We start from the raw sequence: 72089 nt of genomic DNA on the forward strand, positions 1-72089 counted from the left end.
GGTGGGATCAGTCGTCCTCAGAGGTGTATGGCTCCTCAACGACCCTACACCCGAATTGTAGTGAGTCCTCAGAGTCAGAATGATGAACCGCCAAGCCTGTTGGTTCTCCTCGAGCTGGCGCGCTTGGACCTACAGGGGTTGCCGAATTCACCATAGAGGGACCTCCCATGACCTGGCGCTGATTGTCAATCGGATTCGTCGTCCTCTGATCTGCAAGAATTCCAGGATGGGCCTCTCCCGAACCCCGGACATCTTCACATTTTTCAATAGTGACTGAAACTATGAAGGTGGAGTTGGCTAAAGAACACGGGATGCGGTAGCGAACAGTGGGGTGGGCAGCATGCTCACATTCAATAGTCCTGACTCGCCCGCGACCCCTGCCTCTGCCACTTCTGGTGACAGGGGGACTGCTGCGACCAGGTTCCAGCGCGTCCGAGGAAGAGTAAGAAATGGGGGTGGACCTCTGAGAGGTGGCACGACCGCGGGAGCCGCCACGCCTGCTCCCCATTCTGGGTCGTTCACGCGGCATGGCAATGTGCAGAGACGTGTCAAAGGAGCGGATACACGGAGAGGAATGGCAACAAGTCCAGTGCCCAGAGTGAAGTGGAAACAGAACCCCGACTGAACCGTAAGAACCTGGAACCAGAGCCTAGCGTTTATGGTATGATCTTGAGCCGAGTAAGGGAATGACAGGCCTAAGCTCGCTTGCAGAGTAGCTCAATGAAACACACAACACAGCAATCCATAAGGCCGCAGAGGACTGCGACGAAGCCGCAGGAATGATGAGCTTATGGAGTGCCATAGCATAGTTAACCATGAGATTGATGGAGGAAGTAAATGCCTTCATTAATATGCTTGTACGAGACCAGCTCGCCCGTCTAGTGCAATAACCCGTGGTGTGCTTGGCCTGACACCTGCCCATTTGATACGCCACCATCGTACCATCCGACCTGTCAAGCACCCGCATCCGGGAGTTCAACCCCATATTGTTGTGCATTCTCCTTTTTATCATTTTCCCATGGGTCTCTTCATATTCTTCTTGGACTCTTCCTCTTATTTTTCTCATTATTTACACCATAAAATTAATTTAAGGTTCCAACTAATCCCACTTGGGTTTTACTTTCCTCTCCCCTCTTATATTAAGGATATGTGATCCCATACTTTAGGCCATTACATTATTAAATTACAAAAATCATTGGAATAAGTACCATGGGTGTCACATCCTCAAATGACTAAAGTATTGTTCCATCCTCTCCTGTAATTTCTATAATTAGCTTTTTCGAGACTCTCTGTTTAGCTTGTTTATGCAAAAAGGAGGTGTTACAAGTTCCATATCTTAGCCATAAGTTATGTGATTTCAATCTCCTTTTTTCTTTCTTTGTTCTTAGCTCCTTTTAATATTTTCAAAATACCTCACATTCCTCTTCTAGTAAATCCTTTGTAATATTCTCAAATTCCATTTGACTTTGAATGGTATCCATCTATGCCTTCATATCCTTGATTCACTCTAGAGATAAATATTGTATTAGTCCAATATTTTAATGAAAATTAGGTGTCTTTTAACTTTGGTTCTTAGATAAAAATTGGAGAGTTGACTATCCTTTGACTCCATACTTTAATCATTAACTCCATGGTTGATTCATTTTGTAACCCAAAAGGGTTAAGACAAAATGGGATTCGGTTTTGTTTTGGAGATCCTTTAATCAAAAGAGAGAGTTTAATGAATTGAGTTTGAACTTGACATTATTCTTGAATATGTTATCACTCGGAATTTTCCTTAGAAATTTTCAAAATAAGGAAGCAACCGAGGTAACCACAAACCAATATTTTAGGCTTAGGCTCTAGCCAACCTAAGTCCAAAGAGGGCTTTCTCTTTATAATTTAGCTTTGTTTTTATGGGATTTTAGGCTAGTTCTTAGTGTTCATTGGGGTTTTGATTTTGAATTGAAGGTTGGGTGGTGTAATTCTTGGAGCAAATGGATAGAGCTAAGTCTTCAAGCCATTAGTCTATGGATTCAACAAATGGATAGCATAACTAGACCAGATCATTAAAGGGAATGTTCATAGGGCAGGATAGAAAAGCAAGATGCAAATCTTTAGGCCTAATGGTTGAAGTAATTCTAACCAGGGTGAAAGGGCACTTAAGAATCCTTGGACCAGGATCAGAATGAAGAACAGAGGGTGATCATGAACAAAGGGAAATTAAGAATCCTTTGCTATAGACCAGAGGAGAAACTACGGAAGCTAAGGAGAAGTTAAGAATTCCCTAGCTAAGATAGTTTAGGAGAAAATATTAAGAATGTAAAGCAGTCAAGACAAAGTGCATTCAAGCAATTTCTAAAATATCATTCCTTTCTATACATTTATATTTTAGAAATTTACACAAAAGATTATGGAAAAAACATAAGGAACAACAACATTGAACATAAGAGAATACTTATTTGTATTTTGCTTTACACAAGAATCCTATAAAATATCTGAAATTTATTCCTTGATCCAGCAAGCCAATCCAGTCATTGATATAATAGAATTTTGATTTGAGAGAAAAAGTCTATAGAAATGTCTTGGAATCCACACTACATAATTCGAAAGGTGAAGTATTTATACAAAAATATTTACAAAATATCTCAAAACAACTTGAGACTTAATCTAGGGAATAATAATATCTTCTTCCATGAAGATAGAGACAGATGTTAAACTGTTTCATGATGTCCCTTTTATTGTGGTGTTGCTGGCTATTTCAGTTAAGTTGGAGCCCTTTAAGCTGACTAATGTTTGTAGCATTTCTACACTGGAATCTTCTTTACTTTTATCTTTCAACCGATACTCTTTGACCCCGCTACTCTGCTTTTACTTATTTCAACTAGCTGCCTTCATTTACTCTGCAGTAACTTTCTAATGTAAATTTATTACAGTAAATCTATCATGTTTTGCCACCATTTCGGATTAGGCAATTTTACATTCATCATCCTTCTGTAAATTTCATCGGACTCTCTATACTTTGCGAAATTTGGCTTATTTAGGAACAAGTGCTTCACTTCATGCTCCAGGAAAAACAAATTTTCAAATGTATCATATAACACTTTGCCTGTTGGCAAAGCTTTAATAGCTGAAGAGCTGGCTTGTTCCTTGGCCAACTTCCTGAGTCTATCACTATAGTCCAGCTGAGGCATGAGCTTGTCATTTATGACCATAGGACTGGGAAGACCCTTCTCCCTCAAAATATGAAACTTAGCCATGAATCTGTCAATGGCTACCTACATGTTATGGCATTTCTCTTCTAGGTTAAGCATAAGGTTTCTTTTGGAAAGAACCTTCCTAATCTCCAGAATGGCCTCAGTCCTATCTTCTATGTTAAGCTCATGGAGCTCATATTTGTTCTTTATTTTTAAGAAATGGATGAGTCGATTGGCATCCTCTGGTTTATTCCCCATCTATTCCCTTACTTTTTGAATAGCTTCAGTGACTACCCTCACTAATTCTATCTGCTTAAATATAACTTGAATTGATGGCCAAATATCATTCCAGAGTCAATGATATTGGCCCAGAGCATTTCTTTGGTTTGTCCCAGTGGTTTCTGTAGTGTTAAATCCTTCTCTAGGATTTTGATTCTCTCACCCATTCTCAGTGCTTTTTGTGTTTCTTCCTTTTGCTGGAGTTGAGAAAGTTTACAATCAGTCTCTAGACTTGTTATCTTTTCCTTTAATCTCTTCATCTCTATAGCTTGGATAGACATCTCTTCCATGGCTTTTACTAACTCTATTGCTTTCTCTCCCTGTGTACTTATTACTGTTGTAGCAACTGTTGTTACTGGAAATGTTGTGGCAGGTGGAGATGTGGGTGCCAATGATGTTGCCAGTGTGGATGGAACTACTATAGATACTATGGGGGTGACAGTTCTAGAAGTTGTGGCCAAGTCACTTTGCTTCGACTGAATTAAAGTTTCCAACTCCTTCTCTGTCTCCTTGAGTTGATCATTTAGCTTCAGGACCAAGTCTTCCATTAATAGGTACACAGGGAGAGAAAGCAATAGAGTTAGTAAAAGCCATGGAAGAGATTGTTAGAAAATTATATATTACAGAGCAATGGAACACATAAAATATTGCAGAAATATAAACACAGAAAGCGCACAAAACAAGAGAGACACAGATATACGTGGTTCACCCAGTTTGGGCTACGTCCACCCCGAACAGCTAGTCCTTCCTTTTTATTATCCAGCAAAATGAAGAGACACAACCTACAGCAAATCCATTGTAATATCCTCTGTTTTCTCTCACAGTCTCACCTCTCTGTTTCTCGCTCACAGAATACACATCTATCATACAACCTCAAATACAATGCCCTCATACAAAGAGAGGGGTTGCCTTCTAGGGCAAAAAACCCTAAACTAAACATAAGTTCTACCGTCAGATCATCCGCCTAATGAACGGCCCAGATTGACTAGAAATTACTATAATTTTACAAGGCAATTTTACATTTATTTTTGGCTTCGGGGGCGCTGCCCCCGAGCCCCCGCTAGCCCCTGGACCCCCCAGATGGGGGGGATGGACCCCCGCGGGGGGGACAAGTCCTCCCCGCACCCCCCCCCCCCGCGTGGAGGGGTGTAAAAAACTTCCTGGGGTATACATCCGGCTAAAACAAAGACCTCTGAACAATCATGCTCCATACACAACAATCTCCCACTTGGAGAATGATTGTAGCAACTCCATCGTTGCTTCATTTGCTGGAAAATGACTCCTCTTTGGACCTGGCTGTTTCTCATCTTCATCGTCATCCTTGAAGACCAATTGAAACTGAGCATGTTCTCAGTTTCTCCCTGGTTACAACTTTTGTTAGCATATCTGTAGGATTATAGCTAGTGTGTATCTTTTCCAGCTTCAACTCTCCATCTTCCAACACTGATCGTATGAAATGATACTTGAGCTATATGTGTTTAGTCTTGGAATGAAATGCTGAGTTCTTTGCAAGATGAATAGCACTTTGGCTATCACTGTATGACGTGCCCATATCATGCTTCTTACCCAACTCACCCATAAACCTTTGTAACCAAATCATTTCTTTACTAGCCTCTGTAGCAGCAACATACTCTGCTTCTGTTGTTGAAAGTGCAACAACACTTTGGATTTTTGAAACCCAACAAACAGTTGTTCCTCCAACAGTAAATACATATCCTGTAGTGCTCCTCCTGTTATCTCTGTCACCTGCCATATCTGCATCAACATATCTCTGTAGAGAAATGTTTGCACCACCAAATCATAATGCTTGATTTGTGGTACCTTTCAAATATCTGAGAATCCATTTCACTGCCATCCAATGTTCCTTTCCTGGATTGTTCATGTACCTGCTTACAACTCCCACTGCATGTGCAATATCAGGCCTTGTGCAGACCATTGCATACATTAAGCTTCCAACTGCTGATGCATATGGAACTTTAGACATATAATCCATGTCTTCTTAGGTCTTTGGGCACATCTCCTTGCTAAGTTTGAAATGGCTAGCAAAAGGTGTACTAACTGGTTTTGAATTGTGCATGTTAAATCTTTTCAACACCTTTTGTATGTACTCATTCTGAGACAATGTTAATTTATGATTTTTCCTGTCTCTAGTTATTCTCATACCAAGGATTTGTTTTGCAGCTCCCAAATCCTTCATTGCAAATGAATTTGCCAATTTTCTTTTGAGCACATTTATTTCCTGCATGTTAGATCCTGCAACAAGCATGTCATCTACATACAATAACAATATAATATAGCTGCCATCATTTTGCTTTTTCAAATAAACACAATGATCAGAGTGACATCTAGTATAACCTTGTTCAGACATAAACTTGTCAAATTTTAGATACCACTGCCTTGGAGCCTGTTTTAAGCCATACAAGCTCTTCTTCAACCTGCACACTAGTTTCTCCTTCCCTTTCACCTCATATCCTTGTGGTTGCTGCATGTATATCTCTTCCTCCAAATCCCCATGGAGAAAGGCTGTCTTTACATCTAACTGCTCAAGATGCAAATCTTCAGCTGCTACAAGACTTAAAATAGTTCTGATTGAAGTCATCTTAACAACAGGAGAAAATATTTCATCAAAATCAATACCTTTCTTCTGTGCAAACCCCTTCACCACAAGTCTAGCTTTATACCTCTGTTTTCCTCCATCTTCTTCCTTCAGCCTGTAAACCCATTTATTCTGCAATGTTGTTTTACCTGCAGGCAACCTGACTAAGTCCCAAGTCTGGTTATGTGCTAAGGAGTCCATCTCTTCTTTCATGGCTTGCTCCCACTTCTTCCTGGTTTCTACCTGCACTACTTCTTCATAACATTCGGGTTCACCAGAATCAGTCAACAATAAATAATATAATGAAGGAGAGTAACGTTCAGGGGGTCTACTTATCCTGGTAGATCTTCTAACACCACTTTTGGGTGTTTGGGGTGCCTGTTGTTGTTGTGGTGGTTGTTGTTGTTGTGGTTGTTGATTATTATTATTTTCAGGCACCTTTCCTTTTTCAGTGATTTCATCAAGAACTGCGTATTCCTTGTTTTCCTTTCCCTGTTTCTTCCTGCAACTGATTCTTATACAAGACCTTTTCATTGAATATTACATCTCTGCTCCTAATTATTTTGTGATTTTCGTAATCATATAAGCGATAACCAAAATCATTAACACCATATCCAATAAAGGTACATTTCTTTGACTTTGCCTCAAGCTTTGTTCTATTTTCTTTATCAATATGGACAAAGGCCTCACAACCAAAAGGCTTTAAAATAGAGTAGTTTACCTTTTTACTTGTCCATGCTTCCTCTGGAACACCACCATCCAAGGAACTTGAAGGCCCTCTGTTTATTAGATAAACAACAGTATCTACAGCATCTGCCCAAAACTGTAAAGGCAATCCTGCATGCAATCTCATGCACCTTGCACGCTCCATGATTGTTCTGTTCATCCTTTCTGACACACCATTTTCTTGTGGTGTTCTTGGAACTGTCTTCTCTCTGCGAATTCCATGCTCTGAACAGTACCTATCAAACTCTTTGCTGCAATATTCACCTCCATTGTCTGATCTATGACACTTCAATTTCTTTCCTGTCTCAATCTCAACCAAAGCTTTCCATTTCTTGAAAGTATCAAATACATCAGATTTATTCTTAATACAATAAATCCAAGTTTTTCTAGTTGCATCATCAATAAAAGTAACATAATAACGAGAGCCACCGAGAGATGATACCTGAGCAGGCCCCATACATCTGTATGCACAAGCTCTAATTTTTCGTTCTTCTTTTCTTTCCCAACTCTGAGAAATCTGACTCTCTTCTGTTTTCCATAAATGCAGTTCTCACAGAAGTCCAAATCAACATTCTTCAAACCCGGCAACAAATTCCTTGAGTGAAGAATCTTCATCCCCTTTTCACTCATGTGTCTGAGCCTATGATGCCATAATGTTGCATCTGCTCCTTTGGAAGTTAAAGCATTAACAAAGTTAGAAATACCATTTCATAAATACAATGTACCAACCTTTTCGCCTTTTGCTATTACCAGGGCTCCTTTGGTGACCTTCCAAGCTTTATCTGTGAAGGTTGTCACACAACCTTCACCGCCGAACTGCCCTGTTGAAATCAGATTTTTCTTTAGATCTGGAACATGCCTTACCTCCTTTAATAGCCATTGGTTTCCATTCTGCTGTTTTACAAGAACCTTACCCATTCCAACGATTTTACAGGGTTTATCATCACCCAGACGAACTTGTCCAAAATCTCCTTGAACATAGTCATGAAAGTATTTCTTATCAAGTGTGGCATGGAATGAAGCCCCTGAATCTACCACCCAGGAATCAATAATATTTTCGAAAGAAAGAATCAAAGCATCTTGTAACACCTCACCTGTCACATTTGATTCATGATTGTTTTCTTGCTGTGCATCTCCTTCTTTTCCCTTCTGAGATCTACAGTCTTTCTTTAGGTGTCCTTTCTTTCCACATTTCCAGCACACTATCCCCGATCTGGACTTGGATCTGCCTCTCCTTGATTTACTGCGATATCCTGAGCTCTTTCCTCTTTCCATTTTTCTTCCTCTAGACTCTGCACTCAAAGCATTTCCCGATGTCTCACCGGAGCTTTTCCGTCGCATTTCCTCACTAAGGATAGCACCGACAACATCATCAAACTTTAAAGTACTAGATCCAGAAATGGAGTTACTAATGGCCATTACCAAACCATTCCAACTTTCTGGTAATGAGCAGAAGAATAACAGAGCTCTAACTTCATCATCAAAGTTTACCCCTACAGAACTTAACTGACTTGTAACTGTATTAAAATCATTTAAATGGTTTGCAACAGATCCACCTTCCGACATATTCATATTAAATAACCGTTTCAAAAGAAATACCTTGTTTGAGGCCGAGGGTTTTTCATATAGTTTCGACAACGTCTTCATCAAACCCTCTGTCGTGGTTTCCTTCGAAATGTTGAAGGCGACTGACGCAACAAGGCACAACCGTATTGTTCTGAGTGCCTTTCTATCGAGAAGGTTCCATTCTTCGTCTTTCATACCCGTCGGCATCTTTGTTTTTCTGCCCAATGTTAGGTATAGATCTTTCTGATATAGATAATCTTCCATCTGCATCTTCCACAGCGAGAAGTTTTGGCCGTTAAATTTCTCGACCCTAAACTTACCATCTTCCGCCATTGCTCCCACTCGAACCAGGAACCCTTCTTTCCTGCGAGTTTATCAGCCAAATAGACCTTCAGCTCTGATACCAGTTCTTAGAAAATTATATATTACGGAGCAATGGAACACATAAAATATTGCAGAAATATAAACACAGAAAGCACACAAAACAAGAGAGACACAGATATACGTGGTTCACCCAGTTTGGGCTACGTCCACCCCGAACAGCCAGTCCTTCATTTTTATTATCTAGCAAAATGAAGAGACACAACCTACAGCAAATCCGTTGTAATATCCTCTGTTTTCTCTCACAGTCTCACCTCTTTGTTTCTCGCTCACAGAATACACATCTATCACACAGCCTCAAATACAATGCCCTCATACAAAGAGAGGGGTTGCCTTCTAGGGAAAAAACCCTAAACTAAACATAAGTTCTACCGTCATATCATCCGCCTAATGAATGGCCCAGATTGACTAGAAATTACTATACTTTTACAAGGCAATTTTACATTTATTTTTGGCTTCGGGGGCGCTGCCCCCGAGCCCCCGCACCCCTCCCCGCGTGGAGGGGTGTACAAAACTTCCTGGGGTATACATCCGGCTGAAACAAGGACCTCTGAACAATCATGCTCCATACACAACAATTTGTTGGGTATACGACCAAAGTCCCACATTGACTAGAAGTGGGGAGGATCATGGGTATATGAGGATGGAAAAATATCTCCATTGGTATGAGGCCTTTTGGGGTAAAGCCCAAAAACAAATCCATGAGGGCTTAGGCCCAAAGTGGACAATATCATACCATTGTGGAGATATGTTGTGTCCAGAGTCCTACCTATTACTGTTGTAGCAACTGTTGTTACTGGAAATGTTGTGGCAGGTGGAGATGTGGGTGCCAATGATGTTGCCAATGTGGATGGAACTACTATAGATACTATGGGGGTGACAGTTCTAGAAGTTGTTGCCAAGTCACTTTGCTTCGACTGAATTAAAGTGTCCAACTCCTTCTCTGTCTCCTTGAGTTGATCGTTTAGCTTCAGGACCAAGTCCATGAGCTCTTCATGTCCTTGTTGTGCTTCTAAGATTTCCTGTGACTGTGGGTGATGCAGCTGGGGTATCTTTAGCTGCTTCTTGAGTGTAGCTATGTCATCATTTTTCTTCTTAATCAGCTATTTTGCAACTTTAACATCTTTGGGATTGTGTCCCAATTCAATCACTAAGTCCTTTAAGGACTTGATTCTATTATCTATAGCTTGTGAGGAGGCTTTCTCCAACTGAAATTGGGTTGATATATTTTTCAGGGAGTTCTGTAATTGGTGGGAAGCAATGGCCTTCCCTGTTAATGTGGAGTATATCATCTCCCCTGTTTGCTTGTGCAGTTCAATCTAGTCAATGGGATGAATATCCCTTGCTAATACTTCAAAGTCCACTTTCTTAAAATCTGATGCTGTCCTTGGCTGTTGAGTGGTTGGCTTGATGAAATTCATTTGCATTTTCCCCTCTTTGACATCAAAGGCTGACATTAGCCTTGTTTGATTAGTGGGGGTCATCTTCAAATACTGTGCATATGTTTGGGCCTTAAGCCTCTCATTCCTAGCCTTGATCTCTTTGTATCTCTCCTTAATATCTTGGTCCTTATCTACAGGCATTATGAAGGAAGACACTTCAATACTTTGTTGCCTTTCCAACATTTGATTTTGTGATGTGGAAGGCTTTGGCATGCCTCTAGATAGAGTGGCAGGCCTGCTCCTATTTCCTTCTACACTAGTGACCTCTTTTGTTTCCTCTGTGTATTCCTATTCAAAGACAAGATTCACTCTCTGTCTTTTAACTTGGCTTGTTTCTGCATAAGCTTGTGAAGTTGCTCTTGTTGAAGTGGTGGCCCCTTCCCTATTTCTCTTTAGATTTTTCTCCTCATTTAGAGGAGTCTGTACAACTGGGGGGGTGCTCATGGTTGTCTCTGGTCTGTCTGATTTCTCTGGTATGTCTGATTGGTCTGGCACCTTTGATTTCCCTGGTACCTCTGATGGTTCTGTCCTGGTTGACTGATCTGGCCTATCTGATTGTTCTGGCCTATCTGACTATTCTGGCACCTGCAGGAAAGAATCCTCATAAATTTGTTTTTCCATATCAATTAATATGTTTTCAAAAACAACTTCAGTATTATCCCTGTCCTCTAAAGTGTTTTCCACCCATTGTAATTGGTTGGCATACTTTTCTATCTCAAGGATGCGGTGGTGGATATAGGGAGCCATCTTGTTCTTCTACCTTTTTTTGCAGATGAAATCCAAGGGATCATATCTCTGTATGAAGCTCTGTTTTAGATTTAATCTCTAAAGGATTAGGTCTGCCTCCTTTCCAGCTTCTCTGCTATTACAAATAAAGGGACCCAATTGGTCTTTGATCTTGAGTTGGGCTTTGTTTTTGGCTTTAACAAAGTTTACCTCATCTAAATTTATTATTTTCTTGTAGTACTCCAGGGAAAATAACCTCATTGGGAGGTATTTAGGTAGTTTGTATGGGGCCAGCTCACAGCCATAAATCCTTATTTCAATGTGGTTTTGGTACAAGTATCAATCTCCCACCTAATGATTGATGTTTAGATGAAGGACCCTCCTAATCTCAGGACTGATTCTTGGTGGAGGGGTTCCAGTGAGCATGCGCATCATAGGGTGGACAAAGGAATCAATGAATTCATTATATGAATAGGGGGAAGGATGTTGATGAATCATTGGGGTCCAGAAGATAACTGATCTTGGTTGGCCCTTGGTGTCCAATTTTTTGCAAGGTAAGTGGGAATTTTTCTAACTGGTAATATAAGAAAAGGTGATACAAGACCGAGGAGTATTTGAAGACTCTCTCATTACTCATTCTGAGGAACTGTTCATGCATCCTGTCAGCTATGAACTGAGCATAGTCATATATGATAGTAGGATGTTCTCTTGGAGTGTATATGGACATGAAGACTAAAATAATCTCATCAATATATTCACTAGTGGTATAACCTAGGACACTAGATATCATATCCACTTCCCCAAAGAGAAAATAAAGCTGCTACATATGGAGGGGGGTATTTGGGGGTATACTTCTCTTCTACGATGAAGGTTTGGATTATTTGGGCCAATCTTGTAGGGCTGAGTTTTGGATATAAGTCCAACAGGTCTCCAATGGAGAGGGGAGTCAAGTTTTGGCCAGGCTGGAGTTGTAGCATCTCATTTATAGATTCAGCAACGATAGTGAAAAGTATGGCTTGGTTAGGGGACATGATTGCTCTTTGGCTGGGGACATAGTTGGCATGGCAATAATGTACAATTTCTAGGAAAATGTGGACCCTAGGGAATTGGTACTTAGGAAAATTGGACTCCCACAGTCCAATTTCATTAGCCTAGTTCAAGTATCTATCCCTACTTTGGCAGTGTGCTTTGAGCGGGGATTCATGAACAAAGGTGTCCTTTATCTGGAAGTCCCTATCAGCCAGGGGGAGGTGGTCCATATCTAAGTGGGGTGTAGAGATGAGTCTCACATCCATGGCAATTGGGGAAGCCATTCTTAGTTCTTATGGATTTAAGAATGGGGGAGGTAATTTGCAGTGTTTTTAGGGCAATGGTGGTTTAGCACAAAGTCGGCTTAAGTCCTTGAGCTTCTTTGATTAATTTTTATCCTAACTAAGAAAACTCAGTAACTATTTTCTTTGAATTTGACAGGGTAGTGGGTGAATTGCGGCTTAAATACCTAGAAATGGGATGAAATGGTTCTAAACAGGGTAGCAGGTGACTGCAAATGGTCAAAACGGCTCTGTGTAGGCTGGAAAGATAACTGGGTGTTCTGCAATGTCTCTGAAGTGTAATTGGAAGTGAGTTGACGGCTTCAAATGTTTGCAGACAACGTGCATGCCCGCAGAGGTTTACTATTGAAATTTCAGAAAAACAAATGATTTGGGGCTTTTTGTTTTTATGCACGAAAAGTCAATTTTGGTGGGTACGGGGTGAACAGTGGACATTTTGTCGTGTAGTGGGCGGCTCGTAAATGGTTTCCATCGCACCGCTCTTGGGCATTTGGTGGTATTGGGGAGAGGTCGCTCGATTCCACTCATCGGTGGACATGTAGCATCAGGGTTTGGTGGCAAAAACTGCTTTTTCGGGTGGGTATAGTTCGACGGATGGGTTGCCTCGATATGGATAAGGGTCGTTGGATGTGGAGGGAAGTGATCGCACGGTGATCGGGCGAGGAAACTACACAAAGGGTAGTGGGGGGCCCGACGGGCGCTTAAGTGCGGTGGTATCGAGGTTAATGATGGGTTAAGGTGAGATTAATGACTAAGGGTGGGATTTTAATATTTTTTTTAGGGATAAGGGGTAACACTATAGTTTATAACTAAACTAATGGGTGGGGTTATTTTATATATGGGAGCTATATATATATGGGGAAATGGGCTTTTCATCGGGAATTAATATAATAAAATTAATAATTAATATGAATGGGTGGAAAAGGGACAACACACTAAGCAAATTATTTTTCATGATTTAAATGCTTCTCACATATTAACATTAATACTTAGGGTAATGTGTTTTTGTGGGTTTTTTGGGGAAAAAGGGGTTTTCCATGGGGGTGATTACTTTCCCTAGGAAAATAGTGTTTTAACCTTAGGAAAAGGGGTTTTATTAGGGAAATGAGGGGGAATGGAGGGAGATGAATTTTTATGAGGGGAATTTAGTACTTGATAGCCATAAATCATTGAGCCGAGGGTCCGGTCCCTCCAAAAGTCAGAGAAATGCTCTGAGCCTCTTTGACTTAAAGGTTTTAAGTACTTTGAGCTTATTTATGGGAAATTAGTGAAGTAAAGGGGTGAAATGAATGGCAGAAGTTAATTAATTAACATTGTAAACCTTATGCAAGCTTAATTGCCCATTCACATTTGAAATACATGTTGAAAGATGATAAATGTGCTTTTTTCTAATCAATCATCATGCTTCTACAACCTTTCTTCTACTTACCCATCTACTCATCCTACCATTTTTACTTCTCTTTATTAGGGTGCATTTGAGCTAGCAAACCCTTATCAAACATTTTTCTTTCTCTTTACAATAGTAAACTAACTAAATCTAACCTTATTACATCCAAGGGCTCAGATTAAACAGTTGAGCTCCTTTTATTTACTCTACCTATCTACTTATCAGCCAAGGTTACACTGTTTGGCCAAATTTTTATTCTCTATCTATAGACATGAAATTGAAAAAATGAAATAGTCAAGTTTAAATATTTTGACTATCATGGATTATGGAAAGACTTACAAACTGCACACAATCATTTATTCTGCACAAAAAGTAAATAGTAGTGGCATTTTGGCTTGCTCACTTTCATGGTCTTTTTCCTTTTCTTGGGTTTCATAGTTTTTCATCTTTTTTTGACCTTTTTTTTCTTTTTGTCCTTTTATTATTCTTTTAGGACATACCCTCTTTAAATTTTTAAATTTTTCAATATGGAAAACATTTGCAGAAAGCAAAGGTATGTACATATTACAAGTTTTAATATCAGTCATTCAAAAATTATGACTCTTGTTGGTATAGGAACGTAACAAAATAAAAATATTTTTTATCTAAAAGAGCTCTGAACTAAAAAATGATCCAATCTATCTATAATATTTCCTAGCCCCAACCTTTTATTTTATCCATATGTACCCACCCTTTTTGGGTTTCACATCCACGAGATCCAATAGAGATATTTTATCTTCCATTTTTTCTTGGAATGGATCTCACAATTATTACTCCCTTCCTACTTTTATTTTTTATTAGTAGTGGTACTAAAATCACCACCAACAATGCTAATCACCTAGCCTTTTTCATTCCTCAAGGATAAAAGAGATTCCCACCTTCCACATTTTCATTATAAACATAGTGCATGTAAATGTTAATGATATGTATTGTTTCTCTTGAATGTTGATGTTTTAATCTTGTTAATGACCAAAAATAATATTTCAAGGTATGTTCCAAATTCAAAATAATATAATTCCAACTAGTACATGGGCCTCCAAAAGCATCTTTGGAACTTACTTCCTTTGCTTCATTATTTTTCTAAATACTCTTACCTACTCTAGTTACATCCTCAACATCCAATTTGTGTATCTTAGGGAAAGAGGACAAGGATTTTTCTATTTTTTATCAAATCCCTAATATATTCAAATTTCACTTTACTTCCCATGCCTCTATAATCCCAAGTGACTAAATTTATTACCTACATATTGATTTTTGGTACCCACCCATTAGCAGGTTTTGTATGCCCTAAAATTTGTTGGATCACCCTTTGACTTCAAATGGTTCCTTAGTTGTGGTCTTGGCATCTAACTCTTTCTCCTTATTTAAAATTTCTTCCCTTCATTCTTTGTTTGGATTTCCTCCTTGCCTTTTTTTATCTTTTCCTCCACAATTTCCTCTTCATTTTCACCTTCTCTACCCATTTCCTTGATATGCTACCTAGCTCTTTACCTAGTGAGCATATCAAATGAATACTAATATTTCCTAAGTGATTGTTCTATCCCATATTCACGATAAAAAATGTTTATTTATATTGGAAGTGAAGGCATGACTTTAGGTTGCTCTACTAGAATTGGTTTTTCTATTAATATTCTTGAATTGAAATTTAGTATGTCCATTAATTCAAAAGGTGGAACCAATTATCCTTGAGCCAAATTTTCATATCTATTTGAGCTCGGGTTTGGCATTCCTATTTCTTGTTATGTTGGCTTTCCTTTACCCTACTTTAGGCCCTTACCAAGTCCTTCTTGAGTTCAATCTATATTTAGAGCACTCATATGGCATTGTATTTTCATGATCATTAATCTAGTAGACTTTAACAAATTTGTCATAGGGAGAATTCTATTAGGGTTTAATGTTGATGTAGTGTCATAAACATTACTACATATACCTATAAAATATAAATGCACGTAAATAATGAAAGGACATGCCTCTTAGTGAAAAGGCACCTCCCTAGGTACTCATGCAATGCCCTCATTGTATTCATTCGTAATTATATCATCTCTCACATATGTCTATTAAATATAATATTGTAGCCCAAATGGATTCTTGTATGTTATTCCATATATCTTGGATATTTAGTTAATGAAACATATTGGTTCATCACATTTTTCATTAGAGCCAAGTTGTTTAACACCAACTAATTATATGGCCAATATTCTAATTTGGTGAACAAATATAGGATTACTGAAGAAGTTTATCTCTACTCTTGCTAAATTGGAGAAAAATATAAAAATAACTAGATGTTAGCATATAGTGTAATAACCACTAGCACAAAGAGTTACCTTGGGTGCTTGGGAGGTAGGAATGGAATACTCCCCACCTCGTTTTCCTACAAGTGACATGATAGATGTTGACAATATTGACAGTAAATGTACATTCCTCATATGGAATATACATCTTTGTACTTGTGAAAATAAAATGGTAACTAGCATTTGTCTATTTTATTCTCAAGGAGCACAAGTAGAAAAAATAGCATGTCATGTGAAACGAATTTCACTATGATAAAATATCATATTTTCTTGAAAATTAAAGAATAGACTGCTTCCTTTGATCACTATTATAATAAAAAACAATGTTGTAGCAAATCAAGTGTCAATTCTACCAACAATATTGTCATAAAGAGTAATATGCAAAAATTGTCCAAGTCATAATCCATTTTTTTTTGTTGTTTATTGATTTTGAGGGAATAATCAAGTTCATTATCTATTTACCACATAAAAAGTTTTCATTCATTATTTTCATTAATATAAGTAGATATTCCTAAAAATAGAATGGCATTCCTGATTAGGTGAGAGTTCCATAAAGAAATGCATTACTCTAGGAACAAACTAGCTACAATTTAAATTGATGTAGTTACACCAAAGAGGTTTGAATGCTAGTCAACATCCAAAGACAAAATTCACAATCTTGCATTGGGATACCATATATCTATTCCATGAAGTGAATACATAGAACATATAGAATATTATTAACTAAGTCTATATAATATTATTTTTGGAAAAAAAAAATATAAAGGTCATGCCCCTAGACAAAATCAATTGATCAAATTAGTTAAGCCTTCAAGTTGTTTCCACTAGCATAAGCATAATACTTGTGTAATATTCGTGAACATGTAGTAGTAAAGAAATACACTATATTAGTAAAGACAACATTATTAATCTAAGTAAATGGTTTACCAATTTTTTTAAAGGGATCATACATGATCACAATAAAATACTTCTCATTCTAAGAAAAATGTTACAAGGAAAAGAAGAAGTATTCAAAGTTTTTACACACACACATAAATGTGTGTGTGTGCGCATGTCTTCCCATGCATGCGTGTGTTTGTGTATGAGATAAGAATGATTATTTGGAACAAGACCAATCACTAGCATGAAACTGCTCATAGTTAGTATATAAATTGGGGGTGTTGATTATTATTTGTTAGAACAATTATTGTCCAGTGAAGATTAGTGATAGCATATGCATCTGTGGCTACATGACCCCTAAAACCTTATGGAGGTTGGTTCAACATTGATATGGGCCTTACACTATACTGTATTTTTGGATCTCATATGCTCCTCTCTGATCATGGAAAATAGTGGGTCCAACTCATAGAACATGAGTTGGTGGATAATATGGAGGACTCCATGGAAAGGGTCTAGATCTCAATGGACCCATAATCGAAACCCACTATGATGATGTCCCCCACTTTTATTCCACATACACTATCAAATAAAGGGATGCCATCACCATTCATAGTGGACTTCTCAAATCATGCGGTGGGTGTTGGTTCTAAAATGTGGATGCAAATTAGAGTTTCATTTACTATCAATCTGGGTAAGTAAACCTCGAGGATCATCCAATATATATGGACTTAGAGACAAACTAAACTAAGCTAGTTGAAGAAATATTAAAGCTCCCTTATAGGAGACTGTTCATTAATATTTCTAATAAACTATTTAAACTAATGAAATTAAAGCTCTTAAACATAATTCTGATTGATTGCATGAAATATTAAAGCTTTCTTACAAGAGACTATTTGTTTATATCTCAAGCATATAAATCAGAAACTTAAACTAATGAAATCAAACATTAAATAACAAATCAGATTCATTGAAGGAAACGTTAATACTTTCTTACGAAAGTTCATTCGTTAATATTTCAAACATATGAACCTAATAATTTAATCTAATGAAATTCACAAGCAAACATAAAATAAAAGCCTACCAAAATAAAAGTGTACTTGCTAGGCAATGGGGATCCTTCCAGGGATTCACAAGCACACCAAAAGAGAAGTCAAATGTAGAGGATCAAAGAAGCTCCATTTTATTCATCATCAATTGCAAATTGCAATTAAAACCATTACAATGATTCTCCAAATCTAACTTCTCATTACCAACCTATAAGATACTAAGATTACAAATGAAGGACTAGGTTCTAAAATTCTAAAAATGAAGATTACAAATGAAGGAGATAACACACCTATTTATACAAAAGCTATGATAACAAACTCATAAATGTAGACCCACTATTCCCTCCTTTGATCCACATGTTAGGATATTCCGACACATAGGATATAGTTAAGTTCAACTTGGTCTAGTATAGAGTTAGGTTAGAGTTAGGTAAAGTGTGTTTCTTTACCGTTGTACATTTTGTAACTTACAATCCGACGGTCACGATATGTAGTGATCCGACGGTTCACTCTCACCTCGGTATTACCGACACTTGATCCGTGGCTTGACACCCGATTGGTCCATGAGTTCTATTTAAAGCGCATGGAGGGTCATTGTTCGGGTAATCCGTGCATGAGAGAAGCTTATGTAAATTTTCATTCTTTGATTAATAAATTGCCTGTAGTACCCACGTTGGGACAGGCCGTGGACTGTTTCCCTCCTTGCACTCTGAGGGTTTTAACCACGTCAAAAATACTGGTGTATTGATTTGAGATCTGGTTGTGAGCGGTGTCCTTTTGGTATTCTTTCTGTGGAACTTACCCTGTAAATTCCTACATGGTATCAGAGCTATTTGAGGGCCGCGTCCGTTGGTGATCCAAATCTGATGCCGGTAGAACTGCATGCGGCTGTCGTTTCCTAGATCTGTTGTTTCTGACTGCTTTCAGGCCGAGAGGACTGCTCTGTTGCGTTCGGAGCATCTGTTCCAGTGAGGAACCCCTTTCGTTTCACGCGAAAAGGTTTCTGGTAGCCCTAGCTGCGTCATTTTTCAGATCGGGAGGTATACAGTGTTTCTTTTGCAGTTTACTGTTATTTTCTCTCTGCTTATTTCGGTCTCAGTTTATTTAGCCTTTTTTTTTAACCGGATCTATACCTTTCATTTCTGCGTATGCTCTTTGCCCTGCGACTCTGTGCGATCTGGGCAAATCAGAAACAGAAAGGAAGGATTTTTCTCATGCGTATGCTCTTTTCCCTACACCTTAGTGTGATCTCGGAAAATCAGAAACATTGAGAAAAATATTTAGTTTTTCGGCTAAAGCTAACTTTGAGATTTTTTTTTTAAATTTCTAGTTTTTTGGCTAAAGCTAACTTCGAGCCGCAAGGTTCGTTTTTCTTTGCATATTCGTGTTGGGTTTTGTGTTTTGTGTTTTGTAGGGAAAAAGAGCTTTCTCAAGGCAAGCACGCAAAGCTATTTTAAGAGAGCAGAGGTCTTGGGTTCAAGTCTCCATTTTGTGGGGGCGGATTTTTTCATTCCCGCACATTCGCGCACTTTGCCGGCAACGTCAACAATTTTTTTTCAAAAAGCCATAACTTCTTCATCCGGAAGCCTTTTTCAGAGCCGTTTTTTTTAAAACCGCCTATTTTTTCGAGATCTATCCGTTGGAACACTTACTTTCAGCATCTTCAGCTTCAGTTTTTTTTAAATGGAAAGTCCATGCCAAGTCATTCTTGACAGCACTAACTACTTCCAATGGGTAGAATACATGGAAGATTTACTTAGAAGTAAAGGTCTCTTCAGAATAGCCACAAACCAAGAGAAGAAACCAAAAGATGAAGACAAGGCGGCAAAATGGGAAAATAGACAAGATCAAGCACGTGGTTTGATAGGGATGTCTATTTCTCCTGATCTTAGATTCCACATTGCAGGACTTGAGACTCCTCATGAAGCATTAGAAAAACTTGCTAAAGTTTTTGGGATTAAAAATGAAATTAGAGCCCATCAACTTGAAAATGAGCTGCTTACTTTGGATCCTAATAATTTTTCTTGCATTGAAGATTTCTTGTCCAAATTCAAGACCCTTAGATATCTCTTGGAAGGTGTTAAAGTTAAGAAAGAAGATGGTAACCTTATTTATTCCATCCTTACTAAGTTGGGACCAGCCTACTCTGTATTTGTTTCCACTTTCCATTCTACAAGGGAAGCTTTCATTTGTCAAGGACAAGACTACAAGGCCCCTTCCTTTGACTCCTTTTGTGATTCCTTAATAAGAGAACAAGAAAAACTCTTACACCTTGGTCTTCTTAATCTTGGAAACTCTTCCACGAAAGCGTTAGCCGCCCAGCAGCAACCAAATTCAAAGAATCCTAAGAAGTCATATCCTCAAAAGAATGGTCCTAAACCATCTCAGCCTCAAAATGAAAGATCATTTCAGCAAAATGATAAGACCAATAAAAACAAATGGAAGAAGACTGATAGACATTGTAACTTTTGTAATCGAGATGGCCACTTAGAATCTAAATGCTTTAAGAAGATGGAAGCCTTGGAAGCCGCAATGAAGAAACATAACATCCATGTGGAGCCTACTTCAACTTCAACTTCCGAAATGGCACTTTCTGCATCTCATTTTCAATCATCTCAGTCTGGTTATGCATTAAATGTATCTTCTTCTTCTTCTCATTCTCATGAGTGGCTCATTGATTCTGGAGCCTCTTGTCACATGGCCAAAAACCAAGCCATGTTTTCTTCTTTAAATGATTGTAACACCAAAAATATATATATTGGTGATGATAGATCTCTTAATGTTGTAGGGACTGGAACTGTTCATCTAGACAATGGTCAGTTTAATGATGTATTATGTGTTCCAACCTTATCCTGCAACCTTCTATCTGTCTATCAGATAACTCACTCAGGTGAAGGTAAAATTGTTGAATTTTCACCTCATGATGTTGTAATCAAGGATCTAAAAGATCCTAAATAGATTCTAGCTACTGGTCTTGCTGATGATTCCAAAAGGTTGTATAAGTTTCACAACTTTGGGTCATCCAATCTTCCCTCAGTATTTGTTGCTCATAATGATGAAGTGAGCAAACTTTGGCATGAGCGATTTGGTCACTTAAACTATCGCTCCCTTCAGCATCTATGTAAAGAAAATATGGTGACAGGTCTTCCTATGGTATCTTGCAGAGATGGTGTTTGTTCCGGATGTGTACTCGGAAAACATCATCGGGACAGTTTTGACAAACGTGCCTCTTGGCACGCCTCAGCCCCTTTACAGCTTGTGCACAGTGATTTATGTGGTCCTCTTCCTGTTGCTTCATTCTCTGGCTGCAAGTACTTCTTAAATTTCATTGATGATTTCTCCAGACGCACTTGGGTATACTTCTTAAAACTCAAGAGCGAAGTATTTAACACTTTTTTGGCCTTCAAATCCTTTGTTGAAAAACAATCTAAACATCAAATTCTTAAGCTAAGAACTGATAATGGTGGAGAATATGTTAAAAACACATTCATCAACTTTTGCACCGAAAATGGAATTCAAATGCAACATACTGTTCCATACACTCCACAACAAAATGGTGTAGCTGAAAGGAAAAATCGCACCTTAAAGGAAATGGCTAATTGTATGCTGCAATCTAAAGGACTCAGTCTTAGTTTTTGGGCCGAAGCAATTAATTGTGCAAATTATATAATCAATCGCACTCCTACTAAGGTTCTAGAGAATATCACTCCAGAAGAAGCTTGGAGTTCCATTAAACCAGATGTAAGTCACTTTCGTGTGTTTGGAAGTGAAGCATGGGCCCATATTCCAGATGAAAAGCATAAAGCTTTAGAACCTAAGAGTGAGAAATGTACTTTTGTTGGATATTCTGAAGATGTAAAAGGTTATAGACTTATTCCATTTAAGTCCAAAAATGTTATCATTAGAAGAGATGTAAAATTTGATGAAAATAAATCGGCCTGCGAGCCTAGTCCGGCGGATGTGCCACCTCTTCCTATCTCTTCTACTTTTGAAAACCTTTCTTCTTCAGATGATGAAAGCGAGGATGATAATCCTCCCCCACCTTCTCAGGATCCTCAACTTCCAAGATGGGTCCGTGCTACTCGGGATGCAGCAGGTGATCTTGCCGGTGATCCTACAGATCAGCGACGTACACGTTCTCAGTTTGAAAGAGCCTCTTCTTTACTGGCTCAAGCTCCAGTAAATCATGATCCTGACACTTTTGCAGAAGCTTCAGGCCATCCACATTGGGAAGCAGCTATGAATGAAGAATATCATTCATTAATGACAAATGATACATGGGATCTTGTTCCTCTACCAAAGGGACGCAAACTTGTTAGATGTAAATGGGTTTACAGAACCAAGTATGGACCAGATGGGAAAGTTGATAAACATAAAGCTCGTCTCGTTGCTAAGGGCTTTTCACAGGTTGAAGGCATTGACTACACTGAAACCTTCTCCCCTGTTGCCAAAATGAACTCTATCCGCCTTGTTCTTTCCCTTGCTGCCTCTTTAAAATGGGAAGTCCATCAGATGGATGTTAAATCTGCCTTCTTGCATGGGGACTTGCAGGAAGAAATCTATATGGAACAACCCATTGGCTTCATACAAACAGACTCCAGCCTTGTTTGTCAACTTAAGAAATCCCTTTATGGCCTCAAGCAAGCTCCTCGGGCTTGGTATGCCAAAATGGATAGCTTTCTTTTAGAATCTGGCTTTTCTAGGTGTCATTCTGACAATACTGTCTACACCAAGAAAGTGGGCAACTCTCTTATCATCCTTGTTCTTTATGTTGATGATCTTATTCTTACTGGTAGTGATCCCAACCTTATAAACCATGTGAAGTCCAGCCTTAAAAAGAAATTTGAAATGACAGACTTAGGACATTTACACTATTTTCTCGGTCTTCAAGTCTTGCAATCCCAAGAGGGTATTTTCCTTTCCCAGTCCAAGTATGCTTGTGATATTCTTCGTCATTTTCACATGGAAGACTGTAAGCCAGCCCCTTCTCCCTTTCAGTCTGGAGTCAAACTTTCAGTCTCTTGTACTTCTCCTGAAGTTGATGCTACCTTATACCGTCAACTTGTCGGAAAACTCTTGTATTTAACCCATACTCGTCCTGATCTTTCCTTTGTTGTTGGCCTTGTTGCTCGTTTTATGCAAAACCCCCGTGAAAGTCATTGGAAAGCAGCTAAAAGAATACTTCATTATGTTCGAGGTACAGTACAGTTTGGGATTCATTACAGTGCCAAAGCAGCTCCTCTGTTAGTTGGTTTCACTGATTCTGATTGGGCTGGTGACCCTGATGATCGGAAGTCTACTGCCGGTTATGTCTTCACTCTTGGTTCAGGACCTATTACATGGGCTTGTAAGAAACAGGCTGCCATTTCTCTTTCGTCAGCAGAAGCAGAGTATCGTGGTGCCGTGGAAGCTAGTAAGGAAGCCTTGTGGCTTCGTCAGATCCTATCAGAGTTTGGCTTTGAGCAGCAGCATCCAACCACACTTTGGTGTGATAATCAAAGTGCCATTCAGCTATGCAAAGATCCAGTCCAGCATCAGCGCAGCAAACACATTGAACTACACATGCACTTCATCAGAAAGCTCATTCATGACCATGTTCTTGAAGTGCAATATTGTCCAACAGATGATCAGGTTGCAGACATCTTCACAAAGGCTCTCACAGAGGCGAAGTTCACTAAACTTCGATATATGCTTGGAGTTCAGGAAGTTGTCACTAAGGGGGGATAGGCTCTAGTGCCTCCTTCCTTCTCCTATTGTGTCATATTTGTAAATCCTTCAATCCTATCCCAAGTTGTTCTTAAGGGGGGATGTTAGGATATTCCGACACATAGGATATAGTTAAGTTCAACTTGGTCTAGTATAGAGTTAGGTTAGAGTTAGGTAAAGTGTGTTTCTTTACCGTTGTACATTTTGTAACTTACAATCCGACGGTCACGATATGTAGTGATCCGACGGTTCACTCTCACCTCGGTATTACCGACACTTGATCCGTGGCTTGACACCCGATTGGTCCATGAGTTCTATTTAAAGCGCATGGAGGGTCATTGTTCGGGTAATCCGTGCATGAGAGAAGCTTATGTAAATTTTCATTCTTTGATTAATAAATTGCCTGTAGTACCCACGTTGGGACAGGCCGTGGACTGTTTCCCTCCTTGCACTCTGAGGGTTTTAACCACGTCAAAAATACTAGTGTATTGATTTGAGATCTGGTTGTGAGCGGTGTCCTTTTGGTATTCTTTCTGTGGAACTTACCCTGTAAATTCCTACACCACATATTTCTCAACCAATGGTGACACATAACCCTATCCTCCATGATCTCCATGATCTCCATGATCTTCTCCATGAGGTCCATGATCTCCTCAAATTCGAATTTGAACATAGAGTGCCACATACAGATGCCTTGGAAGCTTCCTTTGTACCTACACATGTCAAACTTCTCATTCCAATTGTTAGTATAAGTATATGGATATTATTTTCTAAAGTTTAACCACAAATTACTTAAAAATACTAAGAATTAATAATGTTTTGGAAAACACAGTGGTAACCCATTTAATGATGAAAGTGAAGCTGATGTGGTGACATGGTGGTGGAATAGAGGTGAGAAAATGTGTGAATGGAGTGAAAGTGGATTTATTTTAAGGTAATTCTTAGGACCAACATACCCCCAAACTGAAGGTATTGCATGTCCTCATGCAATCTATTACATTACTTTTGATACTTGAGCTTTTTGGCTTAAGCTTTGCATGATATCATTTACTAACGCTTGGAAAGTGTGTTTGTTGAATTACAACTTGGTTGGTTCTTGTGTTTCAGCCATATTATGTTTGTTGCATTCAATGTATGGTCTTTACATGATAATGTGATTTTTGTTGCAAAGTATTTTTGTTGGAATGCTTCATGGTTGGTTCTTGTGTGACAACCATGATTGTGTTGGCATCCAATTAGCTTTTAAGTACTTTTTACAAAGCCGTTATATGCTCATGATGATGTAATAGTAAATATACTTTGAAAATATGTAGGGTTTAGAATGTGATATATGAATATGGAAAAATATGAATATGACAAAGTATGAATGTAAATGTATTCCCCCCCAAACTAATGGTTTTGGCAATTTTATGAAATCAGGAAAGGAAGTTTTTCCAAAAATTATCATTCTAGCTTTCAAGGAATTAAATGGTTAAAAGTTAGAAAATAGCATACCTCAACTTACCCTTTCAAAAATGGATGAGAGTTGTGCATGCGTGGCTAAAAAATGCTAATCATAGTCTTCTTTACTTGGTTGTGAAAATGGTAGATGAAGTCGAAAAAGTGAATCTTTTATTGTTGTTGCATCTACTGCTAACTCTGTTGCTGGATCTTTTGTTGAATGTTCGGAATCTGCTTCTGAATGCGGATGAAAATGTATAAGGCTTGGAAGGTATACAAAATTTAGAATTTACACTTTTCCCCCAGCCTTATTTATTGACTTGTCCTCAAGTCATTTACATCAAAAACTGAAAAGTAATTAAATTAAATATGCTTCCTCTGCTACAAAATGCTTGGTCTTCAAGTCTTCAACGCTCTTTGGCACAATCCTTGTCATGTGAATAAATGTTTTGGTGTCAAACATAACAAGAAATTTTTAACTTAGTGGCCATTGATGGATGCCACTAGTCACCATGAGATCTCCCATCTTTGATGTCGGTAAGAGTCAAGATGCCCCGAACACATCTTTCTAAGTATGAATGAATTTGTTGTTGTCGAATACTTGGAAGATCCTGAACAAGGGACATTGATGTATTCCATTGTTTATCGGCATGATATCTTGCCCTTAAGGCATGCAAGCTTCAAGGTGTTTTTAGAAAAATATTTAGACTCAAGGACTATTGACTCAATGGTGTATGGAAGCAAGGTGTTCTTTGCAAGGGTAGGAAAAAGGAAATTGACAATGAATATGTAAAGTGGAACGAAAAACTAGTAAATGAGCTTTGTTGTTTTTATTGGTGGGTTAGGATTGAAGAAAATGTAATCAAGTGTATGTGGAGAATGCGAAATGGATAATGACTCTTGCTAGGAAAAAGTGAATTACGGCATGCAAAATCTCAAAAATAGCAAATTTGCTTCTTAATTCTGGAATTTCTGCTAGAATAGTTGAGTTTGACCTATGTTGACCAAACACCTATAGAGGTCAAATTCAAGTGTGGATAGGTATTTCACCATCCTTGTACATTTAGGAAAAACCCCCAAGTCTTCGAATTTTCTTATCTGTCATGTAACATATCAAACCATTAAACCCTTACAGGAAGTTACAAGAACTTATAAGTTTCTGGAAATTTCGTTCTTATGATCATGGTCTTGTTCTTTAGAATTTTTCATGAAACTAGTCTTTTGAAGACCAATTGTCGTCACAATTTAACCTCCTTAATGATTAGTTGATCATCTGAAACATGCTAAAAATTTTGGCATAAAGAACATAGGTTTGTTCAAGAAGAGATGGCCATTCCCTTTCTGATTCTTACGCAAAAATTGTATGCCAAAATTAAACAAATTAAGGAATATCAAAAGCATAATTTTAGTCGAGTTCATGATGTTAATAACAATCTATTTTTAATAAAAATAACCATGAAATGCAAATCAACTCCCTATTTGTGTTCGATGACTCATGGGATGTGCATGTAAATGCTTGGCATTATAGATTTGTTGTGTCCTGCAGATTAATACGTTACATAAAAGCATACAACATGATGAAGTTTTAATTTTATTGCCAAATCAAGATAATATAACTCAAAGTTTGATAAATCAATCTTCCAAATTCGCTTCCAAAGTCTGCCAATGTGTTGTGTCGAGAGCTCTTGATGTCAAAACAATACCTGCTAAGGCACAATCTTCACATCCACAAAGAATGATCAGGATAACTAAAATGTTAATGAAATGGATATTTTATTCTCACAATCCCACAACTTAGCATTTCCATATTTATTTTCAATGGCATAATTATCTTTCCCACTATTAATGTTTTTTTTTGTTCGAAATTGAATGGTAATTTAAATCAATACCTAAATACTGGTAAAAATGCACATTTTCAATATACTAGATCATCATCATATAAAAGAATAAGCACGATGAATCCTACCATATTAATATCTTAAATATATATAATAACAAAACTGAAAAATTTGGATGAACGATGGAGGTATCGCACTGCAATAGGGCTAGGGTTCCTGGAGACCTCCGTCTTACTACAGCCTTATGTTTCTCAAGGCGGGGACCAAATGGAGACCTCTTTTTTTTTCTTGCACACAGGCCCATCCTACGATTTTGTATGTGTTATCACTTAAGAATTCTAATGCCAAAATTTCTCACATTAGTTTGATGGTAAAGGTCGGTGCTATTCTAAGTTTGATTTTTGTTTCCCTTAGAGTCTGAGTCTTAGGAGTCTTGAGTCAACTATGCATTCTCATTCATCACCGATCATTCTCATTCATCACTGGTCTCATAGCCATGTGTCAATTTTGTTCAAAAGTTACTATGTGCCACAAAGCCCTTTAGGTGATTTCGTAGCGCATGTAGTCATTTTGAAGCATTTTTGCAGCACATAAATCCTTTTAGCAGTTTCGCAGCACAACATGTCTTAGGTGATTTCGTAGTGCATAATTCAAAACTTACACTGACTGCGCTATGAAATCGGATATTCGTGCAATCCGCAACGAATCTTTCCTAACTGTCAAATCTGTCAAGTTCAGTTATGGTTGCATCATTCATTGTCAGCATATACAGTCCACATATCATGTCCAACCGCTTATCTCCATCATTACAGCCGCTAGGTACATTGGTACACACGGATTGCAAGTTCCAAGAGAGGCCAGGTATTCACAGTCTTAATGATGATTGTATTCGTTGCATGAGGAACAAAACTACAAGTTTTCAATTTGAATCCATAGTTATCAAGCGAGGCAGAAATTGAAGTTTAAGCAGCGCTAGCATTTCAAATCTCCATTACACTGAACCTTCATGGAGGGATCGGCAGAAAGAAAAGACCACAGATCAGGCAGGTGCTTAAGAAATGAAACTGAAGGTGTAGACATTATCTTGAAACACATTGAAGAATCTCCACTAGTTCAAGCAGATTTGATAGAGTCAGGAAAAGACAAGGCTAAGAGAGTCAAAGCCTCAAAAAAACTCAAGTTTGATGATCAGGTTGATCAATTTGTCTTTAAGCCCAGGAGACCCATAATGAGGATGTTTAAACAAATACAGGAGGTACTGCCAAGAGCAGATGAAACAGGGGAGGTGACACAGCCTCATGAAAGAAAGGATAAAGGCAAAGCAGTTACCATTCAAGAAGAAGATAGTGTGGAAGACTTGAAAAGGAGATTGGAATTGGCCAACTTTGAAATTGCTAGACTGAAGAAAGCTGCCAGGAAATTTGCAATCAAGGAGGCTTATTTTAACCAAATGCAAGCTCGGTGGGAGGACAAAACATTTCAAATACCAGAGGTGGTTGATTTTAATGTTCAATTCTATAGCTGGACTGTCCCTACGATAAAGGAAGCACAATTTATCAGAAAGGTCAATACAAACCTGAGATCTGGGATCAAAGTCATGAAGAAACAAATTGAAGACTTAAAGATACAGTTAAGCCAGCAGAAAGAATTTCCTTAAGGCAGTCACACATCAAGTAAGGTTTTGTTTCAAATTTTGATGGTTTTCCTTGTTATAATCCTTCTTGAAGAATCATACCTTTCCATTCAGTTTTAAAAAGCTTTGGAGCAATTGAAATGGATGTTTAAATATCAAGAGGCTCAAAATGGAAAAAATTTGGTTGAAACTGTGTTTTTTGGAATTACACAGCAGTTTCGTAGCGCGCTACGAAACTGCTGAAGCTACATAATCTAAACTCAGTCAACTGATTTTGAAATACAAAAGGAAGTTTTTTGAAAAGGGAATATCTTCAAGGGATCATCTAAAGATATCAACTTTCAACAAGGTCAAGGCAGGTGGAGGAAACATATATTCGAATCCAACTCTAAACTTTTTGTCATAAAGTGATCACATTTACTACAGTCCAAGATATGTCAGACAGCTTAGAGGAGCTTTTGTCTTCACACATGGAAGAGGTTGACAGCACATCAAGGACATGGCATTCTGATATATTTTTTATAATCAAATATGAAGGGCATGGTTCATTGGATTCGAACATCTTTGAGGAAAACCAAAGACCGATAAACAAGGGTAGTTTCATATTTTTCAGGGGCAATGGAGAAGATGTGACATTGAAGACCAGTATGGAGCTTTGAACATCCACCACAGCCAAACTAAAAAAGACCACTTGTAAAAGGATGAGAATGATTGTAATTAAGGCTATTATTAGCATAATATGGAGTTAGACTCCTATTTGATTTAGATCTCTAGAAAGTCTAGTAGCAGTTTGTTACATTTAATGGGCAGTTAAAATTTGAATAGGTGTCATTAGAAGTAGATTTCGAGTTCCCCTCATGCTTGAGGAGGAATCTCAGTTAGGTAGAAGAGCTCTATATATAGGAGAAAGAGCAATGTAAAGAGGGTTGGAAATTTATGAAAAAAAAGCTCTGATATTTGGCTTATGTAAAGACTCTGTTTTTTTTTGGTAATACAGTACTGGCTTATGCTTCTCAAGAATCATAGAGAGTTCAATGTATGAGTTTATTTTGTTGTCTTTTCATGTTATCTACAGTGTTATGAGTATTTGATTACTTAGAAATCGCTTACAGTGTTCTAATTTCCTTCATATACTCATAAATTGCCTTCTATGTGTTTGGTGTGTTCTACATCTATTGAAATCTGAATCCCTTGACTTTTATGCAAAGCCAACCCTACTGCTAATACTGAATCATATATGACTCCATAAGCCCAATGGATACTTGTTAGTTGTGTTTCCACCATTTTCATTTTTCTTTTTTTCACAAGAGTTAGTCATCTTAATCATAATCAAAAACCTGTAACCCTTTGAGAGAGCCCTCTCAGGCTAAGGAGGCTAAGCCTTAGCTAAAAGATAGGTTTGAAATAGTTACTTGAAGTCTTCCTGGTCTGCAGCCTTCCATGTCCTGATTTTGAGATAACAGTATGCATTTGATATGTGAGGGTAATCCAATAATCTTTTTCTTGTTAAAATTTTTCGTCTCGTGGCTCCTTTTGAGAATGCAGAGAATAATCTACGCATCAGAAAGTAGGGTGATTCTTGGCTCTATGATATGGCCAGTATGTTGGAGCGCATTTCTGGAATGGTACCAGATTCAAAGAAAATTGGCGGAGTTATGGTCGTAATAAAATCACAATTTAATCGAACAACTTGTGTATCACCTACACAAGATTAAATGCCACCGACACAAGATTAAATACCAAATTACTAGATAGATGAATAAAACGTTTATCTCACTGACTTATATAATTACACCGTAAGGCGTTTCCCTCTGAGATGAACTCCCCCAGATGCCTTTCTGTCTTAATGGTAGTCGTCGGATCTTTTGTTAGACGATTGAAATAAAATCAGCCGTCCAATTTAATAAGAAATATTTTAAAACATTAAGAAAACCGTTATCGAACCCGTCCTGACGCGTGGATATCAACGTTTGATGTAGAGGAGGGCGGGGATGTTGACGGAGGCGGGGACCTGCAGAGAAGCGTTAGTGCAGAGTTTTGTTAAGGAATATTACTCTGAACGCGGCACCATTCGAGCATCATTTGATTCTCACGGTCGAGAATCGTTTGGGGATATCTGAGGATGAAATTCTTGGGAGAGTAACGATTCCTGTGAATAACATAGACAAACGACTGGATGATAAGCCTGTGAATCCTCGATGGTTCAGACTTGACAACCCTGCTGTTGCTCCGGGGGAGGGAAAGTCGAAGAAGAAAGAAATGGAGTCCGCCAGTAGAATTTATCTGAGATTGTCTTTAGATGGGGGCTATCATGTGCTGGGCGAGCCTATTCACTACAGTGGCGATGTGAGGCCGACCGACGAGCGTCTCTGGAAGCCTAACATTGGTATTTTGCAGGTTGAGATCTTGCGCGCTCAGAACTTGCTTCCTACGAAGTGCAAAGATGGACGACACAGAATGGATGCTCACTGCGTTGCAAAATATGGACAGAAATGGGTTCGTACCAGGACTATGATTGATACCTTGAGTCCAAAATGGAATGTGCAATATACCTGGGAAGTTTATGATCCCTGTACAGTAATCACTGTTTGTGTTTTTGACGATTGCCATCTTCAAGGAGACGAAAAGTCTTCAGCATCCGTGAAAGATGCCGGGATCGGTAAGGTTCGAATCCGCCTTTCGACTCTCGAAACAGATCGCGTATACACGCATGCCTATCCTCTGTTGAGGTTTAATCCCTCAGGAGTCCTGAAGGTGGGCGAGCTTCATCTGGCTTTTCGTTTCTCCTGTTCGTCTCTGATGAACATGATGCTGATTTATACACAGACATTGCTGCCGAAGATGCATTATCTTTGTCCCCTTTCTCTAAGGCAGTTTGACCATTTGACATACCAGGCAATGCGGATAGTGGCAATGCAGCTGAGCCGAGCCGAGCCTCCTCTGAGGAGAGAAGTGGTGGAGTATATCATGGATGTGGATTCACATATGTGGAGCATGCGCCGCAGTAAGGCGGAATTCTTCCGCATAATGAATATCCTGGCTCCTCTCACAGCGGTAGGGCGATCGTTTAACGATATATGCCTCTGGAAAAACCCTGCAACCACCGTCCTGGTGCACATCCTCTTCATCCTCTTCTTGATTCTCATCTGGTACCCAGAGCTAATTCTTCCTACCGTCTTCCTCTGCATGTTCCTGATTGGCTTATGGCAATTTCGTTTCCGTCCACGGCACTAACTCGATATGGACACAAGCCTCTTCCAGGCCGGACTGGTTCATCCTGACGAAATCGGTGAAGAATTCGACACATTCCCCACTAGCAAAGCCTCTAACGTTGTGAGAATGCGATACGATCGAATCCGGGAGTTTTCTGGGCGAATACAGACCATGGCGGGGGATATGGCTACTGAAGTAGAAAGGCTTCAAAATCTTCTGAGGTGGAGCGATCCACGAGCGACTACCATATTTGTCATATTTTGCTTGATAGCTGCCACAGTTCTCTATACCAGGCCCTTCCAAACTGCAGTGGTTTTTGTTCTGTATCTCCTGCGCCATCCGAGGTTCCGCAACGGGCTTCCTTCTGCTCCTCTCAATTTCTTCAGGAGATTGCCTGCTCGTACCGATAGTCTGTTGTAAAAATAGCTTGGTCTTTCATGTCTGCTGAAGCTAGACCTCTGTTCTTTTAATTTAGCTTTTGTTCTGCGAATATACTATTCTAGTTGTGTATGTTTCTTTAATTTACATTTCCATGTTATTTCTTAACCGATGTAATTGACGATCTATCTATGATTTTATAGCTGCAACAGTGCAGAATTACCAGCATTCCTGTTCCGAGACTATGTCATCAAGGCTTTTCTCCTTCAGCTAATCTAATGTATTGGCACTTCCTCATGTTGTGTAGTGGAGGAGCTTGTAAATTTTCTTATAATCTAATTTCCTTCTGGAACTGCTGGAGAGTTGATGCGCTGTATAGCCAACTGTACCATATTTTTCAACACAGAAAATGGATGCTATTTCAGCTGTGCTCTCTTTTCCCTACATTACAGCTCCAGCTTTGGATACTATATAGGAGCCACCCGTGCTTCTGCCATAGTCTCTTCAGAAGATAAACCAATATTATGTTTCTTAACTGGACTGACTGCATTAATAACAAGTTAATTTGGTGTGGGAACGTGGTTGAATCTGATCAATATCTGAAATTTTTGATCTTTTTTAGATTTGTGATCTAGAAGAAATGCTTATGCCACAAGATTAGTAACTCTTTATTTGGTTTTTAAGAGATTTAAATTTGTAACCACAGAGAAGATCCTTCCACCAGAGAGACCACCACAGGATTACCATAGTCTCGGTTTATTATCCAAAACTAAGAAGAAAGTGGAAGACCACCACAGGATTACCATAGTCTCTGTTTATTATCCAAAACTAAGAAGAAACAGTTGTAAATTAAGGTTCAAACAAAATAGTTCAATCATAAGAAGAAGCAGTTGTAACTTAAGGTTCAAACAAAATAGTTCAATCACTTCATTTCGACTAAAATAGTTCAATCACTTTATTCCAACTATGATGCTTAAAGCGAATTCAATCACTTTACTTCAACTAGGATGCTTACAGTGACATCTGTGAAGTGGTTTGTGGAATTATGCAATTGATGTGAGTTATTTCTCCATCTCCATATTCTGTATGGCTGTGCAACACCATTGTATTAACTATTTCAGCATGTAAATATTTTGCATCACTGTGCAACACATATGCAACAACTATGGAGAAAGCAGGTCAGACTCCCTAAACTTCCCTGAGTTACCGTTTTGCATTGAACGAAACAAATCTTCAACCTGTAAACAGTGCTAAACATACCCTAACCCTCCCAGTATCCAGTTCAATTCTAAAGTCCTCACCAAACAGGATTTCATAAAACCTCTTCTTTTAATGAATCAAAATTTTGTAAGAAGTATCACATGTGTTTAATTTGAGTGAATAAGAAAAATTTACTTTTGGAGTTTTGGTGTTTGGAATTGCTTTACAGTAGTCCCACTAATGTGCCCTCATTTTTTGCACAGTTTCTATTTCTATAAAATGACATGTTAATATTTTATGATAAAGTTTCTATTTATGTAAAGTGGCATGTTGGTATGTTATAATAAAAAAAAAAAGTAAAGATGTCTTAATTCTTGCTGAATTAAATGAGAAAGATAAAAATTCCAAATAATATGTCTCAATTCTGGTTAAGTTTGTAAAATTTAGTTAAGTTAAAAAGATAAAAACTCCAAATAACATGCCTCAAATCTTGTTAAGTCTATAAAATTAATTGATTGTTGATACTAGCTTAAAAATTAAGTTAATTCTTGTTAAGTCTGTAAAGTTTAGTTAAATTAAAAAAATAAAAACTCCAAATAACATGCCTCAAATCTTGTTAAGTCTATAAAATTGAGTGATTGTAAGAATGGTTGATACCAACTTAAAAATTAAGTTATAATGTCAAAATTAAGTTATAATGTCAACTAACTTGACCCAAATAAATTAAGCAGTAAAAAAACATTTAAAAACATTTCATCAATATAAAATTGTGCTAACTACATACACAAGAATTTCCCCCCAAACTCATTCCATGGATAATATGAAAAAGAATTTAATATTTCACAGCTTTTAAACTGTCACTTGTCATGTAATTCCTATGGCTTTTACGCCATCCCTTGTCCCATACTCCACTTTTTTAAGGCATCCCTGGTCACAAAACCCGCCCTTCACTGATGTAGCAATACCATGGACAAGTTAAAAAGCATGGATGAATGTGTATACCTAGAACCATCCACTAGAGAGTAACAGAGATGTGTTACCATCTAGTGTGGGGATGACACTCTCAACACCTTATCTATTTATTTTAGTAAAAGATACTAGCTTAAAAATTAAGTTAATTCTTGTTAAGTCTGTAAAGTTTAGTTAAATTAAAAAAATAAAAACTCCAAATAACATGCCTCAAATCTTGTTAAGTCTATAAAATTGAGTGATTGTAAGAATGGTTGATACCAACTTAAAAATTAAGTTATAATGTCAAAATTAAGTTATAATGTCAACTAACTTGACCCAAATAAATTAAGCAGTAAAAAAACATTTAAAAACATTTCATCAATATAAAATTGTGCTAACTACATACACAAGAATTTCCCCCCAAACTCATTCCATGGATAATATGAAAAAGAATTTAATATTTCACAGCTTTTAAACTGTAACTTGTCATGTAATTCCTATGGCTTTTACGCCATCCCTTGTCCCATACTCCACTTTTTTAAGGCATCCCTGGTCACAAAACCCGCCCTTCATTGATGTAGCAATACCATGGACAAGTTAAAAAGCATGGATGAATGTGTATACCTAGAACCATCCACTAGAGAGTAACAGAGATGTGTTACCATCTAGTGTGGGGATGACACTCTCAACACCTTATCTATTTATTTTAGTAAAAAGATTCTATGTAAATTTTATTTCCCTTATAAAATATAAATTTTGATAAAATACATTGGGGGTTCATTCGAGGAAATTTTATTTTTTAGTTAAATTTCAAATCATATAATTTATAACTTAAAAAGGGTGCAAGAGAGGGATTCCAAAGTTTTATTTTATGAAGAATATCATTGTTCATTTAACTTTTTGTTTCAACGAGTTTTATTTTAGAATAAAGTTTTATTTTTATATTTGATATTAAAATTTAAATATATGAAAAAATTAATATTAAAAATTAAAATTTTTTAAGAAAAAACAATTTCTTTATATGGATTGGTTATGATGATGATAATGAATGGTAATGATGAAATGTATATAATTTGATAAACTTATTTATAAATATATATTGTATAGAGATTTGCTTTTTAAAAGATTTATAGGTGAATCTTTCATGCCTTTGCAGTCAATAAAAGGATAATTGTTGTCATCAAGCTTTTTACTCCCTAGGGGACGTGTTATCGCTGCTGCCGGGGTTCTATGCCTTGTTATTTCATTTTACATATTTCATGCACTAAACTACTTGTCGATCCGATGTAAGAGATGAGAATGTAGTCAATATCGCCACTTAAAATGCATGCAATCACATGCCCACCTCAGCTTTCGATCCACTAGAAGAGATGTCAATGTTATCAATATCGCCACTTGAAGTGCCCCACAACCACATGTCCACCTTAGCTGCATACTCGGGAGTCCCTTTAGGAACAACAACGACAATGCAAGTGAGAAGCTCTTCATCAACATGAGCCATAACGAAGATGAAAAAAACTTGGGATGTTCTGGGGAAGGGTTCGATAGTTCTAGGCTTGTCTTCGTCAATACATTGTCTAGTGGTAAATGAACTATGCTCACGGATAGATATAAGGTAACCATTTGAAAATATTTTTAAAGTTTAGATATGTGTGTTTCCCAATAAAATGAAACAATTGTCCAACAATGGTTATATCTTGCCCCTTTATATATTTGAAAGTGTTATGACTTATGCATGAAGTTTTATGTTAACGTGAGTTTTGGACCATCGTTTTTTTTAAACCCAAGGTACTTTACAAAACATATAAGGGTTGTTCTTTGTATTTGTGGCTGGGAGACTTCATTAAAGATGATATTACTAATGCAAAACTATTTTGCTTTCATAAATGAGTATGATATCTGAGTTTTCACTTGTCATTTTCTTTTGTGATGAAGTTTGTGATATTTGAGTTTTCACTTGTCATTTTGTTTTGCGTTGAAGTTTGAATGTTGTATTCACCATTGATTATGATATTTACATTTTTACTTTTTATTTATTTTTAACTGAAGTTTGTTGGAATAATTTAATTTATATATTTTTGTAAGAGAAGTTAGTATTTCAACATGTTAATGGGCATGTTAGTTCATATTTGGTTTCTTGTTAGTTGACATTTGGTTGCATATTTGTTAGGTGTATCTTTGCACCTTATAGGGGAAATTGCCAGTATAGACTTTTAGTGAGTTATCTTGTATCATTTTTTTAATACTTTTTAGGTATGCTAAATGGTTTTATTAATCAGGTAATTAGAGTAATTTATAACTTTGTTGGTCTCATATGACATGGAATTAAATTAGTTGAATGATACCATTCAACTTACTATAGCTATGTTGCACTTCCTTTGGGATAACAAGGACGAGGGGCCAATTTTTCGGTGTGGCTATAACACACCCACAAATTTTCCAAGGGACGACAAGTTGGGGACGATATATATATATATATATATATATATATATATATATATATCTGATTTTAAATTTTAAATTCACCATATGCATAAAGATTGTAACATACATCCTCTCACAACTACCCACTTTCATCGGCTTACTCGGGGTAAACATGAGATGAATGGCTACTATGATATGACTCAACCTCCTAGATGCCCTTAAGGAAATGCTTGTTGAGAATGCAACAAGATGATGGATCTTAGTGAAAAGAGTCGCCTTCACTACGTGGGCCCGCAGGCAAATTATGGCACAAGTTCTATTTTTGATCACAGTGTGGATGATCACAGTGTGGATGACCACAGTGTGGGTGATCACAGTGTGAGTGATCACAGTGTGGGTGATCACAGTGTGGGTGACCACAGTGTGGGTGACCACAGTGTGGGTGATCACAGTTTGAGTGATCAAAGTCTATTTTTAGACTGGCTGTCAAAAATAGAAAAGTCAAATATTATTGTCTCATAATAATATTTGGACTATAAACTTGATCTTATTCTCTTTGAGCACTTCAGGATGAGCTATGGATGTGGTACATACAGATCCCAGAGGGAAATATGTGGTTACCTATGGGATGACTAATATTTGCATGCAGGACTTCAGTTAGAACTCAAGTGAGTTGAGTTTAGTGGACTGGAGGTGTAGTTGATGGAGTTGTGTTCAGTTTAACTTTGTTAAACTAGTTGTATTTAGTCTAACTGATCAATAGACTAGAGATGAGTTGGGTGAATTAGTTATTAATTAATTCACAAGTTATTAACTCATAATGCAACTATAGAATACATCAGTTAACTCAATTGCATGTCAGTGCATGTTCAGTTCAGCAGGGACAGGTGTTAGAGGATCAGATTGCTATGAGTGTGACTATAGTTGTGCATGATGATTTGCACAATCAGAGGGATTTAGTATGACAATGAATTGGCCAATATCAAGAATTGTAGTTTGTGCTCACGTCCAACAGAGTGTGAGTGATTATTTGCAGGTCAAATACAAGTTTGGTAAGCCATTCTCATCAGTTCTTGAGCAGGTATTGAGCTGGAGAGGCAGGCAAGAAGTGGAATAGATTTGGAGATCAGATCTGAGTTGTATTGTGTGTAGCATGTGGAGATAGTACTGAGTACTTGTGAGGAGTATTGTACTATGTATTGTTACATGATTCAATCAATATAATATACAGATAATGTGGGGTTTTTAGCGAGATGCTTTCCCCCAGATACATACTGTGTTAATGAGTTTGACTGATGCTTCTATGTGTACCTGTGAATGTTTCTGCTTTTGTAAATTAATGATCAATGTAGAGGAGATTATGTATTATACATGTTCCGCTTATAATTGTATGATCAGGATAATCTCTGTGAATATGTGTTAAATTATTCAAAATTTCTACAACCTCACTATGATGCTAATTGCTCAATCCTTTGGTGATGGCTTCGATCCCTTAGCTTCTAGGCTCGCTCCATGCTTATGCCTTACATCTAAATACTTGCAAGAGAGATCAAAGGACAATACGAGATACCAGAGCATACATAATATATATCAAACATTAACTACTTGATAGATCAAGGAATATCAAGCTAAATGCATAAATATTTAGACATTGATGGAAAGTGAACATTAGATGTATATATTAATGAATAGAAAATGGGAAGCATACAACCATTGCCTTGATGTTGGAGACCTCCTTTTGGTGGATGTCCAAGTCCAAGCCAATACTCTTTAATCACTCCTTCTCCAAGTTAGATGGGCAACATTTAGGCATAATCTCATCATAGGAATGCAGGATATCAATGACCAACCATTTGGGAATGGAGGGGATTTGATTTATAGGAAGGGAGAGGGAGTTAGGGATCCAAAAAAGAGGGAGGAAGGTCCACATCTCAAGGGGAAGGCCCTTAAAGGTAAGCTAAGGAGCTCCAAATGAGAGAGCTCAACCATATCTCTACCCAACAACATCTAGCTCGTTGATTCTCAAAGTTTCCAGCATACGAAGATTCTCCTCCATTTTGAGAAAACCTGCCAGAAGAGGTTCAACACACGTTTTCATATCAAAACCCGTGTTGGCAGAGCTAGGTCAAAGAATTGAAACCTGCCATCAACACAGGCAAGCAGTGGAGCAAAGAGTGTTGGCCTTGAAATTTAGGGTTTCAGTCAACCTTCTCCATAATTGACTTGGGGCAGTTTTTCTTCCATTCTTCGGGGATGTTTCAGTATGTGTTTCATGATGAGTACACTACATAGTTGTCAATATTTTGGCATTTTGGGATGTGTAACAGGAAGTGAATAGGAGGTGTGACAAAATACTATGTAACAGATGCCCCCTAAAGCATGAAGAAAGCACAGGGAGTGATGGGTGAAATAATTTACAAGTCAAGGAAAGGACCAGAAAAACATCGTGAGGAGACCCACAATTCAAGCATATACATATACATATCTGACATCTATGACATAAACATGCCTAATGATACATGAATAGGCATCTAATAGTACATGAATCCACGGTATGGGTGCAACCATCCGAGTAAAAAGGATCATATATATGGACCCACGATATGGTCGCAGCCATCTGTATAATCACGTGTACAATCATGAATAACTCACAACTCCACACAACCTAGGTTTTATTAGATGGAACCTAGGGTCTTGAGGTTTGTCCCGATTCGATCAATGTATGAATTCTAGCATGCGAATAGATGTGTCGAAGTTGAACATGATAGAAAACCACCTGATTACTGGTCAATGATGTAAACCATTAACATGCACGAGAGAAAACACCAATAATGAAAATGGCTCTCAAGGTATAATAAGAAAAATCCAAAAGTGTAGATAATGAAGATGAATTCAAACACTTGTAGAATAATTCGATCAAAAGCTAATAATGTAAACCTATTTTTGAATGCGAAGAACTTGCCATTGAGGCATGCAAGCTCCAACGTATTAGAAGTGAGTTTCTAGATCATCTTCCTGGATAATGAGCTGAAGTCGACAGGAAGTGATCTGTGAAAGGAGGGCCATAATGTATCCCACATCATTGATATGAAACAAAGGATATAGTAAAGTAGGTAAGTTTGATTCAGGACTGTGGCAGAAAGGTAAGACAATGTATAGGTCGTAAAAACTATAGATAGGACTTCTCTTGAACATATCGATGACACGAATCTAGAGTTTGGCACCATTTGACTCAACATGGGATCAGAGGTCATGATGACGAGGTAGTATAATCAGATGATAGGAAAAATGGATTTCCCAAACCCAGGAAGGCAAGTGATGAAGTGAGGATATCCCAAACCTGACATGAGCAATAAATAAGTGTCATGTTCAAGAGCGACACGCTTCCTTTACACAAAATATAAGAGATGTTCACCTTCATTTTTCCTCCAGTATTTCTAGTGAGTACACCATTATTTTTTATCACAAGCTTGAAGGGGATAACATATCCTTGCCATATAAGTTCATCCTTCAGATGAATCCATCGTAGTAAGTTTAACGAGTCCTAGCAAGGAGAAACTCGATCTTGTCATGATGACAAGTCTTACGTTGTTTAAGTTTTACGAGTTTGACGTAGGTAAAACTCAACATTTTTTTCATGTTTAGAGAGTTTGAAAAAGAGGTGAAAAAGAAAACTCCAAAGGTCCCTTTTCATAAATTGTCTCTTGAATCCAAAAAGGTAGAAAATGATATCCAAAAGAACCTCTTAGCCATGTTCGAATAAGGTATTCCTTTTTCATACAATAGTCTATCTCAGTGCGGAAAAGGGTTAAACTTATACTGAGTAGACATCACTTCATTTACTTGAACAAGTTCGAAACGACAAGTACTCGATGATCTCTTCATGTTTCGAGAGTCAGAAAAGAGCTTAAAGATGACTCCAAGGGGTTCTTTTTTCGTTTATTTTTATGAGTCCGAAAAAGTGATAAAACAAAACTCATTGAATCGGTCATAATTAATCACTGTCACCATGTTACATGACTTATCGTTGCACAAGTGAAACACACATTACCAATTTCGAGGAAAAATATTAAAATATAAGTTGAATATGCCCTAATTTGGTAAAAATGTCATTTAAAAACTTATAAAATCTCAAAAAAGTAAATCATTTTCACCATTTTACCATTTTGTAAATCAGAGAGCATTTTTACCCTATTTTACCTCGATCTTCAAGTGAAGAGCACGATCAATCCCAGACACCATTCATTGAGCCGTTTACTGTAGGTAAGAGATCTATCGCTTCCCTTTAATTTGGTTGTATTTTTATGCATTTTCATCCATAGAATAGGTTGCATGTAGGGCTTAGAAAAAATTCATTTCAAGGGAGATTGACATGGGTTTTACCCATCGGACCTATGCTGTTCACCCTGCTACCAACTGTGGCAGCGCAGAAAAATATATAGACAATCGCACTGGCGCAAAGTTATGAATTTTTTGGAAAATCCTCCATGTTTAATGATTTATTTCTAGATTTGTTTCCATAGAAACTCATGAAATGTTGTTTGATGGATGTTTTATAGGTTAATCAACCAAAACTAGCAACCAAATGGAAAGAAGCAAGACACGGAGCCAAAGACCATCAAGCAACGCAGGACCCAAATTGCATTGCTTCCCTTCAAGACTATGGTTTACTAAAATTCTTCTGAATTCCTAGGATTAGGATCCAGGTAGAGTTATTACAACATTTTATTAGTTGGTGGGATGTGGATCACCAACTATTCATGATTGGGGACCAAGAACTCAAAATAAATGTTGTAGACATTTATTTCATTACTGGTTTTTCTAGAAAGGGACAACATATTCAGTTTTCTAGTTCTCGCACTAGAGGGAGAGCACGGATATGTTAATTGTGAGACACTGTCTAGGAACTTGAAAAACTAAAAGTGGGGAGATAGTTATAAAAACCATCACTAATCTCCCGCTACGAATAATCCTTCATACTATGGCCCAAATAGCTGGGGCTCAAGCATTGCATGAAGCAACAATGTATTATTTCCAAATGCCATTGATTGTCTAAGTCTCATAGTTTTCAATTGGTGTGAGGGTGTTTTGGTCAATATGAAGAGCCAATTTATGAAGTGCAAGTCAGGAGAGTTGAAACAATTCGGCTTCAGATACATCTTGGTGACATTCTTCTTGGAATGTGTGCCATTTTTTCAATATCAGTGGATAGAAGCGGATGCACCAATGCCCAAAGATCCATGGTTGATGAGGTGGGGTGAGTTGATGCCTCGACAGGGAGGTGGTCAGAGGATATCCTTTCCCCCAACATTTTTTGGATGGCTGCGAAAGTAGCTAATCATGACAGATGATTGGGAATACACTGACACAAATTTCTGAGGAGATCCCGATCTTCCACTTCCACCAAGTGCACAATGGACTGATTCAGGTAAAAACTAGTTTTTAAAGTTTTTGAAGCTTTTAATTTTTTTATATATGTGCTGAGATCTGATACTAGTGATTTTTGCAGATTTTGGACATGAGAGACCTCCAGGGGTTTCTACGATAGCTAGGTGAAACTAAGGGTGTAACTAAGGGTGTACCCATCGAAGAAATGATTTTTCAATGGAGAAAGCATTGGTTTTGGAAGAATATAGTTCCACCCGTGGATGAGGCGGCACAGACTTTGAAGCAACCACATCTGTGATTGATGTAAAGACTAATTTAGGTTCTGTGATTGATGTAAAGAGTAATTTAGTTTATGAGTTTGCTCCACTCTTTATTGTAACTTGCAAGTGTATGTGTATTTAAGTAGGATTTATCTCCACATATATAGAAGGGTATATGTACAATGTTTCCATACATGGATATATAATGAATCACATAGAAATTGTTTCCTCCGCACATGTAAAAAGCACTCCCATATATGTGTATGCACATATAAGTAGTTTCTCATGGATATGTAAAAAAACACTCATGCACTTCCACTCGTATATAGAGGTGTTTGACACATATATAGAAGCTTCATGTCGTTTCATATAAATGGATATGCAGAAAGTGATTTAATATAAGAATATATACAGAAGTCATACACAGAAATGTACATAGGTATGTAGTTTTGTATATATAAGTTTCTATATGTATGTGGATATATGGAATTTATTTTGTATATATAGTATATATAGTTGTAGTCTAGTTAGTTAGTTTTCAAATTTGCCCAGAAAATTATGGAAATTTTGGTAAGATTTTGATATAATCTGGTGGGAAGTTTTGTAAATCCAGGTTACAATTATCAAACTTTGAGATTTTGGGTGCTGAGGAGTTTTTGATAGTGCTGAATCTATTTTCGCCACTAAAAACAGGATTCAAACACTCCTACTCAGAGACTTTTTGAAAAAAAAATTGCCAGATTCCAGCCATTGTGGCTGTCTGGGCAAATCTACTGCCTCGGTAGATGATGCCGTATACATATGCAAAAATGCCTACATATGCATGACTATGGAAGCATTTCTATATATTCGTATATAGAATTGGTTTTGTATATGTATGAAGCATTTCTATTTGCTTACTTTGACATGTCAATTTCCCAGAAATCTCTGCGTGACTTTTCTATCTGCACATAGAAGAATAGCCAGTCTGCTGTTGAAGTATGAAAGGGATACTTGTGTATCTCAACTTGGTGATTATTTATTATCTGGGCTCTTCAAAGGTCTGAGGACTCGCAAAGAATACACCGACCCAAATGATCGTGTCCCACCTTTCTTTTCTAGATCTCCCCAACAGATATTGTGTTACCTGCTGAGAAGAGGACCTTCACTTAAATCAATTCAATTTGCCACAGGACAGCTTACCTATTGAATTTTTTGTAGTTCTCTTAACTCGATAATTGTTTGTTATGATTTTATACTCAGGTTGATATTTTCTCTTATTTATTATGCAACATAAAACAATTATACAGAGAACAATTATACAGAGAAGTACAACAGAAAAACATGAAGAGACAGCCACACAAGAAATTACACAGGAAAACACCACTCCAAGGGGAGAAACCCAACAATCCTTTCATTATGGAATCAAGTCAACAAGACATCAAGTCATATACAAACCAACCAGTAATGTAGCTAAGATAACCAACCTCCAAGTGCCAACTCAACCCTTGAGCATACCAAGAGAAAATGCTTCCAAATCTGTCCATAAAGGAGGTCTGCTTCAGTTCTCCAAAAGCCGAACTTTTCCTTCTACCTCAGCCTCAGATTATGCCACAGACCTTAGCACTATATTTCAAAATAAAAGCCTCAAACTTCACATGGTTCCACTTCTCATTATTTCACTCAGACTTCACACTTACTTCCATAAGAAGGAGCCACAATACCCCAGAGAATTATGCCTCAGGCTTTGTCTTCTACTTGACCTTGCAAGTCTCCTTGAGCAAGGGCAGATCAGAGATATGTTTTACTTCTGATTTCGGCCTCTGAGATCAGAAATATATGTGTGTGAGATGTATCAAATGAGGAATGCGAGAGGGCTATATGTATAGTCTCCAAGCCATGCGAAAGGGTGCCACTTAAGCTGAGCCAACATGAGGGTTAGGAGGGCCTACTTGGCCACTTAGCAAGGTAAATGACACTTAACAAAATTCAATTTTATTCCTTTGAAAGGGTCAAGATGAACATGCCTTTCTATATTTTTCTTTTGACCAATACAAAGCATGAAGAACATGCTTGTCAATAATAATATTAATTATTCAAAAGTGAATAATAGATATGATATTTAGAAAAATTGAATAGATATGTTGATATTTAGGTCATTGACATAACGCACACATTGCATGGATAATGAATTTCCGCATTTTATGCCTTACGGCGTTTCCTTTGCAACATCTGGTGCAAATGCTAGTTATATCTCAATTCAGTCCAACGACTTTTATATCACCTACACAAGATTAAATACTAGATTACTAGATAGATAATTAAAACAATAAAAGGTTTCAAAAACTCGCAAGTAAATTCAACGATTCCACACATTTTAGACTTTGTTTGCATGTGTCATCAAACTAGCTTCCAAAAAGAAAATATTTTTCTACATTGAGGAAAAACGAATTTTGCGTCGGATACCCCCACAAGTCCTCACAATTACGTAACAATCTGGCCAATTCCGTCTATTTAATCGTATCATCACCACTCCTTCACACATTGTGGAGTGGGGCTTTTGAAGAAGAAGTTGAAGGCGCAGTCGAAGATTAGGATTCACCAATGGAGAGTCTCGATACGAAAAGGCGAAGCAGGAGGCCTGTCACTTAACCGGAGCATGGGAAGGGTAGCAACAAATCTCTGTTGAGTAAACCTGTCAAAGAACAGACTCCCAAGAGTAAACGCATCAGCAAATGTACATTAAAGCTGTGTTGATTTGATAAAATGCTCCTTTCAATATTAGATTGACCGATTATGTAGGAAACAATTAGATGGTGACTCCTTTTGCAGATTGAATCTCTATGCTGGTGAAATGGCAGAAAATTTGCATGCAATCACAAAATAATTAATAGTTTCACAAAATATGCCTGCTCAACTCGCTTAAATCGCTCAAATTGTGGCTGTTCGGATGGCAAGATGATAAATAAAACTACATATAGCAATCAAGAAAAAGTATATGGATATGTGGTTGTAGGTTATATTGATTCATGTAAGAGTGATTGTGCAAGCTGGGATGGCATGATTGAGAGAGTGCATCGAGGAAAAAGATTATTTGGCTGCTAGTTCAAAATGGAAAACATTTTTCATCATAGCAGTTTGCTAGAAACGTGTATCAATTTTGACACATCATTTTAAAACTCAATTTTTGGTCAAATAAAAATGAATTTCTAAAAAATAAAATGTGGTTTTTTCTCAGAACAGGGACATTTATAAAACCCAGAAATTATTTGCACCAATTTGTAATTTATTGGGAGATATACGGGGTTCTCTAAAGCCTTATTTGGAAAACTGCGTGAGATAAAAACGGCTTTTAATGGAGAGACAGTTGCGGCCATTCAATTTTCTCCTACAATCAATCTGCCAAGAATCCGTCTCCATGATCTATTGATCCAGATTTTCCCCCTCCGTGCGTGCGTGTCCTGATACAGAGTATGGCTTCATGTTTTATAATTGCGCAGCAGCAAAGAGATTGGCTTCATGTTTTATAATTGTGCAGCAGCAAAGAGATAGTAGTCGGGTCAAGTCTTGATTCAAGTTCATTTTGGTTTGTTATGTTTCATGTTTCATTCATCAATACATTTCAGTTTGAGTCAATAATGCTCTTTTCATTTTCAGTCTTCATCCAATGCTTTTTGAGTAAATGTTTGAAGAATTTTCAATTTGTTACCGAGTCTCTTCATGCATGTCATTTTAGTCAATAGATTTCAAGCAAGTCCATGGAGACTAAAGTCAAATTATAGTCTATAGTCGATTTTGCAGATTTTGCTAGCAAGTTGAAGTATTCTCAGCATTCCGCTAAAGAATGGTGTCCCAATATGGAGCCAATGTTAAAAAAACCAGAAATGCACCACTGCAATTATTGTGCCAAATACAAATGAGTTCCACCTACAAGAAACACCAGAGATACCATGTTTGCTTCTGTGGTGATGATTTCAGTTGAGGGGCAGGATCAACTCACAGTGAAGTAAGAGGGACAGTTCCTCAATGGGCAAAGTTGACGAGTGTTGATGTTTTCCACAGCAACAAACAAACTTATGAGTTCGTTCTCTGGAAACATTTTTTCTAAATGAATCAGAGACTAAGATCATCAAGGAGATGCTACCTCCACATGTTTGTCTTATGGAAGGTGCTTAGGATCAACTTGCAAAACTTGAAAATATTTACAGAGAGAACCCAACACTCTGCAAGAGATATTTATACATGATGGAAGGCATCACATGGAAGGCATTGGTGCCCTGAATTTTTATATTAATATTATTTATTTGCAAAAAAATTATAATATTGTAGGGAGCAGTTTATCAATATCTTATCTTATCTATGCTAACCTATTGATTTGTTGTTGTTGTTTTTTTTACTTTTGCAGGTTAGCGTGGCTGAAGTGACTTTTACCTAAATTTATTCATGAGAAATGTGGATGAATTTTTTTATTATTATTATATTTTTTTTAAAACAAGATTAAAGGAAAACTCTATGAGATCTCATTTTCTTTTTTTCCCAATCTATTCTACCTTTAACTTGAATTTTTTTTTTTATTTCCTAGGTACAAGAATTCTTCCAGTGAAGCCACCTACGTACTAAAAATTCAAAAATGCTCACATCAAGATTTAAAATGTTTACCTTATGATTTGCAAACATGTGAGTAACCTATCTTATTCTTGGAGTTGGCGCAAGGTTATTTTGAAACCAGTCCTTCTCATTATTGTCTTTGCTCTCCAAGAAGTACCTGTTCAAGATCTTCAATTTTCTCATCCGTAGATGGATTAGTAAGAAATGGGGGGCTTTAAAAAGTGAATTTGAAACTAAGTAAGTATGAAAAGATATCAAAATACTCAACTTGAACTCATTTATGAAAATCTTGATGTCACCAGGTTTCACAATTTAGTCCATAAAAATAAATTACAATAAAAATGACTTCATAAGTCTATCTTTAAATGATCCTCCTCGGTGACGGCGCCAAAATGTTGGTTCTAAAATGCGAATGCAAATTAGAGTTTCATTTACTGTCAATCTGGGTAAGTAAACTTCGAGGATCATCCAATATATATGGACTTAGATACAAACTAAACTAAGCTAGTTGAAGAAATACTAAAGCTCCCTTACAGGAGACTATTCATTAATATTTCTAATCAACTATTTAAACTAATGAAATTAAAGCTCTTAAACATAATTTTGATTGATTGCATGAAATATTAAAGCTCTCTTACAAGAGACTATTTGTTTATATCTCAAGCATATAAATCAGAAACTTAAACTAATGAAATCAAACATTAAATAACAAATCAGATTCATTGAAGGAAACATTAATACTTTCTTACGAAAGGTCATTCGTTAATATTTCAAACATATGAACCTAATAATTTAATCTAATGAAATTCACAAACAAACATAAAATAAAGGCCTACTGAAATAAAAGTGTACTTGCTACGCAATGGGGATCCTTCCAAGGATTCACAATCACACCAAAAGAAAATTCAAATGTAGAGGATCAAAGAAGCTCGATTTTATTCATCATCAATTGCAAATAGCAATTACAACCATTACAATGATTCTCTAAATCTAACTTCTCATTACCAACCTATAAGATACTAAGATTACAAATGAAGGACTAGGTTCTAAAAAACTAAAAATGAAGATTACAAATGAAGGAGATAACACACCTATTTATACAAAAGCTATGATAACAAACTCATAAATGTAGACCCACTATTCCCTCCTTTGATCCACATATTTCTCAACCAATGGTGACACATAACCCTATCCTCCATGAGGTCCATAATCTCCTCAAATTTGAATTTGAACATAAAGTGCCACATACAGATGCCTTAGAAGCTTCCTTTGGACCTACACATGTCAAAGTTCTCATTCCAATTGTTAGGTATAAGTATATGGATATTATTTTCTAAAGTTTAACCACAAATTCACTTAAAAATACTAAGAATTAATAATGTTTTGGAAAACACAATGGTAACCCATTTAATGATGAAAGTGAAGCTTATATGGTGACATGGTGGTGGAATAGAGGTGAGAAAATGTGTGAATGGAGTGAAAGTGGATGTATTTTAAGGATAATTCTTAGGCCCAACAGTGGGTTCAAAGATAATGTCAAATCCCAATGTCATACTATTTGCAGGAAGTGGGTTTTCTGATGGGGGATTTTCTTCACTAGCTAGAACATTTTTCTCCCCATCACATTGTCTAGCAGTCTCAACATTTGGAGTGGATTTTTTTCCCTAATCATTATTGGACATCCCTTTCACAACCCTTTCCACTAAACATTTCTCTATCTCTTCACCAAATTTCTATCCAAATCCTTTTTCGTCATATCAACTAGCTAGTTTCATAAGCAGTTTTATCACTTTGGAAATGCAAAGCATTGTTGACCTCCCTTCCTCACCTCCTAGACAATGTCGTAAATGTGTTAAGAAAAAGGTGGAAGAACTAAGCCTTGTGTTGCGAAGGATATTTTCCTACATGAGATACACAAGATGGAGGAAGCAGTTATAGTGGGAAGGTTCACTAGCAAGTAAATGTTAATGGCAGTCCTTTGAAAATGGATAGAGTCAAATCTCACAAGTTTTCTTGGATGCACACTATGATTCATTCTTTTATAAAAAGGATGGATGGGTAGGAGTACAACCTTGGGAGATTATGCCTAAAATAGTTTATAGGAACAATGGAACTAGGGCACTCAAGCCCTCTTCAATAAAAAATGGACCATTTCCTTCAATGCTTCATGAGATAAGCTATAAGTTATCCTGATTTTGGTTCAATTACTAGAATTTCCTCTCATATTTTGGTCAAAATATGTTTTTAGAGAGATTGGAGAAATATTAGGCTTATTTTATGAATATGATTTATCCTTCTTCCAAACCGACTATATAGGGATGGCTCATATCCTAGTTGGTCTCAATCTATCCTCATGACTACCAAATGTGATTTTTATTAGACCTAACCAACTACTTCACCAAAAAATTATGGATTACAAAGGAATTACCTTTAAGTGTGGGAGATGCAACACGTGTGGTCACTTGGGAAAAGATTTTTAGATAGAAGAAACTAGGCATAATGATCTAAAAATGGAAGGTACTTGAAAAAGGGTGCAAGATATCCATTTTCATTTATGTAAATGAGTGCAAAAATACTCCAAGTTTAAATCTAAAAATGTGAGAACTTCTTATTTCTAATATAGAGATAGACTGTAGGGGCATTTACTGGATATGTCACCTCTAAGGAGAGGATGAGATCCAGAAGCTATATGGCCCTCTACAGACTCTGCCTAAAGAAATAATAGAAGTAAACACTCAGATTTAATAAAAAAAGAACCTTGCTTGAACTTGACATTATGCGGAATTTTAGCTTGAAAGAGGTGTAGGCCTTTTCCTTTGTTTATGTGTTTTAAGTTTATTTGTTTTTGCTGAAACTTAACATATATATCAACAACATAATTCAGCCATATAATATCAAAACATAACAGCAAGATAATATAGGAGTTCACCCCAACTCTTGGGCTACATCTCCTTTGAGCTTCGTCACCATGACTAGACTCTTTGGTATTAAGGTAATTAAATTATTTTACAAGCTCCACACTTAACCACAATGAATCCAAAAAATGATTCAAAGGGCTCAGAATACCATTTTAAATCCCTTTAATGGTTGTCCAATTCCTGCAAACAGCTTAAGGCTTCATGGATACACATCCTTATGTCGATGCATTAAGCTTCTCTGAGCTTCTAAATGGCACAAACTCCCTCATATTTCTGTTTCTATCATTGAAACCTATACTATTGTATCCAATAATGATCAGATGCCAAATACTAACTGATTAATTGCTTACATCAAGCACAGTATCCCCAAAAGGCTCTCCTCCACAGTTTGCCCAGGGCTGCCCACGACTTCACATCAACTTCTCGAGCTATAGAAGTACTCAAAATGACTTAAATAATCAAGATAAAGTTTTTTTTCATCAGAAACGGTCTCCGGCTGCTCCGGTTTCGCCTACACACACTGTTGGCACCCCCTAGCACTAAGGTCAAGGAAAACTTCTCTCCTGAGTTTTTGACCTCTAAAAGTCTTTAATCCTTGTTGAAACCTCTGTAAATGGATTCATAATGATGTTTTTAGTCAAGAATGACCACTGGTTCGTTGCAAATTTCCTCTAGGTCCCCTGGCTAGGCCCTGCAATGCTACTGGCAAAATCGGCAAAAATGGCCTCTAGAACTTAAATGAAGCTTTTCGGCTTTCTAATGTTCTTAAAAGGATCTGAAAACCATCTAAACAGATTCAAAAGGTATGAAATAGCTAAGAATTCCTATTCATTTACCTTAAACAGAGAAACACAATCCAATACGCAGCTTTCTCCTTCAAGGTCCTGATGGCTCCTTCATCTTCTTCGTAGCTTAAACCTCTGAAGCTGACCTCTATTAGACTTCATACCTACTCCATTGAGTCCATAAGGTCGAAGAGACCCAAAATCAAAAAAAAAATCACATCAAAAGGCCTCTCCTAGCCAAATTTATGGCTCATTCAATTTTTCTCCAGTTTGCCCCTGAAAAACTCCACTAAAGCTGGCTAACTGCCAGTTAACCTGACTAAAACTGGCCTTACTGCCGAAAAAGGTGGATTCCGCCAAATAGACCTTAACCGTTAGCGCTTAAACCATGCATGTGACTGGGATTGGCGGTTAGTTACCCATGACCGTCGGGTTTAGCGTGTGGTTCCGAGGTTGTGGTCATATGGGTAGGGGCTGGCCCCTTTTCCGCCCAATGAAAACTTCAATAAAGTTTAACTATAAACTGCCCCAATTGAATATTAAGATCCAATGTGCAGGTGGGCCGGTCCAGACTGTGGGCTTGTAGAGCAGAGAGCAGGGTTTGAATCCTGTCGAGACCAAACAATTTTGCCATATAAAAGTCTGCAGCCTTAGGGCCACGTGGCGGCCTCCGGGCAGGCCACATGGCATCCTTTGATTGGCCCTCAAATAGAATATTCTAGGGAATATTTTAAGGAATATTCCATGGAATATTCTATTGGCATTATGACACAGGTTTGGCACTATGACACAGGTGTTGTCCTTGATGGCAACTCACTCAGATGGCAGATCACTGTTCAGGCTCTCAGATTGGAAGAAAAAGAGGTATACGCAGGTTCCCTTTGACGAAGTTGCGTATACACGTGGGATTGTTGATCAAAAGTCGCATATGCGTATGCACGCACTTTCATGCACAAAAAAGCGCATACATGTGGGAAAACTTATTTTTGGTCCATGGTATTTAATCCTTGGTATTTGGACCTATGGTTTTGGACTATGGTATCTCGTCTGAAGTGTTGAACCCAGGTATTTGGTCCAAGGTATTGATTCTTTATGGTTTTGGACAATGGTATTGTGTAAGGCCTAAAACTATAAAAGGGGAAGGGGATCATTAGGCAAAGGCATTGACACAAGGACTAAATATCTTATGAAGAACTAGATCTGGAATACAGGTCATTGGGTTATGGTGCATAGCTAGATCTACAAATCTGGCGCATGACTTGATCTATAAATCTGATAATTTGGGTATCACTGATGTCTGAATAAGTGAAAATGATAAATTATCTTTTATAGATCTGTACGAAGGTTCAGTGAAGCAAAGGCGCGTACACACGCTGGTTCTGTAAATCAAAATAGCGTATACGCAGGTTGGCCTTAATTCAGCAGTGTAGGCATGCATGTTGTACACATTGAAGTAGTGTACGTTTCTTGAAATATGTTTTAGCTACTTCTGGTTACTGCTGCAGTGCTCTGGGTTCAGAATTGGTGTCTGGTTACTGTTACTGTTTTCTGGGTACAACATTCATAGAAGTGACTATTTGATTCAGTTTTTGTTTGGTGCAAAGGAGATTGGTTGATGCAGATATACTTGATATTTGATTGATGTTATCCATGGATCGAGTCTGAAAATTTATGAAACGTGGTCTCTGAAAGAAAAGAGAAGGTTGTAGCCTTCTGTAGGTCAACACCTACGTACTAGTACCTCAGCTAGTACAAGAGCTAAGGGGGTTGTAGCTCCCTTCCAGGAGAAGCTGGAGAACGAGAGAAGGTTGTAACCTTCTGCAGGTAGCAGCCTACATACTGGTATAAAACTGCACCAGTGCAGAATCATTGTAAAAGGAAGTTTTTAATTTAAAAGAGGATAGAGACAAATTGCAATAGGTGGTTTTCACCCACATTGGGTTTCCACCTTATATCTTTGTGTCCATGTGTGTGATGATCTGTTATGTTTTACTGCTCCTGCTTACTATTCTTATGATTAATGAAGTACTGATGCACTGATTAAAGATCAAACAATTAATGAATCTTAAGTTTTCTTATATACGTTGGTTTCTTTAGACATAGTAGCGTATATACGCAGTTTCACATAGCCGAAGTAGCGTATACAAATCTGATTGTGAAAAGGAAATTAATTGATTTGATAATACTGATTCACCCCCCCCCCCCCCCTCTTAGTATTATTTCCAACGTATTCCAAGGAATATTCCTTAGAATATTATTTTTTTTTCCAAAAATGCAATTTTTGCAAGTTATTGGGAAAATTTCAAAATGCAATAACTTCTCCATACGATGTCAGATTTTTGAACCGTTCATGGCGCTGGAATCAGGAAGATGAGACCTATCCAGTAATTTAGGTTCCAACCCAATCTGATCACTTTCAAATTTGAGCATTTTCGACACTTGGACTTGAGCTCTTGATCACACCTCCCAAATGAGAGGCTTTTGGTCCCCAAAATCTTACTGAAATGTTGAACTGAACTGTAGTATAGATAATGAGAGAATGAACATCCTCTTCTCTTCAGCCCTTCAAACATTTTCTTTACATGGAAAATGACTTTGAACCACAAATGGAAATAAAATGACATTTCCCTTCCTGAATGCGCTTGTCTTCCTGTCCACGACTATTTTTCTTGCACTCACACAGAAATTTTCTGGTGAGAAAATTACAGGATGAAACTGAACAACACTGCCTTGATCAATGATCTAAGGTGGCTCAAAAAAAACGAGATATTACAACATAGAATACATGCATACATCTGAAATTTACATATGTACAAAAGGAGTACGTCTTACTGTGTCAAGAAGTCCATCCACTTCTCACCAAGCCACTTCCATGGCAACTTTTGCTACTGCAACTTTTCCTCATGTGAAACTTCCCTTTCCACATCAATAATGGAATTTTTGGTTCCACTTTTGCCAATCTTCTTGTCCTCTTGTTGCATGTGTGTGAGACGACGAGTTGGATGTACAGTCCAACAATGAGAGACAACATGTCCCTTCTTTTGGCAAAAAGTGAAAATCTTATGCACGTTCTTTGAAGGTAGTCTTTGCTTCATCTGTTTCCTATGTGCTTTCTTCCTCATCCAGCATCTCGAAACATAATGGTTAAATTGACCACAATATGTACAAGAAACCTTTCTTCCTTTAAAGCATGTAAAATTTTCATGCCTTACAGAAACACAATCAAATTGATCATGAGAAGATGTATACCTCTTGTGTTTCTTTGCATGTTCATCCTTTTTTCCTCCATGAGGAGATGAACTAGTAGAGGCTCCAGTTTTCAATTGCAGACTAACATCATCGTTCTTGTCTTGAAAACTACCTAAAATTGCATGTTTGCCATAAGCTGCATTCTACCATCTTCTTGTTGCAACAAAGGCTTAAAGCAATGGAAATTGTCTTTGAAACAAATTTGACACATTTGCCTCATGGAACTTGGAACAAAAGTTCTCTTTGAATTAGCCTCACATGCCTTCATGGCTTTTGAGTCTTCGCCATTAGATTGCACATAACCAAGTCCAAGATTCTTGGGTCGTTCCTCAATAGAAAGGGGTTCAATCATGCCTTGTGCATGCTTTCCTGATCCTTTGCCTTCATAACCCATCTTAATAATTAACTTGGATCCTAATCCTCTTTTATGCTTTTCGAAAGATCCAACACATCTTTCTAAAGAGGAAACTGAAGACAAATCAGAATGGATTGCCTCTTTCTCACACATGTTCTTGGTCAAAGCCTCTTGGGCTTGATGAAGCTGCAACTCCATATCATGCAATCTTTGAAGAATTTCTTCCTTCTCTTGCTTCATTGCCAACAATTTCTCATGAAGCTTCGTGCTTTCTCTTCTATCCTCAAACAGGATCTGCACCCTATCCTTCAATATAAGGAATTCACGCTTCATATCCTCATCAAAGAACCTTGTGAAGGAGGAAACTTCACTTGTAGAAGTTGTCATTATAATTTCAATGAAAAAATTAATTTCAAAAATGTTCTTAAAGCTTTTCAAAACAAATGACAAAGATTTTTCACCCAAATGTCTTTACAGCCATCACATATTCAAGCAGCCAACAACACACAAATCAAGTGAAAATCTTGTTCAAGCAACCAATAGCAAGCCAACTCAAGTGAAAATCTTGGAGTGGTTTTGAGGTCCTTTGGGGTAAGGAAAATATCTTCTATTCCATTTTGTCTTCTCCAAGACTTAGCTAATCAGTAGCTATCCCCAAACTTCAGCAAACTCAAAAAACATGCAGTTTGCAACATAAAAGCAGTCAATCTTTTACACTGCTTTAAACACCTTTCAAGCTATACAATCGAGCTATTGTGATGTAAATAAAGAAAACCAAGTGCTTTGATACCAACCTGATTGAAAATGGAAGGTACTTGAAAAAGGGTGCAAGATATCCATTTTCATTTATGTAAATGAGTGCAAAAATACTCCAAATTTAAATCTGAAAATGTGAGAACTTCTTATTTCTAATATAGAGATATACTGTAGGGGCATTTACTGGATATGTCACCTCTAAAGAGAGGATGAGATCCGAAAGCTACCTGGCCCTCTACAGACTCTGCCTAAAGAAATAATAGAAGTAAACACTCAGATTTAATTAAAAAAGAACCTTGCTTGAACTTGACGTTATGCGGAATTTTAGCTTGAGAGAAGTGTAGGTCTTTTCCTTTGTTTATGTGTTTTAAGTTTATTTGTTTTTGCTGAAATTTAACATATATATCAGTAACATAATTCAGCCATAGAATATCAAAACACAATAGCAAGATAATATAGGAGTTCACCCCAACTCTTGGGCTACATCTCCTTTGAGTTTCATCAACATGACTAAACTCTTTGGGATTAAGGTAATTAAATTCTTTTACAAGCTCCACACTTAACCACAATGAATCCAAAAAATGATTCAAAGGGCTCAGAATACCATTTTAAATCCCTTTAATTGTTGTCTAATTCCTGCAAACAGCTTAAGGCTTCATGGATACACATCCTTCTGTCGATGCACTAAGCTTCTCTTAGATTCTAAATGGCACAAACTCCCTCAGATTTCTGTTTCTGTCATTGAAACCTCTACTTTTGTATCCAATAATGATCAAACACCAAATACCAACTAATTGATTGCTTACATCAAGCACAATATCCCCAAAAATGGCTCTCCTCCACGGTTTTCCCGCAGCTTCCCATGACTTCACATCAACTTCTCGAGCTATAGAAGTATTCAAAATGATCTAAAACGACTTCCATTGGATCGAAAATAACTGAAATAGTCAAGATAGAGTTTTGTTTCATCAGAAACGGTCTCCAGCTACTCCGGTTTCGCCTACACACACTGTTGGCACCCCCTAGCACTAGGGTCAAGGAAAACTTCTCTCCTGAGTTTTAGACCTCTAAAAGTATTTAATCCTTTCTGAAACCTCTATAAATGGATTCATAATGATTTTTTCAGTCAATAATGACCACTAGTTCACTGCAAATGTCCTCTAGCTCCCCTGGCTAGGCCCTGCAATGTTGTTGGCAAAATCGGCAAAAATGGCCTCTAGAACTTAAATGAAGCTTTTCGGCTTTCTAATTTTCTTAAGAGGCTCTGAAAACCATATAAAAATATTCAAAAGGTATGAAATAGTTAATAATTCCTATTCATTTACCTTAAATAGAGAAACACAGTCCAATACACAGCTTTCTCCTTCAAGGCCCTAATGGCTCCTTCATCTTCTTCGTAGCTTAAACCTTTGAAGCTAACCTCTGTTATATTTCAAACCTACTCCATTGAGTCCAAAAGGTCGAAGAGACCCAAAATCAAAAAAAAAATTCACATCAAAAGGCCTCTCGCCAAAGTTATGGCTCATTCAATTTTTCTCCAATTTGCCCTTGAAAAACTCCGCTAAAACTGGCTAACTGCCAGTTAACCCGACTAAAACTGGCCTTACCACCGAAAATGGCAGATTGTGCCAAATGGCCCGCCAAATAGACCTTAATTGTCGGCGCTTAAACCACGTATGTGACCGGGATTGGCGGTTAGTTACCCGTGACCATCGAGTTTAGCCTGTGGTTCCAAGGTTGTGGTCGTATGGGTAGGGGCTGGCCCCTTTTCCGCCCAATGCAAACTTCAATAAATTTTAACTATAAACTACGTCAATTAAATATTAAAATTCGATACGCGGGTGGGCCGGTCCAGACTGGGGGTTTGTACTGCGAAGAGCAAGGTTCGAGTCCACCCGAAACCAAACAATTTTGCCATATAAAATTCTGCAGCCTTGGGGCCACGTGGTGGTCTCTGGGTAGGCCACGTGCCATATTTTGATTGGCCCTCAAACAGAGTATTCTATGGAATATTCCTCTGAATATTTTTTTTAATTTTTCCAAAAACGCAATTTTTGCAAGTTATTGGGAAAATTTCAAAATGCAATAACTTCTCCATAGGATGTTGGATTTTCGAACCATTCATGGTGTCGGAATTAGGAAGATGAGACCTATCCAGTCATTTAGGCTCCAATGCAATCTCAGCACTTTCAAATTTGAGCATTTTCGACACTTAGACTTGAGCTCCTGATCACATAAGTGGGTATATAAAGAGTCTAAGGCTTTATCTCCTACATCTATTGAAGAACTGACATTTCCCACTCCTATTAACACTTCATAGGGACTCAACATATCTAAATATTCTCAACCTTTTATTTTCACTCTCGTAGTGGTTCCCCCTGTTACTACATCAGAGGGCCATCCCTCCCCAAGTATGAGTAAGGCATACTTTTCCTCTATTGTTGTTTCTTTTGGTTTTATTTCTATTGTTAGCTCCCCTTTTGTCCCCTCTTTCCCTTATTCCCTTTTATGAATACCTATATTTCCTTGTAGTCTTCACCCTCCCTTTATCCTCTCCCCTATTCTCCTATAGTCCCTCAATTATTTTAGCCCCCTCTAGGTATCCTCTTGCATTTGTCACCCTCATCCTAGATTTTGGTCTTAATTCCAATGATCCGTAAGAATTCCCTTTCTATCATTAAAACCCCCATTCAAAATCTGGAATAAGTTCCCCATCAAAATCAAACTCTTCACGGTATTGCATCCCTAATTCCAACAATGGTCTAGGAATTCTCGGAGAAGGAGATACAAAACCTCTCTATCGATGTCCTAAATCATTTCTTTCTATCACATAGTGGTAAGAAAACTTGGATATTCAATTAGGAAGAAATAATCAATTCTTGTTGAACTTAGAGGATTAGCCACTTTGAGGTTTTCAAAATGAGAATTATTTCCTTGAACTACAAATAATTATTGAATCTTGCTAAAATATTGGATATAAAGTATTTGATTGAGAAACAAGAGACAATGACATAAGGTAAAAAATACATAAACTTGCTTTGATCCTCCCATCCATCCTTGGATTTATTAGTCATTAATGCTCTTGGTTGATTTGGGAGTCTCATGTTAGGTTGGTATGAAAGCAACATAAAATGTACCTAATCTTAGCCTATTAGTTTTGGTATTATATTGGAATTATTCTCAAGAGAAATGGACATGTCATTTATTTTCCTAAACTTATAAGGCTCGTATTCGAATAGAAAATATTTTAGGGCTCAAACTCCACATAAATCATTTTTTGGTATAGGAATCATTGATGATTTAAATTTTACACTAGGGTTAAATTAAATTTGGGGCTCCTCGACACACTTATACCCCCTCTCAAATTTCCTAATTAATAGGTTGGAAGAATCATGTCTCACTTACATAATCCCCCCTAAACTAGTTATTTCTTGGAGTAATAATAGAACTAGGGGAGGAACCACAAAATAATGGACCATTTTCTCATATCAGAACCTTCTTGGACTCAAATCTTAGACTCCATTAGAAGCCATTGAGAATATTTGGATCCCCCACAATCCTAGTGTAAGATAATCTCCCTCTATTTAGTTTAAATGAAATATTAAACTTTAAAAATACACTATAATCTGTTGGAAAAAGGAAAAAAAGAAAGAGAAAAAAATACAAAGGCATTGGTTTAAATAGAGTCCCAAATAAGAGAATTCCTATATTAGGATATAGTTGATTTCGTCCCTAATGATATCATGGAGATAATAAGATAGCTAGAAGATAAGAGAGGAAAAATATTACTAGATAGGGAAAAAGATTGGTGAATGAAGAGAAGGGTTCTTTGGTTATAAGATGGAGATGATAATTTCATTCTTTTGTCATCCATAGGAAGGCCATTAAGATAACTAGGAAATCCTTAGATCTGATAAATCTTATGTCTCTTCCTTTCTAGATCTGGAGGAATATCAATGTAGGTACTTTAAATCAATTTTTTATTAGTTAAATAGGCCTATTATAGATAAAATACTCAAAATGGTTGGTCATTTTCCAAGTTTCATTCATCTAGAGGGAAATATTCAACTCATGGAACATATATCAAAGGCATAACTCGAAAGGGTACTCTATATTATTCAAAAAGGAAAGGGTCTAGGTCCAGATGAATTATTATAGAGTTCTACCTTGAATGAAATGAATTTATAGGAGAGTACCTATTAAAGGTTATTAAATATTCCAAATCCACAAATAAAATTATGGCTCCTTTTAACTCAACTTCCATCACTATTTTCCCCAAATATGATAAACCTACTTCTTTTTTTCAATACATACTCATCTCCTTACGCAATCCCATCTACAATATTATCTCCCAAACATCTAAAAGATGTCCTATCAAAAAACATTTCCCCAGAACAATTTGGTTTCCTAAGGGGAAGGAAAATACATGAATAAATTTTCCTTCCACAAGAAGCCCTACATACAATTGACAAGAGTCAAATGAAATTATTTTATACAAGGTAGACCTATCCAAATATTTTGATAGGGTGAGTTGGTTATATATTACATAAATTATTATTTTCTTTGGTTTTAGAAACTCCTTTCTCACTTCCTCCCTATATCTTCTATTAAATATTGTACCTCACCTTTCTTCAATGTTGAAGGGGGTATTCATGAAGGATTTCCACTCTCCTCTCTACGATTCCTTTTAGTAGCTGAGGGGATTAATATACTAATCACAAATACAAATAAGAGGAAAAAATTTGAAGATATATATGTCAACAAACACTAATAATTATTCCACTTACTCTTTGTGGATGACACTTTGATCTTCTTATATGAAAACCTTCGACTCTTGTAGATTCTAAAATACCTTATGAATACCTTCTCCTTGGCCGTTGGTATGGTCATAAATCACTAAAAATCCTCCCTAGTTTGGTTGGGATTGAATGAGGAGGAAATATCTCAAATAAAATATTTATTATCCATACATGTTGATGTGATAGGTGGAGGAATAAAATACCTAGGGTCTATTCTAAATCCAAACCACTATTTGAATGATAACTAGCATTGATTACTTGGGAAAATTGAGAAAATTATTTAAATATGGTGTACCAAATGGCTCTTTGAATGTCTAGATTAGTTCTCTATAAATTATTCATCAAATCTATTCTAGTCTATTGGGCATCAGTATCTTGGATTATTATTCAAATTATATACAAAATAAAAAAAAAAAATATCCTCATGATCTTGCGGGAAAATAAAGAGGACAAATACCCTTTGTTCTCACCTCATGGAACTCTATAGTTGTCCCTAAAATCTGAGGATGGGGACTAAAAACCTTGTCAACATTCTTCAAATCTTTAGTCACCAAATGGGTTTGGATACTCGTCTAGAGAACATGGCTCTAGGAAACAATTAACATACCAAAAACATATAATCTCATCCTCTATTTCTAATTATACAAGATCCTTGATAAATCTTCAAATAATGGGTTCATTCTTTGGAAGGATATCATTCAAACTTCCCCCTAATTGGTTAAGGCTTGTGTTGGAAGGTGGGTAATGGTTGTTGATTCATCATTGGAAGGATCCCTAGATAGGGAGCCAAAAAAAACCATATTCTCCATGTGAGATTGATACAAAGTTAAATGAACAAGTTATTTATTTATTTTTTGGTCAATTTTTGAATTTAAGCCAAATATATTCCAGAGACTATGTTGGGGACATCGGGGCTACATTTCTCATACTAATCTATATTTGGAAGGTGACTATGTAGATTCCTTGGAAAATTACACAAGAACATTAAAATAATCCTTTGTTTATCTCTCTGAGTATCTAGAAATCCTTATCTGAGTTCCAAATGCTTCAAGAGGGGTACTCTCCAGAATTTGGATATCTATGTTCATCTCAAGGAAACGGGCCTTCTAGGCCCTCATGGAAGGGATAAAAATTATGGAAGTTAAAATACCCCTTAAATGCTAAATTATTCATGTGGTTTCTTCTTCAAAATAAGACTCGCACTTGGAATAATATTAAGAAAAGAACTTTTCATGGACCTGGAAAATGTAAATCATGCTCTATAGCCTATGAATCTACTAAACATATATTTCTAAGCTATTATTTCATTCAAGTGGTATCGAAGGAGAACAAACACCACAAATACCAATCACATGTCTTAGAAGTTTCCTCCATTAAAGAATGCCTAAAAAATTGGTTATTTACACAGCACAAACAACAACATAAATATCTTACCCTATTAGTTCCCTAGGGAGTTTGGCTAGATAGGAACTAAGCTATTTTTTAAAATATGGGACCTTATTTTATAAATATAGCTCTTCATATTTTTTTCATAGTGATTAAAATGGTTGTTCAAAAAATTTAAATCCATTCTTCCCCCATGCATGAGATGATAATATATATTGATTCTCCTAGGGATTTTTTTGATGGGGTTGCACAAGGATCCCCATCTATGGGTGGCACATGTTTTTGCACAAAATATTCCCTTTCCCTTTGGAAAAGGATTTATTTCTTTGTATATATTTCCCTTATATATGCTGGTAAACAACATACATGATTCTCCTAGATATACCATATAGCATGCTTTGCATAGATGAAAAAAGCAGAATATGAAGCATTCATACCTTTAGTCCTTTCTTACTATTGTGAGATTTGACTGAAATAGCTTCAAAAACCCACTCCATTTCCATTTCTAACCATAGTATCCTACATAAATCATAGACAATGCCGTAAAAGTTCTCTTTTTGAGAAAGATGCATTAGCATTACATATTGATCTAATAATAAAATAATCAAATCCAACATAAAATCATATAACATAAGATAAACATTGGGGAGAAATTTCCAAAAAATCTTCATTAACAAATGAATTGTTTACATAAAACTATGGTATATGAGTCCTTCCTAGATCCCTTGGCTCCTTATCCTCTTTAGTTTACTTTCTATGATTGGGTTCACCATAACAATATAGGGAAGTGGTATTGAGAATTCCACTAGCATAAGGATAACACCTTCTATCTTGTTTCTACCTTCTTTACCCCTGGAAGGGTCTCATTATATAGAATTCTCATAGATATGGTAGGATGAATATGAGCACCTAGGGCCACGATAATTTAGGATAAAGGATTCAATTATTGACCCATTGTTAGGTCATATTATCCCATTTCAATTTGATCATCTTGGGAGAACCAATTGTATAATATTTGACCCTTCATCGCTCCTTTGTTGGAGACAATTTATTATGAGAAGAGTTGTGTCACTCCATTGTAACTGATAGAGATAAATGCAATGATATCTTTCTAAGGATAGGGGGTGATGAAGCATGAAAATGAATATTTCCATGGATATGGGAGTGGCATCTCAACCCTAAACTAATGTAAGTTAAAGCTAGGTTATTTTATGACCCTAAGGGTGAAAAATCAGCTGACAACAAATGCCCCATAATGTATAAGGTCAGAAGAGAAATTGATGCTTGAAATGCATTACCATATGGTGGTTTAGTAAAAATGCAAGGAAGGATAAAGAAAGAAGGAGCTAGTTAGGACCTATACAAACAACCAAGTTTTAATCATACATAGACCATACCCATGCTCAACATGAGGAGTAACTAAACATGGTTAGCAAAAAAATACATTGTGGATCCTTTACATGAAATGTTAAATACATGGCCTTGAAGGAAGAATATATCAATGTGATAAAAAGAGATCATAGCCACCAACAAATAAATTGTGGATCTATGCCACAATATAACATTTGTAGGAAATTATACACATAGAAGAAAGGTTTCTTGGAGAGGTCCTCAAATTACATGATATGTACATACTCTAGCATATCTTGGGAGGGATTTCATGTAAGAAGGAAATGTCTCCAAACCAAAGATATTAGTCTCAACCTTTATGGTATGGATCTACATCATGTGAATAGATGAGTTGATGTCAAGCACAGTAGAAACTAATTGATTATTGGTCATTGTGGTATACCATTAAAAGAAGTGAGAGGAATCCACTAGTGATGAAAATGGACCCCAAGGTACCTAGAAAAATCTAATGAGCCTAAATGGATGACCTGATTTTGAACACTCATGGAATCGATCGATCAGGGATCAATGAGGAAAACCCATTATTAATTTTTGGGAAGCCTTCTATTGATGATTGCAAGCTCAAAAATACTATTAGTTTCTAGACCCCACTCCTATAAAATGAGTTGAAATTGATAGGAGGAAATCCATTGAAGGAGGGCCTTGATGTATCCCCCATCAATCAACATGAAACAGATTGAGAGATGATATGAATATATCAATTCACTAAGTACAATTTAGATAAGGATGGTTGACACAAAAGTGAATTGGCATCATTGATTAATTAACACCACATGATATCATGTAACAATGTAGGAGGCATTGAAGCATGCTCCATAATGACTATAACATTAACTAGCTAGATAAGTAAACTCATATGTATGGTATGAATATTAGGAAAGATATGACCCATCTATAGAATAAGGATGCAAATAAGTTCCACATTTAAGGGTGACACAATTGATGTTGTCATTTTTATTTTGTAAGACTACAAAAAATTTTCCTCCTTCCCTCCTATTTTTATTTATATCTCTATAGATTAATGAGCATGAAGAGAAAACAAGAACATTCAACAATGTATTTTTCGTTTAGTTTTAATGAGCCCAAAAAGAGTTAAAATGATACTCAACAATGTGTCTTTTTCGTGATGTTTTAATGAGCCTTAAAAACAGATAAAGTATGATCGAGGAAGTTTCTTCTTCATTGTTTAATGATATTGAATAAGAAGTAGTAGTGTGAGATATCATTCTCCTTACTTTAAAGAGTGAGAAAAATGTAGAAGAGTGAGATTATCATATTTCATTCATTAGCGAACATGAAAAGAATGAAAAGGAAGCACATCTAGAAGAAACAAGGGGTATATATTGGAAGCATCTAGCCTGAAGTTAATAGAGAAACCCTAACCATGATGAGGAAAATGGGTTGGAAACATAAATCCACTCATAAGAGTCGTCTCTCCAAGAAAGGGTATGATCACAAAGCGAGGGAAAATAATGGTGCAAATGGCTACGGGTTAAATGTGATTTGAAAATAAGAGAAGTGAGGGTAAAAAAAACTTGACAATATGCATGATATAATAGTAGCAATAAGCATCAATGATTGGAAACTAACATAAAGGAAATTGGGATCCTTCATGTGGTATGGCTAGAATCTAGTAGAAGAGAGAAATGTGAGGCTCAAAATAAGTCACATTGGGTCTATAAAAGGACACTCAGGCCTACAAAAAATTGTCGCATGAGCACCAAAATGGGAAGTGAGTGTTATTTTAGGCTTCCATGAAGAGGGAGGCTCTACTACACAAACTAAAATGTACAATAGAGAAAGGCAAATGTCACAATCTAGAGGGATTGGACTTAAGGTGTAATGAAAAATGACATAGATGATTAACAATGTAAAGCATAGATGGGAAAAACCTACCCCTATATATAGGGATCAAGAAATGAACCTAGGCTCTAGATGAAATTGTGGCACATCACTCTCATGAATTAAATCTACTCCATTTATTAACCGAAAGTTCCAAATTTTTTTAATAACCATAGAAAAATCTATAATTTGAGTATGTAAATCACTAAAAGGGACATAGGTAGGGGGTCATACTGACTTATGGTTAGAAAACCCATTAATATGTTTTAACCCATGGTAAAAAGGAACTAAGAGGGTAAAATTGGTCATTTTTACATGTTGTAGTTTGGATTTTACTCCTATTGGAGGAAAAACCCACTCCCCCTTCATCATTCTAAAGTATATTCTAGGGGATCTAGGTCATCAAAAAATGTGCCATATGTTCCAAGTAAATCTTCATCACCTCCCTATGATTTTCATGTCTTTCTTGGTTAGTTTCCTTGAGAATTGGGCTTGAACCAACCTATTTTTTTGGTCCATGATGCCCATAACTCCCTTGTAATCTTGGGGTATAGATGATATTGTAGTTCATTGCTATAATTTTTCCTATATGCTAGCGATAATAACTTGACATACAAGGTAAGTAGGGAGACGAGGTCCCAAGAATTCTGATTTATGAGATAAGGTTGACTTTTCTTTAGGGGTTTTTTATTTATCATGAAGAGAATGATTTGTTGACTCTATTTTGATAGGTATTGGTCAAGATGATTGAGTGGAAGGAGAAATAATATGAGGAACCTGACACAATATCCTTGTAGCACCCTCCCACAATTTGAGAATTAAATGAATGTGGCCTCCTGAAGCTCTTTAGGACACTCAACATGAAGAGCCAAGTGTGTCTCCTATAGAGGATTATGGGAATTTGGAACCCCACAAACCAATGGTTCATGGTGCAAGATCAACCTATCACCCTAGTGGTATAATACACTTACTTCTTCACTAATCTATTGAGGCATGGGGCTCCTATAGTTGTGGCTAGAAGAAGGGGCATTGGAAAAGAAAATGTAGAGGAATATGTGGTCCATTAATGTAGGGTTAGGACATAAAATAAAAGTGGAAAGTTTCCAATTAAAGAAGTGATAGAGTCAATCCTCCATGATATTCACTTTCCATGACTTGGATAGTTAGGTCAACCAAGCCTCACTTGGATTAATAGGCTCAAGTAGTGATTTTAGTGTGATGTTTAAAGCCTACAGTATCTAACTGGCGTGCAGGGTTATTGAATAATATGGATAAATTGAGAAAATGTTAAACATGGAAGAAAAATGAATTTGGTTATGGTCATATACTATTCCTTTTTCTTCTTGGAGAGAGTAACATTGATGTGATCATGGGTGACATCACACCATCCACTGCCCTCCAATTGATGTAAGGTTTCATGGATAGAGTTGATGTCATGCCTAGGGGAGGAGTAGTGGAATAGTGGTTTGAAAAGGAGTTCTTCGATTGGTTTGAGGAGTAGTATGTAGTAATTAAAGACTATGCCTACTCTAGGACTAAATTATGTGGTGATGTGGACTTGGCCCTTCCCCCAGATACACAAATGGAGGCTTTGAGATTCCCCAATAGACCAAACAAAGTGATGCTTGATTATGAAGGATTCCAATTCCTATACTTGTGACAAAAGTCCTGTTGATGTAATAATATTATGAATGTTTAGATGGGGTTGTTGTTTTTTCCAACCCTTTTAATTTATTCAATTGTGCATACAGTTTTAGTAATAATAATAATCCCTTGAGAAGTCAGAAGCAGGGAAACATTCAGGACAATGTAATCATGCCTTCTTGAAGAAGTAATATAACTAAGGGAAATCCATATAATTAAATATGATTTATCATGATAAATGAGACTTCATACATAAACTATGTAGTCTTATAATATATTCATTCATGGGCTCAATTACCCTGGTGAACACGTAAATTTTTCACCATGACACTTGATCAGTTTATGGATATTATTACCATTTGTGAACATGTTGAAACTATCTACCCTAGAAGTCCAACAAACAAAATATGTTAAATTCCATGAGAAATTTGGGTCAAATAGCTCTCATGCCTTATTAAGTTCCACTTGCGCCGATTTCTCTAGTGTTTCCTACGCATGTGCTGAAATTTACTCTGAGAACAATGAAGAGTTGCGCTCTATCTGTAACTATAATCCCGTGCAGGTGAATTCTAGGAAGTAAAAATAAAAAATACATTCTAGAAACCTAGTTGGTTGAATATTTCCCAACTGAAAGGTTCCAGGTGATGACTATTCAAACTATAACCCTCATAAGATGCATCTCCATCCATTTTCTCATGGTAACCTAATCCTTCACTAAAGGAGGTTCATCCTTTTCTTAGGGATCTAAAACTTCCCCCTCTTTGATCTATAAAAGGACTAGAGGGTTGAGGGATGAAGGAGATCAAAATTCAGAGAATACAAACTTATGTTGCTAGTTTGAGATTGGAGAGCTTGTTATCTAAGGAGGAGATTGAAGGCATTTGGGAGGGACCTCACGGCATCAAGGAAAAGGTTGTAAGGCTCCTCTTATCTTCTGATTAATACAAATGAGCACTTTATCCCATTGATTTTTGTCTTTTATGAATGATGAATAGTTTGCAATTGGTTATTATGTTCATTAAGGCAAGTTCAATCCCTAATTTCCTTGATCATTAGGCTTAGTTGTTTGAATTACTATATCACATGTGCTTTTGATCCTTTTTATGGTTTATGTTTGTAGGTTCTACTAAGCATTGAAGAGTTGCATCAAGTCACAAACAGGGATCTTCATCAGGCATTTCGTGACACCGGTAAGAGGTTTATCTATCAGTTAGACTTCTTGTAATTCTATTAAGTTCATTTGTCATGATTGTTTCTAGTTTTCATTTAGGATCTAGGGAGATCGCTCTTGTCTACAAGAGGTATTTTCCAGTGTAAAAAACTGGCGACCATATTAGGGAACGTCTCTGTTCTCATATTTTTCCTTAGCCTTGCTTTCTGATTTTTCTGATTTATCCAGCCTTGATTCTTCATAAATTAATGGCATTTTAGATCTGATTGGTTGATTTTCAAGTTTTTTTTTTTTTTTTTTGCTTTAAGTTTTCCTCCCTGCACCATTTTTATTTGTACACAGAGCACAGATCTGCGCCCTTTTTTCTGTAGCAACTGAGCGAATCCTCATTGTTGCCTACTGAAGACCTGCGTAGGCCTTGAAATTTTTTGAAAATTTCATTCTAGCTTCAACCCATACCTGAATTTTTCTTTCTGAAAGTGTCATTCTATTTGTTTTGACTATGTATTATCTTTTCTAAACTCAGTTGATTTCTTTGTTAATGATTTTCTGAAAATTAGGCCTTTTTGGAAGAATACCTTAGAGTTTTGACTAGTTGATTTTTTGATTGATCAAAACAAGTTTGAGTATCATTTTGTCATTGATATTCTTATTTTGTTCTGTCAAATACACGGGTTAAGCTTCAAAAATTGTTTATTGGTAGTCAAAATCATTTTGAATTACAAGTTAGGGTTTTTGAAGACCTTGTGTTTTTGTGGAAAAATCATAGTTATTTTTTCTTGATAAAAGAAGTTCTTGCTTTCATCTTGGAAACATTTTCACGATTGCATTGTTATTATCATCAAATCAAAGCATTCATAGGAGAATATGTCTTTTCTCCATCTTCTTGATTGATTTCTATGTGCTTGAAAGTTTCAAGTGATTAGAAGAAAAGAGTTTTTTTAGTTTATTTTGATAATTAGGGAAATCTGGAAATTAGTTTGTTGGATGCATTTTTCATTACAAAATAGTGAAATTGGTTGTTTCGAGGAAAGCTGAAAAGTTGTGAGTTGTTGCATTTTATTTCTCAAACATCAAAGAAAACTCTTTCTTTCTCTAAATATAATTTCATCAAAAATTGAAAGTTTATTTTTCATTTTACAGTGCATTAAGATTTCGAGTCGTCACAACATCATAAGTTTCACCTCCAGTACCCATTGATTAAAAGAACTTAGTAATACGGCGCTAATTAAAATTCACTTAGAAATTTTATATTTTTTAGGGCTCTTTTCACCTACATTAGCTTAAGTATAGGGATTCGGAATAGGGAAGGAAGTAAACTTTCCAAAGCTACAAACAAACAATAGAATCTTGAGTTAGGGAGTGAAAATCCAAGTATTTATGTTTTTCTCTGGGAATCTCTTCTTATGCATGAGTTAAGCACGAGGTCGTGTCAACTCTGGTGAAGTGATATGACCCACTTCATTGGCTTAGATACAGTGATTTAAATGTATTACAATGGTGCCGAAAGGTACTTGGGGTCACTTGAAAGTAAACCTCCAATTAATCATGTGGAGGAGCCTTCAAGGGGATTGAGCTTGTTACTATGCCCTTGCGTGTACGTCTGATCTACAACTTTCCCCCCAAGTAAAATTGTTGTATTTGGTGACCATAGTGACCATAATACTAGGACCCTAACTAAGGTGATGATAGAGGGAAGGTCCTACTATACCTAGAACAGACATTGGCTAGACTCACTTGGACTCTCTAGAGGGTAATCTTTGCTCAAGATGGTTTATAGCAAAGTTACTTGCACCAAACCGTTTCATTAAGTAGGTTGTCAGGGTAACTGGTCCAAATACTCATTTTATATAAAACTTTTCACCTTGATCTCTTTGACGTTGGATTTCATCACCAACTAGTATATATTGATCTCTGTGAAGAGTAAGTTTGTGTGGTTTGAATTCCTAGATTTGTTAGCGCATGTTACTTTATGTGTTGTTTTTTTTTACTTTTTAGAGACTTTAGGTGTAATTTAGATATTGTGTGATTAATAATTTAGAAAAAATTCATTATGGTGGAACTACCAAGACAATCACGTAGGATACTCGGGGATCCCCCTGAGTATACACCGAGTCAGTTAGAGAAGATTAAAGAAGAAAAATCTAAATCATCTGAAATTGGAACTGCAGCAGAAACTAAAACTTCTACTATTATAGATTCTGATGTAAGAGGAACTGAAGTTAATCAACCTATAACATCCACTATTTCAGGCATTGAAGTAATAGAAATTGAATTTTATCAAAATCAAAATTTAACATCACACTCAGTAGCAACTGATTTACAAATTACTGAAATCATTCAAACTGAATCATATACCGGAGAATCTTCTGATAGAAATCCCATTTCTGAACCAGATATTGACGAACTTGAGTCTAATATTTTTGAGCCTGAAATTCATACACTTGCTACAACACATATTTCAGATCCTCCACTTTCACCGCGTGTGAAACTTATCATTACTGATAGTCTTCCTCTTGGTCTTATTTCCATTGAAGAAATTGTTTCAAACAAAGAGGAAGAACCTCTAGTATCTACCAGTGAACGTGCGGATATCTCATAACTTTTGTTTCAATCTATTCAACCTGAGCCTTGGTATTTTACACCCTTGAACTTTTTAGGGGAAGGGATTCTGCGTTACACAACTCCTTATTCTACTGTACCCGGTTTTGACTAGTCCACAATGATTCCTAGAAGTGTCGTGATAGATAAATCCATGTATTCCACTTCTCCAGAGTCCACATTGTATGGTGGTCTTTTACCACCTAGATATCACTCTCTCACAAGAGCTTATTCAGGAGCTTGTTCCTCAAACCCGTCTTCAAACATGTCAACTGGTGTAATTAACCCTACCAATGAAGGTTTGGCATCTAAACAGGACATTAATATGATTCCTAGTAATGTTGGTAATCCACAAGCTAACCCAAGAGGTGGTTATTCTTTGCCTAGGGGGGAACCATCATATTGTTTGTATATTTCGACACATAGGAAATAGTTAAGTATAACTTGGTCTAGTGTAGAGTTAGGTAAAGTGTGTTTCTTTACTATGTACTTTTGTAACTTACAATCTGACGGTCACGATATGTTCAAGACATGAAGTGATATGAAAGTTCATTCTCTCCTCGGTATTATTGACACTTGATATGTGGCTTAACACCTGAATTGGTTCATGATCTATATTTAAAGAGCATGGAGGGTCATTTGTAAAGTGACCATTCATGAGAGAGGCTTATGTAAATTTTCTTTCTTTTACATTAATAAATTGCCTGAAGTGGCCGTGTTGGCTCATGCCATGGACTGTTTCCCTCTTTAATGGTTTTAACCACATCAAGAATACTAGTGTACTAATATGTGATCTATTTTTGAGCGGTGTCCTTTGGTGTTCTATCTGAGGAACTTACCCTGCAAATTCCTACACGTATCCTCCACCTGGAGGACAACATTTTGGTGGACCTTACCCTGCAGCTGGGGGGAAACCCCCCGCTAGGAACTACTTCAATTATGCTCAAATGCCTTAAACCGGTTTTGGTCAACCTGTTATGCCTCAATCCACCTATGGAATGCATTACTCTGGATTAAATACAATCTGGAACCCTTCTCAACAATCAATTCTTATTTCTTTTCAAGTGCCTTTGTATCAACCTGGCCAACCTTGAAAAACCTATGCAACAACTTCCTTTTGAAGGTATGTCTTCTCAAATTCAACCAACCGTCGAGGCTACCTCATCGACACCTGCCCAACAATTGCTTCACCGACCCACCTAAAGTACCCATCAAACTTTAGGGCATTCAGCTATGTCAACTTTTGTTCAGAACCCAGGTTCAAGCTCACCTGGAATGAAAATTCCAAGAGTATCCCAAATAATTATCTCACTTACATCACAAGTTACTATGCAACCTCTTGTTCAGTCTTTACCTCAGGAATTTGGTGTTCAATCCATTCCTACGATTCCATCAACACCTCAAATACTTGTTGTTCAACCTAGTGTTCCATATACGCAAGTACCTTTTCAAGAGTTGTCTTTCCAAGGTATACCCCAGAGTCAGTTTTTTCAAGCTACACTTTTTCAAACTCAATTTCTCCAAGGTCAACCCTTGCAAAGCCAACACTTTCAAGGACGGTTTTTTCAAGGTCAAATGGGTCAGAATCTCGCCTTCCAGAATCAACCATACCCAATTCATACATTTCAACAACCTATTCAATCGCAATACGGTATGGCTCATCCTGGATACCCAGGAGGTATGTAGATCCCAACTGCTCAAGCTATCCTATGATATCCTAGATATCCTCCTCCTGGTATGAGACTCACCACTAAGGGTTATCAATATCCATCTCAGGACCCCAATCGCTAGTTTCCTTTCATTGCAACTTTGGATTTTCCTAACCTCTCTCAGTTAACTAATGATCCACTTCTTTATTTACCCTATTGGCCGACCATCCCTACTAAGTTTCCCAGTGACATTCCTAAATTTGAAGATAATTCGGGTGAAGATCCATCCAACCATGTCATGACCTATACCATATTTGGTGCTCGTCCAACTCGTTAAATGATGATTCTATTAGATTAAGAATTTTTCAATGAACCCTAGTCAGTTCAGCAGCCAAATGGTTTGTGGAATTACCACCCGCTTTTTTCAACACCTTAAATGCCCTTGCTACAACCTTTTTGACCCATTTTCAATTACCCATTCGGTATGACAATGGAACTAAACTTTTTAATTCTTTAAAGTAGTCAACATCTACCCATATGTCAGATCACATTCACAAATGGAGATGAAGACGTCGCCTAGTCAAAGTTTAAATTCTAGACTAGATTATAGCCTAATGGTTTATAAAATCACTTTTACTAGT

At 37.0% G+C, this 72089-nt stretch overlaps 1 pseudogene; it reads left to right on the forward strand.

The window, feature by feature from the left end:
• The first annotated feature begins 3743 nt into the window (after nucleotides 1-3743).
• Nucleotides 3744-32393, forward strand: LOC149250411 (FT-interacting protein 3-like; annotated as a pseudogene).
• Nucleotides 32394-72089: the final 39696 nt, after the last annotated feature.

The sequence above is a fragment of the Pinus tabuliformis genome, chromosome 7, assembly GCF_031772625.1.
Source record: "Pinus tabuliformis cultivar Carrire ecotype Pingquan chromosome 7, CPIR1, whole genome shotgun sequence".
Classification (NCBI taxonomy): Eukaryota; Viridiplantae; Streptophyta; class Pinopsida; order Pinales; family Pinaceae; genus Pinus; species Pinus tabuliformis.